Source organism: Copadichromis virginalis, linkage group LG14 (genome assembly GCF_057382275.1).
Source record: "Copadichromis virginalis isolate Kocher_CV1m ecotype Utaka linkage group LG14, C_Virginalis_male_GT1.1, whole genome shotgun sequence".
In the NCBI taxonomy this organism is placed as follows: Eukaryota; Metazoa; Chordata; class Actinopteri; order Cichliformes; family Cichlidae; genus Copadichromis; species Copadichromis virginalis.
In genome coordinates this window covers 22,667,219-22,739,307 of record NC_140631.1, presented here as the reverse complement: position 1 = coordinate 22,739,307, position 72,089 = coordinate 22,667,219, and positions in this window count along the sequence as shown.

Sequence of the window (72,089 nt, the reverse complement as noted above, 5' to 3'; positions counted from 1 at the left end):
AATTTTTTTTTAATGGGTCCACAGAAAATGAAATAAAACTGGGCATTTTCTGTGAGGTAATTATATATATATATATATATCTCTCTCTCTCTCTCCCTCATATATATATATATATATATATCTCTCTCTCTCTCTCCCTCATATATATATATATATATATATATATATATCTCTCTCTCTCTCCCTCATATATATATATATATATATATATATATATATATTTTTTTTTTTTTTTTTTTTTTTTTTTTTAAATTGTGTTTTTTAATTACAGACCAGTCAATGAGCTACCAGTCTAGGGAGCTTGAAAATAGATCAATTGGACTTCTTTAAGTTGCTTTCTTTACAAAGTCCTATATGCATTCATTATTGTATTAGCCCTAGTCACCATGTACTTATTATATTAAACTCAACAATTGCATAGAAACACTCTTCCTCATCAGACTGAAGCAATATTATATCACCATGACCTAGGACAGCTCAAAACAGAATAGTGGCAGAAAATATTATAAAAATAGTGCAGTGGGTATAAACAAGTTTATATACCTAGAGGTAATATAGAGGGATTCAAATAAAGGCTTCAGGTTTTATAAAATTAAAAGAGACTTTAGTACCCATTTCAGTTCATTCAGTTTTCAGAATTGCAGTGGCACATTGTTACTCATCTGGATCTGATCCTCCAGAAAGCTCCAAAATGTATTATTCAATACACCAATTTTAGAATCCCCACACCCAATTACGTTGTCTTAAATAGGTGATCAGATTGATACTCCTGCAAAGCTATAGTAAAAATGGCTCAGAATTAGTTATGTAACATTGTTACATATGAACTTTGGTATACTTCCATAACAGTAGTTGATAAAAAAAATACATAAACTCATACTTATCAATATTTTACATACAAAACATTCCAGTTTACAAGCAAAAACATGACAAAACTAAAAGCAAGTCCAAGGGGCAACAAATAAACAAAGGCAACAAATTTACTCAGGGAGCACAGGAGGAACAGCAACAGACAATCTGACAAAGGCTACAAGGAGAACAGGTCTATTTATACACAGAGGGTGATTAGGGGAGTAGAGACAGCTGGAGAAAGCGAGATACAGGTGCAGACAATCACAGGAGGGAAGTAAAACTCAAAGCAAGTCACAGGAGACAGTTATCAAAGCAAAACAGGAAATAACCCAAAAGATAACTACCAAAGACTCACCCTAATACACAGGAGGTTGAAATAATAAACTCAAGATAGAAACCAAAGCACAACGAAAACACAAGAACTAAAACTGTTCATTTGACCTGGAGTAAGGTGAAGACAGAAAGAGGAAGGGAGAAACAATGAGGGAACTAAACACAAATAACAAACTCCATAACTGCCAAACAGTAACTACAAACTAAATGCAAAAAGAACTAAAGATTTAATATATTAGAGGTAATAAAAGCAAAATGACAAACTAATAATAATCAAAAAGTACGAGCATTTAAACTAATATGATACCAAACAACTGGGCCCAGAACATGGGACTAAAACAATGACAGACTGCTAAAATATACAATAGCACTATTAGCTAGCAGGCAAAATCTGCCATTTAGTCAAAAGATAACCCTATAATTTGAGTTGACTAATCCATGAGTGCCAAAGGCTGAGAGGATGAAATCTGAATAACAACTGTGCTTCCTGAATGAATGTTTTGTGTCTATCATTAACATCTGGTTTTCATAATAGATAATAATTACAGGAGGATGCAGAGTGCAGGCGCTATTTACCATGTTTTTTTTTCATGCGTGCACAAGGTTGTATCAGGGCTTTTATGCCTGAATATCTGACATTACTTTTAGAATACATAGTTTCACAGCTTTAAGCAGAATTATCCTTGTCAAGGTCTAGTTTATCTCTTTATCCCTCATTTCTCACTTTGCTTATGCACCCACACTTCCATCAAATATGCTTTTTTCCCTTTTGTATCTAATTAGAGTTATTCAGTGTAAATGGGTTCAGACCTTGAACAGTATACTGAAAGCTGAGGGCCAAAGCTTGCAAAGTGCAATGTAGCATATACTGTGTGCTTACATGTGTGTTGGTGTTTACACCTTGAAATAATGTGAGAAATAGTTTTTCTTTAAGCTCGATATAATTTGACATGATTTTGTGTTTAAATCTTTAATGTAAAGGATATACTGTCTTTTCTTATTTCGACTTCAACATTGATTTTCAGTGTAAATCCATAAGCATTCGGACAGTGACGATTTTCTTTTTCTCATTTGGCCTCTGTACACCATGATATTCATTTAAAATGGGATTGAAGTGCAGACATTCAGCTTTAATTTAATAAAAATATCAAATTAACTGTTTAGAAATTGGAAACATTTTCATACGTCCTCCATTTTCAAAGGCTCAAACTAAAAAAAAAACCCCCATAGACATCACCAAATCCTGTGATTGTTCCCTTGAGATGCTCTGCCAGGTCTTTATAGCAGCCACCTTCAGTTGCTGCTTGTCTGTGCGTCTCTCTTCATTGCTATATTGTGTTGAGATCAGGTGACAGACTCAGGTATCAAACAATATCCCATTTTGCCTTGGGAAACTCATGGGCTGCTTTTGAAGTGTGCTTTGGGTCTTTATCCATTTTCACTGTGAAGTGCTGTACAATCAGTTTTGAGGCAACTGGCTGACTGAGCAGAGTAAAGCCCTTATAAACTTCAGAATTCATCCTGCTACTTCTGTTAGCTGTCACATCATCAATAACATTACCTACACCAAAGATGATATGGTATGCTTCGCACCGTGAGCTGTTCCTTTTTTCTCCTCCCATCTTTCTGGTACAAGTTCATCTTGTTGTCACTTGTGTGGACTCTTGAAATGAGAGTCTAATCTGGTCTTCATGTTTCAAACAGTGGGTGTAACCTTGTTGCAAACTCCCCATATTTATGTGTATATAGCTCTGCATTGTACACTTTGACAATGATACATCTACAAATTCTGACAGCACATCAGAGGCAAAAAACAAAAGATTGATCAGATTCAATACACAGGATGATTTCTTTTAACTACAGTGTTGTTGTTAGTAGATATGACTTTATTTTTCAGCTACATTAGTGGTGGGGTGAGTCAACACACAGTTTGTTGTGCTGTACTGATTGCCTTATTGTCTCCACAGCCACAGCTGTCCCGCTGTATTCTAGAGCTGTCTAGTTTTCATTTAGAGAGAGAGAGAGAGAGAGAGAGAGAGAGAGATGTTCATCCACATCCTCTAATCTAATGCTCACGCTCCCCCTTTTTCCTTTTTTTTTTTTTTTTTTTTTTTATATTACAGATATATGGTGTAATTTACTCGCAAAAGTTCGACTGGTGAGGATTAAATTCTGTCTGAAGACTTTGAGCTGTGGAAGCTGACATAGTAGTAAGACCTTTAGGAATGAGGAGTATTTACAGTACCATCTGGTTTCATTGTTTACAGGCTGTTCGCAGCTGTGTGAAAATGTTTGTCCCTTTCCTGATTTCCTATTTTGCTGGAGCTTGTCATACTTAAATGTTTCAGATCATCAAACAACTGTAATTATTAGAAAAAGATAACACAAAATACAGTTTCTAAATGAAGGTGTTTATTATTAATTGGGAAAAAATTCATGGCCCTGTGTGAAAAAAGGATTGCCACCTAAACATAACTGGTTGTGCCACCCTTAGTAGCAACAACTGCAATCAAGTATTTACAGTAACTGGCAATGAGTCTTTTACAGCATTGTGGAGGAATTTTGACCCACTCATCTTTGCAGAATTGTTCTAATTCAGCCACATTGGAGGGTTTTTGAGCATTAACCACCCTTTTAAAGTCATGCCACAGCATTTCAATCGGACTAAGTTCAGGACTTTGACTATGCCACTCCAAAGTTTCCATTTTTTTCAAGTCTTTCATAGTGTTGGTATGTTTTGGATTTTTGACCTGCTGCAAAACTAAAGTGAACTTCAGCTTGAGGTCACGAACACTTGGCCAGACATTTGCCTGTTAAAGGAGAAACTTAGAAAAAGAAAGGAAACTTACCTATCATATAAAGATGTTATCCTGTTTACTGTTTGTTGGGTCTGTGTTTCCACAAGCCCCTCTAGTATAGAGACTTATTCATCATGAAGAAAACAAGACATAACAGAACATCTTCAACCCGCTAGCGAGGGAAGCTTTTGGTCAAGAACCAGCTCTTGGAGCTCACGCTCCTAACCTGTCTCCAGCCCAAAATCTTTCAAAGAACAGCTTCCCTCGCAGCTATTTATTGACAAACTGTTACAGTTCACACAATACACATCACAGCACAGAGTGGCTGGAGAGGTGCTCGGGATCAAAGGAATGTCTTGATCCTACTACTTGAACCAAGACTGTACAAATTTAAGAACATAATGACAACATTCAACAATTAGACTTAACACTGTTGATATGCTGTTCCTTTTCTAAAATCAGTCCCAGACCGTCACACTACCACCACCATATTTTACTGTTAGTATGATGTTTCTTTTCTGAAATGCTGTGTTACTTTTAAACCAGAAGTAATGGGAAACACACACTCCAAACAGTTCATCAGCTAACTGATCATCTGCAGAGGAATGGCTTATTTGAAGAGTTTCAGTCAGGTTCCGGGTTACAAATGATCTTCTTATGGCCTCTGACAGTGGACTCATCTCTGTGCTTGTCCTGCTTGACCTTAGTGCTGCGTTCGATACTGTTGACCATAATATCCTGTTAGAGCGATTAGAGCATGCTGTAGGTATTACAGGTACAGTGCTGCAGTGGTTTGTATCATATCTATCTAATAGACTCCAATTTGTACATGTAAATGGAGAGTCCTCTTCACACACTGAGGTTAATTATGGAGTTCCACAGGGTTCAGTGCTAGGACCAAATCTGTTTACATTATACATGCTTCCCTTAGGCAGCATCATTAGAAGACAGCATAAATTTTCACTGCTAAGCAGATGACACCCAGCTCTATCTATCTATGAAGCCAGATAACACACACTAATTAGTTAAACTGCAGGAATGTCTTAAAGACATAAAGACCTGGATGGCCGCTAACTTTCTGCTTTTTAATTCAGATAAAACTGAGGTTATTGTACTCGGCCCTGAAAAGCTTAGAAATATTGTATCTAACCAGATTCTTACTCTGGATGGCATTACCTTGGCCTCCAGTAACGCTGTGAGGAACCTTGGAGTCATTTTTGACCAGGACATGTCCTTCAACGCACATATTAAACAAATATGTAAGACTGCGTTCTTCCATTTGCGCAACATCTCTAAAATTAGAAATATCCTGTCTCAGAGTGACGCTGAAAAACTAGTTCATGCATTTATTACTTCCAGGCTGGACTACTGTAATTCATTATTATCAGGATGTCCTAAAAACTCCCTGAAAAGCCTTCAGTTAATCCAAAATGCTGCAGCAATAATCCTGACAGGGACTAGAAAGAGAGAGCAGATTTCTCCTGTTTTGGCTTCCTGTTAAATCCAGAATTGAATTCAAAATCCTGCTCCTCACATACAAGGTCTTAAATAATCCAGCCCCATCTTATCTTAATGACCTTGTAGTACCATATCACCCTATTAGAGTACTTCGCTCTCGCACTGCAGGCCTACTTGTTGTTCCTAGAGTATTTAAAAGTAGAATGGGAGGGAGAGCCTTCAGTTTTCAGGCCCCTCTTCTGTGGAACCAGCTTCCAGTTTGGATTCGGGAGACAGACACTATCTCTACTTTTAAGATTAGGCTTAAAACTTTCCTTTTTGCTAAAGCATATAGTTAGGGCTGGACCAGGTGACCCTGAATCCTCCCTTAGTTATGCTAACATTACACGTAGGCTGCCGGGGATTCCCATGATGCATTGAGTTTTTCCTTTCCAATCACCTTTCTCACTCACTATGTGTTGATAGACCTCTTTGCTATGAATCATATCTGTTATTAACCTCTGTCTCTCTTCCACAGCATGTCTTTTATCCTGTCTTCCTTCTCTCACCCTAAGCAGCAGCAGATGGCCGCCCCTCCCTGAGCCTGGTTCTGCCGGAGGTTTCTTCCTGTTAAAAGGGAGTTTTTCCTTCCCACTGTCGCCAAAGTGCTTGCTCATAAGGGGTCATATGATTGTTGGGTTTTTCTCTGCATCTATGAAGCGCCTTGAGGCGACTTTTGTTGTGATTTGGCGCTATATAAGTAAAATTGAATTGAATTGAATGGACATCAGTCCACAGAGTATTCAATAAGATGTTTTCTGGCAAAACTGAGACAAGTCCTTATCTTCCTTTTGCTCAGTAGTGATTTCCATGCCCACTCCTGGGGAGGTTAACCACTGTTCCATGTTTTCGCCATTTGTAGATACAGTTTCCACAGCTTTAGAAATGGCTTTATAACCTTTTCCAGACTGAGAGATATCAATTACTTTGTTTCTCATTTGTTCCTAATTGTCCTTGGATAGCAGGATGATGTCTGGCTTTTGAAGATCTTTTGGACTACTCCACTTCGTCAGGCAGGTCCTATTTAAGTAATTTCTTAATTGAGAACCGATGTGGCAGTAATCAGTCCAGGGTGTGGCTAGAGAAATTGACCTCAGCTTTCCAAAGATGTGATACACCACATGTTATAATGAGGCTGTGTAGGGGTGGCAATCACTTTTCCACACAGAGCCATGTTAGTTTGGATTTTTTCCCCATTAGAAACTGCATGTTGTTTACTTGTGTTATCTTTGTCTAATATTTATATTTTGTTTGATGATCTGAAACATTTAAGAGTGACAAATGTACAAAAAAGTATGAAATCAAAAAGGGAAAAAACACCTTTTCACATAACTGTATATTCAAAATAACAGCAGAGTCCTGTGTAGAGTCTCATAGAGGAATCGCAGATTCAGAAAGACAGACTCTGCTTATAATTTATTCAACCTTGAAATCAACTTCACAGCTAAATTCAAACTGATTTGATATGTGTTGCGTTATGTGCTTGTTCTGCTAATCCGCAGGGAAAACCAGCAAACATTTCTGAAAGAAAAAAACACAGGCACAGTAATGGACTGCTGGCTTTAAATGATAGCTCTGCACAAATGACATCAATGCTAATGTTGTGTGTGTCACTGTAGCACCTGATGACTGGAGGATTGAACGGGGGCACACCTTCTGTCAAGAAAGAAAGGCAGGAGAGTTACAGGGCCGGTAAGACGAGGTGCAGCACAGGAAAACGTAGTAACAGAACGGTGACATGGGTTAAGCAGACAGGGCATTGTGAGGCTGGGATGCAACAGTAATTATGCAAATTAACGTCAACTACAAACTTTTTGTCACACATTCTTTCTATAAGGGATCAAAATGACCGTCTGCCACCTATGAGTTCAACACCTGCAGCTGACTGATTGACTGAAATGCTGCTGTGTCACCATGCAGTGATGTTTGTCACTGCTACTTCTTTGATTTTTATGGCATATGGTTTTGTTTCCATTCCATGTGGCGACCGTGGCTCAGGGGGTTGGGAAGCGTATCTGTAACTGGAAGGTCCCGGGGATTGCTGGTTCGATCCCCGGGCTCTCTGTCCTGGTCGTTGTGTCCCTGGGCAAGACACTTTACCCTAGTGGTGTTGGCCAGAGGGGCCGATGGCGCGTTATGGCAGCCTCGCTTCTGTCAGTCTGCCCCAGGGCAGCTGTGGCTGCAACTGTAGCTTGCCTCCACCAGTGTGAGAGTGAATGAATAGTGGCATTGTAAAGCGCTTTGGGTGCCTTGAAAAGCGCTATATAAATCCAATCCATTATTAAATTTCACCTTAGTATTTTTTTGTCTTGCATAATTGCAATGTTTTTGTTTTTCTGGTGCTACCTGCAGCATTTTCAAAAGTTTGTGTACCCGCCAAAGCTGAAACAGAGCATGTGTTGTATTGGTTGTATTGTCCGTATGGCTGGAACCAGTACCTGGCAATCACATGTACTCCTTTCTTCCTTAAAAAAAAAAGGAAAAAAAAGCACCAAATACTGACAGTTTGATGTTGGTAATGGAGTCCAGGCTGACTTTTTTTTAGAAGTACTTTCCAGACCTGTTAGAAAGGAGATAATGCTTGCAGCTGTTCCAGTCCGTTAACTCGATGCTTTCAGATGTGCTAGGACACGGAGAGGATTTGTAAGATTTGGCAGTCCTGAGGACACTTAACAATGTAGAGAAGAGAGAGAACATTTTATTGCCTCAGTAGTTTTCATGTATCCACTGACTGTGTCCAGTGATTCCCTGGTGTGAAATGTCTTCATAATCAGCCCTGCATAAACTGTGAAAAAATACTAAGCCATAACCATCAATTCATCTATTTTCTCAACAGCTTGTTCGAGGTGGTTCGTTGAGAGGTTAGAGCTTGTTCCTGCTGAGGAACATTTGTTGTATGTAAATTATTGCATGCAACATAAATATTAGTCTACATACCTTTTAATAAATATTTAGACAGCGGAAAGAAGGTTGAGTGATATTTCACCTTCCTGTGTTCATGCCTCACTGGTCTCGCCAGGTGGGAACAAATAGGGTAAAAAGCAGTTGTGCTGAGTGCTGTTAAAGTGCCAATGATACATTTGGGAGGGAGAGAAGTAGTGTTTTAACAAGAGGGGAATCTTATCTCTTTCTTAGGCCCTGTCACACAAACCTAGAGGCCAATCAGTGACTATCTGGAAGTCTTAGGTTGCCATGGAAAAATAAGCATACCTTGGGCGCTTGGCGAGTAGTTTCTTGGATGTTGCTGGCAGTGACTATGTTAAATCTTTTGGCTGCCAAAGAAATCCTTGTGATAGCTTTGTCGATAGCAGTGATTGCTTTGGATATACAAACTCTGTAGCAACTCTGGCAATGTGCTGGCAAGCAAAGCAATCACAAGGAGGTTTTTAGTGCAGCACTATACACTTGTTTGCAAACTAATTAATCTTGTAAATGCTAGAAACCTTCAGCAACCACTTGCCAACTGGTTGGGGAATACACATTTTTCCCTAATTACCCCTGGCTGTCATTGGGTTGTTAACCCCGCCTCTAGGTCTTTGAGAGTAGGGCTTAGGAATTTACAAATATCACCTCATCAGCAGAAAGTTGAACATGAATATGGTAAATGGCCTGTATTTGTATAGCGCTTTACTAGTCCCTTTACACATCCAGTTGGCCCACCCATTCACACATTGGTGATAGCAAGCTACATTGTAGCCTGTTAAGATTCAAAAATTGAGAAAGGGCACAAGAGGTGATCGAAAAATAACCACACTGGTCCGGCCGGGTGAAGTCAAACGAAGATTTTAATTCACACGTGGGAAGATCACTGGAAACAGCAATTGATCTTCGACTTACTAAAGCACAAACAATTATTTTATAACATCAGGGTTTGTTTACTGACGCCCCTTCATGCGTCACCGGTACATTTTATACATAGATCAGATCAACATCACCATGACTTTTCACCCAGAAAATCATCTTCTATTTTCATGGCTGGTACTTTCCGTTCTTTGTCTCAAAGTGAATTGTTCCTCTTTCTTGTCGAGACATAACTAATCTCTCCTCTAAATAAGTCTAACTAATATGTGTGTATGTGTTGACCTCACATGCTCTTTGTGTCACCTCTTCACCTCCTACTGTCTGTGTCTCGTCCTCAAATGCTCTTTCTCAATTCACCTGTTGCCCTTCTGACCTTTCACTAGACCAGACGCTCACTGAGACTATGTGTATGTCTTCTACTAAATAAATGTTTTAACCAAGAACCTCTACTAAAACCTTAATATAAAATGACCTGATATAAGTGTTTTGTAAGCATGTATTGCAATTCCTTCTATGTTCTAGTTTTCCCTCAACATGTATCACCTGAACAGTCACGTCAGTGAAGCTTAAGACCTTTAAAGAACCTGAACATCAACTCAAATAAGCACAGATATGCAATATGTATAAAATAATTATAACTGCACCTGGAATACAAAATTAACATCATCATAAACATCTTAAGGCCATCTTAAAGCTATCTGTTACATTGTTAAAGCAATGATCATACTGCAGATTATATTATGCTGGTCAAATACTTTTCTGTTCATCCCCACAAGCCACAGCCACCCTGACAGAGGCGAGGCTGCTGGACACTGGCGCCACCGGGCCCTCTGACCACCACCAGTAGGCAACGGGTGAAGTGTCTTGCCCAAGGACACAACGACCGAGACTGTCCAAGCCGGGGCTCGAACTGGCAATCTTCCAACTACAAGGCGAACTCCCAACTCTTGAGCCACAATCGCCCAAAATATGTTCCTTTTAACATTTTCAGATCAAGCTTGAAGTCTCCACCTGCCATGTGCAGATCATTGTATCAGAGAACAGTACTTTCACTATAAGAAAACATTAACATAAAGGTGACATTTTAAATACTTAGCAATAACCTTTTCATAGAATAGTGATGGGCACATGCAGACCTAAGCATTCGTTGCTATAAAAAAAAAAAGCGACTGAGGTTTTAATATTTTAATATCTACCTGGAAACCTTTGAGAAATGAATAATTTGATGGTGTGGATTTTATTGTTGTACATTTATCACTAATCTAAGCACAATATAGTAACTTTGATGTTTTATCAAATTGAGTCCTTACCTGTTTTAGACATACAGAACTTCATTCATGAAAAAGTGTATCATACATTTCCTTATTTTCATAGAAGCACACCAAGGATAGTAACAGAACCTGGACAGCCCCTCTACATGTCAAAACAACTTGCTGTTATCATTGCAGTGATGGAAGCCTCCCACTCTTTCTTTGCCAGCAAATCATATTCTCCTCTGAAACAAAATGTGCCATCAGAATAAATGACTAAAATATTTTTTTAATTAGTGTAAGTCTCAAACTTGGACAGAAGAAGAAAGGCTACAGGGAAACTTTCCTTTGTGTGTGAAAGTCTGTCTAGCTGTGAAAGCCAGAGCAAGGGAGAAAGAGATGAGTGTGTCTGGTGTGTTTGTGCTGTTAGCCTGCAGTGCTGCAGACAGGAGCAATCAGCTTGAAACATTCTGCTATAAGAGGTCATAACCAACAACTTTTTATGAAAACAGCTGCGTCTGTGAGTTGGTGTGTGGATACATCAGTATGAATTTTCCAGTTTTTAATACGCACTTGTGTGCATTTCTGTCTGTATCATTGTGAAGGATCTGCCAGTAGCTAGAGTGTTAGGGGATATTCAGACAGAAAATAACTCTGTGATGAGAAAAAGTTTGAGGGACTGCGTGACTGGTGTGTTACCCTCTACTGGTAAAACATCCCTGAATTTCAAGCCTGTTCAGCCCCAAAATTCTGAGCCTTAGTTTATTAATTAGTACTATTACTAGCAGCTCATTGTTTGCTAGGCTACCAATAAGGCTGATCTACTTCAAAATATCCTTGCCCAAAAATAAAACAAAACAACACTACATTTAAGAGTCTTTCAATAGTATTCATATATATGTTCAAATTTCATTATGGTTAAGAAGGAATGCTATCTTTATGAAATATGAGATGAAATATGAATAAGAAAAATATTTATGGGTATAGTTCATCATTGCACACACACGCACATGTAAAAACCCTACCATACACCCTGTTTTTCATTTATGTGGACCAGCAGTTCTCTACACATAACATTAACCTGAAACTGTAGGCTTAGTAGTAGGATGCAATGCAAATCTTAAATTATTGATCAAAGAAACCAATATGTATAATATATCCCTTAAATCCCTCTTTTAAAATTAAAGGTTAAATGCATAATTTTTGGTGATTACTAGCAGGTATACCAACATCAAAGAAAAGGTTTGTGTAATGCACAACGTTTTTATATATGTGTATATAGGAAGATAAGATATGATTAAGAATAACAAGATTAATAACCATATAAATCGGTGCCATGTGTGACTGAACCGAAAAAGTGTGCAGGCCTGGCAAAACCCTGACTTCTGATGGCTTAAGTGAAGTGACGTACACAGTGTTTCTTTCTTTGGAAGATATAGCATACAGTGGGGCAAAAAAGTATTTAGTCAGCCACCGATTGTGCAAGTTCCCCCACCTAAAATGATGAGAGAGGTCAGTAATTTGCACCAGAGGTACACTTCAACTGTGAGAGACAGAATGTGAAAAAAAAATCCATGAATCCACATGGTAGGATTTGTAAAGAATTTATTCGTAAATCAGGGTGGAAAATAAGTATTTGGTCAATAACAAAAATACAACTCAATACTTTGTAACATAACCTTTGTTGGCAATAACAGAGGTCAAACGTTTACTATAGGTCTTTACCAGGTTTGCACACACAGTAGCTGGTATTTTGGCCCATTCCTCCATGCAGATCTTCTCGAGAGCAGTGATGTTTTGGGGCTGTCGCCGAGCAACACGGACTTTCAACTCCCGCCACAGATTTTCTATGGGGTTGAGGTCTGGAGACTGGCTAGGCCACTCCAGGACTTTCAAATGCTTCTTACGGAGCCACTCCTTTGTTGCCCGGGCGGTGTGTTTTGGATCATTGTCATGTTGGAAGACCCAGCCTCGTTTCATCTTCAAAGTTCTCACTGATGGAAGGAGTTTTTGGCTCAAAATCTCACGATACATGGCCCCATTCATTCTGTCCTTAACACGGATCAGTCGTCCTGTCCCCTTGGCAGAAAAACAGCCCCATAGCATGATGTTTCCACCCCCATGCTTCACAGTAGGTATGGTGTTCTTGGGATGCAACTCAGTATTCTTCTTCCTCCAAACACGACGAGTTGAGTTTATACCAAAAAGTTCTACTTTGGTTTCATCTGACCACATGACATTCTCCCAATCCTCTGCTGTATCATCCATGTGCTCTCTGGCAAACTTCAGACGGGCCTGGACATGCACTGGCTTCAGCAGCGGAACACGTCTGGCACTGCGGGATTTGATTCCCTGCCGTTGTAGTGTGTTACTGATGGTGACCTTTGTTACTTTGGTCCCAGCTCTCTGCAGGTCATTCACCAGGTCGCCCCGTGTGGTTCTGGGATCTTTGCTCACCGTTCTCATGATCATTTTGACCCCATGGGATGAGATCTTGCGTGGAGCCCCAGATCGAGGGAGATTATCAGTGGTCTTGTATGTCTTCCATTTTCTGATGATTGCTCCCACAGTTGATTTTTTCACACCAAGCTGCTTGCCTATTGTAGATTCACTCTTCCCAGTCTGGTGCAGGTCTACAATACTTTTCCTGGTGTCCTTCGAAAGCTCTTTGGTCTTGGCCATGGCGGAGTTTGGAGTCTGACTGTTTGAGGCTGTGGACAGGTGTCTTTTATACAGATGATGAGTTCAAACAGGTGCCATTCATACAGGTAACGAGTGGGGGACAGAAAAGCTTCTTACAGAAGGCGTTACAGGTCTGTGAGAGCCAGAGATTTTCCTTGTTTGAGGTGACCAAATACTTATTTTCCACCCTAATTTACGAATAAATTCTTTACAAATCCTACCATGTGAATTCATGGATTTTTTTTCACATTCTGTCTCTCACAGTTGAAGTGTACCTCTGGTGCAAATTACTGACCTCTGTCATCATTTTAAGTGGGGGAACTTGCACAATCGGTGGCTGACTAAATACTTTTTTGCCCCACTGTATGTGGTTGGGATCTAAACTGTCTGCTTGTTCTGACAAACCAACACACAAGGCATCACAGTCCAAGTATTCACTTTTCATAGGTGGCTGTCAGCTGCGGTAGACTTCTGTCTTTACAGATCTGATGCTTAGGGCCTGCTCTTGTACTGAGACTGAAATTCATTTTCATTACTCGTGATCCTGTGGCAATATAGAGATGACTCTATATAGGGGATATAATCCAATCTGTTCCCTCCAACTTTTCATTAAGCCACTAAAAACAGCTTTTCCAGAGTGAAAACTACTGTTGACAAAATAAAAGAGAAATACACCACATTCAGAACAACGGGAGATAAAAGGAGGCAAGATACTGAACCCTGAGTTGCCCCTGTTAGATTCACGGGAGTGAGTGTGTGCGTGAATGTTAGACACAGAGCTTGGGTATAGAATATGAGGGCTATATAAAGGTGTTTGTGGTTGGATGAATGAGGTTTTAGGTAAAAAGCATTTTGAGGGCTGAATCATAAGAAATGCCATGTAAATACCAGACAATGTGTTTTTCCCAACAAGATATTCTGTAACACAAACCATCGTCCTGTCAACAAAGACACAATAGAAACACTAAATGTTGTTGTGTCTGATGCCCTCAATCATATGTTGGCAGACACCCTGTCGAACACTAGGTGGCCAGGTCCGCTCAGAGCAGGAGTTAACAAAATGCTATCATCCTTTACTGTGTATGGCTCTGTGGAAATTGATATGTGGCAGCTGCTTGTGCTTTATGGTGGGTTCATTACAGTGTCCGTGTGGGCGTTTGGGTTAGAGTCATTGATCCCTGCTTCCTGTTGAGCTTATTTGTTGAGTTGAGTTTATTTTATATATCTTGTTTGAACTGAGAGTTGATGATGGGTGGCTACCATTTTATGTTTATGTACTTGATTTGCCAATGCTGCATGTGTTGCAAAGCTTGCTGGGATACCATGCATTATTTTTTGTCCTTATTCATGCTCATTTATCAACATCAACATAGATGAGGGCACTCTTGATCTTTGCTTTGCTTGTAAAGCAAGGTAGAATGAAGAAAAAGAGAAGGTTTCTGAGAGAAATTTCAGAGTAAGATTACGACAGAGAAGCAAAACTGGCAGAGAACTGCGAAAAAAATGTAAGTAGAGGGGGGGATACACAGAAGCCACTGGAAAGCTTCAAAACACTTAAAGCCTGCAAGCATGCAGCTCCCTTTTCTCGCATATTCAGTGCCCGAGGAGACAATTTTCATATCCAGACTGAGTAGACCAAATGTTCCTACTCTACTTTATATCACTTTTCCTCATATCACACACAATACACTAAAGTCATTGCAAGTACTACTTCCTGTCATTTTTTGTGTTTAAAATGTAATATCTGCCAGTCAGCGGAGCCCCGAAGCAAATTATTTAAAGACCAGCTGTCTGTATCTGTAGTTATTCTGAAAAAGAGAAGCTCATAAATATGCTTTATGAGTGAAGTAATACATTTATACTAATTTACTAAAACTTATGTATGAATTTATCTTTATTTTCCTTTTGTTGATCTTTGTTCTTCCTCTTTGTATTGTCATGGTTTTAGTCTAAACTTACTGAAAGATGAGGCCAAAGAGACGAGCAACCTATTCAGGTTTTGTTCATTTATTTAAAAACAGATAAAATCAGAAAAGCCAGCTATGGTATCTCACTAACATGTAGGAATCAAAAGCAAAAGGCCTGAGTCTCCATTCTCTTTAAAGTGTGAACATAAAATATACATTATATGTGAACTGGGGTTTATAGTGTGGGTGCAGCTCTTGATATGGGTATGGCTGTTTAGGCTTACTCTGTTTTTCCTTTTTTCCTTAACAATTAGGGGAGACCGGGGATAGTTGTAACATTTTTCACATTTCTGTCTGTAAATTGGAGCTCTTTTAAGGTAGTGGATTCAAAATGTAATGCAAAGTATTTACATGTCTCGGCTATTAAATAGTGCAGCTATTTTCTCTGCAGCACAATTACCCATTGCATGGTATGGTCTCAAACACAAAGAGTGAAATGTTACAATTAACCCCATAGTCTGGGTTAGTTGTAACATATCCTGGGGTGAAATGTAACACAATGAAATAAGGGTACTGACAAAACATTAACATGTAATCTTTTTTATTCAACACATGAATGCACTTAGAGCCATTTATGTAGCTGTGTGTGTGTGTGACAGAATGCAGAAATCTAGCTTTTGAACATATACCAACCCCCCAAAAAAGACAAATTATGGAATTTTCTGCAACTGAATATTTCATTAATTTTGGTTGGTCTTCCTTGAGTTTGGCCTCATTGACTCAGTGGGCATTATAACCTACAACTCTTGCACCAATTTTGAACATAACAATGAAGCTGAAAAAATGTAGTTGTTCACCAGCATCGCAATTCCATTACTTTTTATCCTGGCTTACCTTGGTGTGGTTTGCAAAGTGCTTCAGAAAGATGAGGAAATCTGTTTCTTGCATCCATCCTGATTTATTTCCACTACCAGTACTTCCTACTGGTCCATCTCTGACACAGTGGTCTGCATAATGTATGTGTGGGAACACAAACAGTGGAGGAATTAACCGCATATACATAAGCGACCAGTGACCCTCTCTCTGCTGATGTCGTTCACAAACTTGTTTAATATAAGTTAAAGTAATAGTGTGGTAAGTTGTAACATCTGCATTATTGTTACAACTAACCCAGACTGTTGCTGTTACAACTGACCCAGACTCCTATAGCCATGAACTAGCTAATATTACAGCCAACGGCTAAAACATTAGCACTAAAGACCTACACAGAATATATCCCCATAGACATACAAATAACATAATTTAAGTTTGATGAGTTTAACTGCAAAGCAGATAATGCTATTAGAAATTGAAATAAAGTAGAAAAACTTACTTTTTGGCATACAAATTACTTTTTTTCGTGTTAAATTGTCTGTGTTTGACAAAATGTGCTGATTTTTCACATGTGATAGCAGAACTGAATTGGGCATGCACAGGATGAGTCACATCATTTGAAACTTAGCCCTGATTGGAGAAATTGGAAGTGTTACAACTGACCCACGTTACAACTATCCCCGGTCTCCCCTACATGGAGAAAATATACTGCAAAAAATAGAATGTCAAAGGTTTTTGTATGCTTAAACTCTTTGAAACAGAGGTTGGAGAAACCCCTCACTCCTTTACTCCCGTCTTGTAGCTGGGACTTTTCCACCCTAATGAAAACGAATAAGATAACATTAGCTTAGACCTAAATTTCAAGCTCCATTAACCAATTCATTTTAAGCATGGATAATAGCAAAAGGACCAGCTATCCTTTTATTTTATGTATTTTTTCAAGGAGCATTAATGACTTCCACTGGTGTTTTCTGTTCTTTTCATGATTTTCTTAGCTATTCAAGATGGCCCCTGACAGGAAACTATTTTAATTTAGCTATTGTCCTATTTTCAATTTAGAAACATATAACACACATAACAACATGTGTCTGTGCCTTCACAATAAACAGGCATCAAGTCTACTTCATATAGGCTTTGTCCAGCTAGTGGGTGCCTTTTGTTTCCTCTCCCCAGCTATTATCATATGAGAGTACAAATGCAACAGTCACATATTCATATTCCTACTTCATTGTCTCTTCAGTAGAGTTTGGGATTGAGATCCCAGTTTGGAGCTTTTAGTCTAAGTTCCCTCACAGGTGCCTATGGAGGACACTCCAAAACAGTCAATGGCTGTAGCAGCTCTGGCTTTTCTTGTTTCCATAGCAAACAAATATTTGCATGAATCACTTTTTTTTGTTTTTTTGGTGTTCAGGTTCATAAAGAGAGGTCAACTCACTCCTGTCAAAGTTCAGCAGAATTGTTTCACTGTTCAACAGATTGATAGTGGAGAGACCATCCACATGTTGTCAGCAGCCAGCATCTCTAACATGTTCCTATTTGGAACTTTAACAAAAAATAACATATGGTCACCAATTTCACAGCACGATGCTTTTAAGAATTTAAAATTAATTGTTGATGTTCTTAAACAAACAGCAGTTTCCCTGTGAAAAGCAAATTGTGTTTTTATACACATTTCATGTACAAATCTGACCCATGTTTGTATGAAGCATTTTGTTCACGTGCTAATACATTGTGTACTGTATATCTAGTACTTGCTGCCACTTGAATTGGACCTCAGACACTGGACTCATTTAAGAGGAGTGGCATCTGGTATCTTTCGGCCCTTTCCTTTTATGAACAGGTATTGAATCATGTAAGAGAAATTTCTCTGTTCTCTGTTTCTGATACCTGGCATAGTTTTAAACTATAATGAGCTACAGATTTAAAAAAAGAAAGAAAGAAAGAAAGACAGAAAAACAACACAAAATTTTCAGAGGACTAAAGGGAGTGAAGCACATTGATTTATGCACTCACTAAATTGTGCAAAAAAGTGTATGGATACTACTGTTTCTTCATTAAAAAGCAGAGAAAAACATTAGGCAAGCATTTGTAGACCACACTCCATTATACAGTACATCGTGTCAGAAACAGGATAAAAGAATGCCGACCTTTTTTAAAATAATGACAAAAGTACGACAAAGTAATATCAAGTATAAGCATCTGTCAAGTGTGACAAATCACAAGAAAAAAAAAAAATAAAATAAAGATCTGTTATTCAGTTTATGCCAGAGGGCTTCTCTGTGTTCAGAGTGTAAATCCAATATGCCCCTCTGTAGAGCAATGTTATTTATGTCACCACCTCTAAGACAGGCTGTTTTTTTTTTCAAATTCAACATAACTTTAACCAAGCTCTGGAGCCATAAATAGCCTGTGGAGAATATCATAATCCACACTTAAGTACATGTTGCAATCTGAAGTTAAGGCTTGTATGTCTTTTTAATTGTCTGGCACAAATGAGGCAGGAAAAGTGCAATATAAACGCAACAAGTGTGCTGTTTCAGTGCAGTAAAATTTGTTATTTCTTTTTGTCCCCCTCTGTCCCCTTCTGGCTGCCTCTGCCTCAATTTTATCCCACAACTTAGACATTCACATTACTCACACTCTCATTACACATACATATAGGATCTTGGGGGTGGGCACGATACACGGAGTCCAAAGTACCATCAGGGTGTACACCCCACCCCTGGCATCGTTGCCCACCTCTCAATTTTAAATACACGTAGACATTGAGGGCTAGCAGGAGGGACCATGCGCTTACCTGCTGCTCTCTGGCAGGTAGCTCCAAGCCCTCCTGGGTTTTAAATGCACCTTAGAACACACATGCATCAACATTACAATGAGCGGGTGGAGGGAGGTTCGGAGTCTTCTCTCACCCCCGTTCTCTGCGACCTGCTGGAGCAGGGGGGCTAGGACTAGGAGGAGGAGTTGGCCGTCCGACTGCGGTCTGGAGTGTGGAGCCTTCCTGCTGCTGCGGAGTCGGGGCGGTCTGCCTCCCCCCACCGCAGGGAAAAGGGAAACACCACCTGGGTCTGGGTGCAGTTCCCCCCTCCAGGGGCGGGGGCACCTAGACCCGGTTTGTAGAGTATGCTTGGGGAGTGTGATCGTGTGTACAGCGTCTCTTTATGTCTGTCTCCACGTTGGTTGAGTGTGGAGTAAGTGCATATGAGAGCATGAGGGTGGGAATGGATGTTTGTATATGTGTGTGCCTGTATGTCTGTGTCTATATGTCAGGTTGGGTATCAGACGCCACCTCTCTGGGGACATCTCAGGCCCTCCAAGGTTTGGAGGCCTATCTCCCCCTACCACCACTTCCCCTGCCAGTGGCGGACCCCCTCAGACATCGGTGCGTTGGTGGTTCTTTGTGTCCGGGGATGGGCGTCCAGGTACACACCGGCTCACTCCTTGGCGGCCGCTTATCGGGGCCTGGAGCCTGGGGCTCGCTCGGGCCACTTCGGAGGTGGGGTGCCCCCGGCCTCTCGGCCTGGGGCTCGGTCACTCAGGCGCAGCTGGCTGCCGGCGGCGCGTCACTGCAACTCCCCCTGGCTTCTGCTCCGCGGCTGCTGAGTGAGCCCTCATCTGGGACTCTCCTCAGCTCTTTCCGGGACAGTGGCGCAGCTGCCCCTCTGTTGGTCTTCCTTGGTCTCTTGTGTTCTGGGGGCCTCTGGATGTCTGGAGTTTTGATCTCCTCCACACCTGCTTCACGCCCTGGAGGACGGGGCTGTGGCCCCCCCACACCCTCTAGCAGATTATTACATGAAGGAACCTTTTAAAAAAACAAAAAACAAGCGCGTCCATGCTCACAGGTGTACACACGGGTGATCACACCCACAAACTACACCCTTTTTGGCTCCTACCTCAAAGCACACTGTGTTCTGTTGATCTTATGTGCTGCACAATAATGTTTAACATTTAGTATTTACTGTCATATTCCCATATATCATTGTGATGTTGTTTATTCTATTACTCTTGTTCTCTTCTGCTTGCTTTCTTTTTTCTTTCTCAGCAGGTGATCCAGGTGATTGATATATGCATTTTTTTTTCTCTGCCCGTTCTGTTGGTTTTTGTCTTTTGCCCTTCTCCCCCGTCCCTCTTCTCAGCTGTTTCTCTTTCCCTCTTTCTTTCTCCCCTTCTTTCCCCCAGTCAAGTCTGTCCCGTATTCAGTAAGTGAAAATAAAATAAACAATAAAAGGTGAATCAAATGGACCATTACGGCAAGGCTGGGATGGTCAGTTTGGTAAAGTAAATCCGTTGGGCATCTTTCTTTGCCTTTAGACAACAATTCTGATGGCAAAAGAGCCAAACGGGACAGGCCAAAAAAAAAAAAAAAAAAAAAAAAAAAAAAAAAAAAAAATTGTTATTTCTTGCTAGCACAAAGGTTGATGTCTAAGTTCGAGCGCTGTGCACAGTGGAAACAACAGGAAAATTTTGGATTTAGTTAGGGGAGACACAGAGCTGATGTTAATGAGTGATGGGTCATTTTTAAGACTACTGCTGCCTCTCCAGATGGCCTTATTTTATTATTATTACCTTTTTTCGGCAAGACTGGACAAAAATGGCCATAAATTAAATTCTCTTTGACAAGACTCATAACCAGACCAGCATAATGTGGTGCAATAATACTGCCCATAATAGTAGGAAAAACTGTTCGTGATGAGATTAATTTGTGAAAATGTTATTAAAAATGCGTCTGGAGGCTAGAAGTTACCAGACTATCAGCTTGTTCATAGTGATATTCTTTCAAGAAAGAAAGATAGCTTGAAGAAGGAAGTCTTTGGCAATAAATGTCTTGCCAAAGACAAACAAATTAGACAGGCACTGCAAGACTACTAATATGTGCCACAGTGATTGATAGTAGATTTATATCCTTTGGCTGAGTCATAAAAAAGCACAAAGAGGGTACTCAAAAAGCAGAAACTCGTTTACTTCTTTTATTCAACCTCTCTTGAATTCAGAATTATTATAGTGAGACATCTTTAAATTGTCAGTATGGTTTAACTTTAAAAGTTAATTTTAAGTAATTCCCTGCTGACAACATGGCATGACAACACTTGACTGATCAGGTAGAGCCAAATGTTTCAGTTGCAGCGATTCGCATAAGATACATGAGACACTTTATCTTCCTGTTGCACTGAGATGATGGAATCTGTGGTGATTTCTCAGGCCCTGCCTCAATGGAATACTCTTGTGTGGTGAACCGTATAAAAGCTTTGGTTTGAAGCAGCCTAAGAAATGAAATACTGATGTTTGCATTGTATATATTTTTAAAGGTGACATTACAAAAACTAATTAGTTTTTTACACTGAAAATAAGCAGGTTTCTTAGTATTCAAGTAATAGTATGAGATGTTGAGGTTACAAAATATTCCAGATTCAAATTAACATAACCGCCTCGCTTCCGAAGCACTAAGTGAGATAAGCACAGTCTCGCACATGCGGAGTACTACAGAGACAACAAGCAGGGACTGTCCATCACTCAAATTCACACTCAATGTGCCTCGAACAACAAAGCAATAGCCATCCTTCAAGTTTTTTGTAAAGTATCAACATATATATATATATATATATATATATATATAAAAAAAAACACCCAGCACGCCCCTGCGGGCGGTTTATCCTTCAAGCTCGGGTCCTCTACCAGAGGCCTGGGAGCTTGAGGGTCCTGCGCAGTATCTTAGCTGTTCCCAGGACTGCGCTTTTCTGGACAGAGATCTCCGATGTTGTTCCCGGGATCTGCTGGAGCCACTCGCCTAGCTTGGGAGTCACCGCACCTAGTGCTCCGATTACCACGGGGACCACCGTTACCTTCATCCTCCACATCCTCTCGAGCTCTTCTCTGAGCCCTTGGTATTTCTCCAGCTTCTCGTGTTCCTTCTTCCTGATATTGCTGTCATTGGGAACCGCTACATCGATCACTACGGCCGTCTTCTTCTGTTTGTCTACCACCACTATGTCCGGTTGGTTAGCCACCACCATTTTGTCCGTCTGTATCTGGAAGTCCCACAGGATCTTAGCTCGGTCATTCTCCACCACCCTTGGGGGCATCTCCCATTTTGACCTCGGGACTTCTAGGTTATACTCGGCACAGATGTTCCTGTACACTATGCCGGCCACTTGGTTATGGCGTTCCATGTATGCCTTGCCTGCTAGCATCTTGCACCCTGCTGTTATGTGCTGGATAGTCTCTGGGGCATCTTTACACAGCCTGCACCTGGGGTCTTGCCTGGTGTGATAGACCCCAGCCTCTATGGATCTTGTACTCAGAGCTTGTTCTTGTGCTGCCATGATTAGTGCCTCTGTGCTGTCTTTCAGTCCAGCTTTGTCCAGCCACTGGTAGGATTTCTGGATATCAGCCACCTCCTCTATCTGCCGGTGGTACATACCGTGCAGGGGCCTGTCCTTCCATGATGGTTCCTCGTCTCCCTCCTCTTTCTTGGGTTTCTGCTGCCTGAGGTATTCACTGAGCACTCGGTCAGTTGGGGCCATCTTCCCAATGTATTCTTGGATGTTCCTTGTCTCATCCTGGACTGTGGTGCTGACACTCACCAGTCCCCGGCCCCCTTCCTTCCGCTTAGCGTACAGCCTCAGGGTGCTGGACTTGGGGTGAAACCCTCCATGCATGGTCAGGAGCTTTCTTGTCTTTATGTCAGTGGCTTCTATCTCCTCCTTTGGCCAGCTTATTACCCCAGCAGGGTACCTGATCACGGGCAGGGCGTATGTGTTGATGGCCCGGATCTTGTTCTTACCATTCAGCTGACTCCTCAGGACTTGCCTGACCCTCTGCAGGTACTTGGTGGTTGCAGCCTTTCTAGCGGCCTCTTCATGGTTCCCATTTGCCTGCGGGATCCCCAGGTACTTGTAACTGTCCTCTATGTCTGCAATGTTGCCTTCTGGTAGTTCAATCCCCTCAGTTCTGACTACCTTCCCTCTCTTTGTTACCATCCGACTACACTTCTCCAGTCCGAACGACATTCCAATGTCATTGCTGTATAGCCTGGTAGTGTGGATCAGTGAATCGATGTCTCGTTCACTCTTGGCATACAGCTTGATGTCATCCATGTACAGGAGGTGGCTGACAACTGCTCCATTCCGTAGTCGGTATCCGTAGCCAGTCTTGTTAATGATCTCACTGAGGGGGTTCAGGCCTATGCAGAACAGCAGTGGGGACAGAGCATCTCCTTGGTAGATCCCGCACTTGATGGTAACTTGTGCTATGGGCTTGGAGTTGGCCTCTAGTGTTGTACGCCACATCCCCATTGAGTTCCTGATGAAGGCTCTTAGGGTCCCATTGATCTTGTACAATTCTAGGCATTCCAGTATCCAGCTGTGGGGCATTGAGTCATAGGCCTTCTTGTAATCAATCCAGGCAGTGCACAGGTTGGTCAGTCTGGTCTTGCAGTCTCGGCTGATTGTTCTGTCTACCAGTAGCTGGTGTTTTGCACCTCTGGTATTCTTGCCAATTCCTTTCTGTGTCCCGCTCATGTATTGACCCATGTGCCTGTTCATCTTAGCCGATATGATGCCTGACAGGAGCTTCCATGTAGTACTGAGGCAGGTTATTGGTCGGTAGTTGGAGGGGACCGGTCCCTTCTTGGGGTCCTTGGGGATCAGGACCGTCCGGCCTTCAGTTAGCCATTCCGGGTGTCTTTCGTTAACTAGCAGCTGGTTCATTTGTGCTGCCAGACGCTCGTGGAGTGCAGTCAGCTTCTTCAGCCAGTAGGCGTGAACCATGTCGGGCCCTGGTGCTGTCCAACTCTTCATACTGGAGACCCTTTCTTGGATATCTGCCACTGTGATGGTTACTGGACCCTGTTCAGGGAGGTCGCTGTGGTCTGCCCTCAGATCCTCTAGCCACTGAGCATTGCATCCTTCTCCCATATGCTCTTCCAGTATTGCTCCGTCTCCAGCCTTGGTGGTGCTGTTCTCTCATTGTTCCCTTGCCACTGAGAGTACACCTTTGCTGGTTCTGTGGAGAACAGCTGGTTTATTCTCCTGCCTTCTATCTCTCTGGTGTACCTCCTCAAGCGGCTGGCCAAGGCTGTGAGTCTTTGCTTGGCAGTTTCCAAGGCCTCAGGTATGGACAACTTGCTGTATTTCTTAGGCACCTTATTTGTCGCACCTTTCTGCAACTCCGTTAGTTGGCTAACCTCCCTCCGTGCTACTTTGATCTTGCCCTCTAGCCTCCTTCTCCATGGAGGGTACTGCCCCTTGTGGCTGTTCAACTTGTAGCCAAGCATCTCACTGATCACTGCTGCCGTATTGTAGATCAGCTTGTTAGTGTCGGTAATCGTGGTTGTAGGTATTGCCCGTAGTGCTGCATTAACATCATCTAGCAGACCTTCTGAGGGTACTTCACGTAATCTTGGTAACCGGCTACGGGGGATCCAGGTTTCAAGCTTGGCCATGATCCTATTTTTCAGGTCAGTTCCTCTCGCACTCAACGATCCTTCTCCTATCGCACTTGGGGCTATGTACCCAATCTCGGGTGGGGGTGATGATATCTCCCCCCTGACCTGGCGTCCTGACTCCTCCTTGCCGTAGCATTTGTGTTGTACCTCGTCAATCTCTAGCTGTGAGAGCAGTCCCTTCTTTCGAATGTTGGAACACTGAGCTACTAGTTGTTTCGCCGTCATTGTGGATGTTGGGTATCGAAGAATCCATAGGTCCCTCATCCTATTCATGTAGCCCCTTCCGCCGGGGTTACTTGCGTAGTAGCATTCCAACAACGCCCTGTTTTCGTCCCTTGCCCACCGATGCCTTCTTGTTCCAGTAGCCCACTTTTCGTCAGGGTGCCCTGGTTCCTCAACACCTGACGCGGACCTTGTTGATCCGGGCGACGTCCGAGCCGGCATGCCTTCATATTTATCTGTCTCGCTCATGTCTGCGGTAGGCTTGCTTAGCATAGGGGGTCTAGCCTTAGGACCCTTACTGGATACAGACGCCCCAGGCAGGAATCGAACTTGCGATCCTCTGTTCCAAAGGCGTGTAGTTTAACCACTACGCTATCCAGCTGCTGCATATATATATATGTATATATATATATGTATATATATATATATATATACATACAGTGGGGCAAAAAAGTATTTAGTCAGCCACCGATTGTGCAAGTTCCCCCACCTAAAATGATGACAGAGGTCAGTAATTTGCACCAGAGGTACACTTCAACTGTGAGAGACAGAATGTGAAAAAAAAATCCATGAATTCACATGGTAGGATTTGTAAAGAATTTATTCGTAAAGTAGGGTGGAAAATAAGTATTTGGTCACCTCAAACAAGGAAAATCTCTGGCTCTCACAGACCTGTAACGTCTTCTGTAAGAAGCTTTTCTGTCCCCCACTCGTTACCTGTATGAATGGCACCTGTTTGAACTCATCATCTGTATAAAAGACACCTGTCCACAGCCTCAAACAGTCAGACTCCAAACTCCGCCATGGCCAAGACCAAAGAGCTTTCGAAGGACACCAGGAAAAGTATTGTAGACCTGCACCAGACTGGGAAGAGTGAATCTACAATAGGCAAGCAGCTTGGTGTGAAAAAATCAACTGTGGGAGCAATCATCAGAAAATGGAAGACATACAAGACCACTGATAATCTCCCTCGATCTGGGGCTCCACGCAAGATCTCATCCCGTGGGGTCAAAATGATCATGAGAACGGTGAGCAAAGATCCCAGAACCACACGGGGCGACCTGGTGAATGACCTGCAGAGAGCTGGGACCAAAGTAACAAAGGTCACCATCAGTAACACACTACAACGGCAGGGAATCAAATCCCGCAGTGCCAGACGTGTTCCGCTGCTGAAGCCAGTGCATGTCCAGGACCGTCTGAAGTTTGCCAGAGAGCACATGGATGATACAGCAGAGGATTGGGAGAATGTCATGTGGTCAGATGAAACCAAAGTAGAACTTTTTGGTATAAACTCAACTCGTCGTGTTTGGAGGAAGAAGAATACTGAGTTGCGTCCCAAGAACACCATACCTACTGTGAAGCATGGGGGTGGAAACATCATGCTATGGGGCTGTTTTTCTGCCAAGGGGACAGGACGACTGATCCGTGTTAAGGACAGAATGAATGGGGCCATGTATTGTGAGATTTTGAGCCAAAACCTCCTTCCATCAGTGAGAACTTTGAAGATGAAACGAGGCTGGGTCTTCCAACATGACAATTATCCAAAACACACCGCCCGGGCAACAAAGGAGTGGCTCCGTAAGAAGCATTTGAAAGTCCTGGAGTGGCCTAGCCAGTCTCCAGACCTCAACCCCATAGAAAATCTGTGGCGGGAGTTGAAAGTCTGTGTTGCTCGGCGACAGCCCCAAAACATCACTGCTCTCGAGAAGATCTGCATGGAGGAATGGGCCAAAATACCAGCTACTGTGTGTGCAAACCTGGTAAAGACCTATAGTAAACGTTTGACCTCTGTTATTGCCAACAAAGGTTATGTTACAAAGTATTGAGTTGTATTTTTGTTATTGACCAAATACTTATTTTCCACCCTGATTTACGAATAAATTCTTTACAAATCCTACCATGTGGATTCATGGATTTTTTTTTCACATTCTGTCTCTCACAGTTGAAGTGTACCTCTGGTGCAAATTACTGACCTCTGTCATCATTTTAGGTGGGGGAACTTGCACAATCGGTGGCTGACTAAATACTTTTTTGCCCCACTGTATATAATACTGCAAAATGGCTTATTTGTAGCTGGAGATGATGAAGAAGCATTTTATCAGTTGTTATGTGCTTCTTCGTATACTTTGATGGAGTTTAAAAACGGGTTATTGCTAGCCTAACTCACACGGTTTCAAGCAATCATGTTTCTGCTGGTAGGATTCAAATGCAATATCAGAGAAAAACCATTAAGTGTCACTGATGTAAGTTTAGATTTATTGAGCATTTATTGGTATAATAAATAGAAACCAGCAGACTTTTTTTCATTGTATTTAAAGTAGCAGAGTGGTAGTATAACAATAAATGGCTTGAACTTTTGGAGTAAGCTACAGCTAAAAGCCTCACTGATATTTTACTTAGGCAGACAACCTTTCTAGTTATTTGAAACACGTACTGCTTGTGTTGCTGGTTCTTGCCAGTTGTGCTAGTTTGAAGGATTCAGTTTGGGATTCAGCTGTAGCTCCGGAGGTAGAGTGGGTCATCTACTAATCTACACATCTGGTCTAAGAATCCATGAGAAACCAAATATGCAGATCAGTCTTCTGTGGGGAATGAGGGAGCAAGCGAAAGCTTTATGTTTGTGATGCTAGAATATTTTCATTCCAAGATCCTCCTGTTTGTCTACAAAGCCTTTCATCATCTGTCTCCTTGCATCTCTGACACCTCACACCCCTTACTCCAGCCCCCTCCAGCCAGCTAGCCAGATGCTTATGACTGTCCCGCACTCAAGGGAATGTTAAATAAGACTTGCAGTATATATAAATTGTTTTATACTGCAAGTCTCATTCACACATCACTTTTATCTGTGCCAGAATGCTTTCTAACAGTTGCGCACATACACTGGATGGATGCGTCAGGAGGAAGCCAGGGTTCAGTATCTTGCCCAGGCAAGGAAGCTTCAGCATACGGCTGGACGAGTCAGCGATTGATCCCCTGACCTTTCAATTGGTAGATGACCCACTCTGCCACCTTTGCCATAGCCATCTCTAGAAGCAGTGGTGTGTTGTCTGGCTGGCTGCCTCACCAACCAGCAGTTTCTTTTATTTTCTGCTGTGGTTACTGTGCACAATGTTCTAACTCATCAGACACCAACTACTGGCAAGAAATAGCCCATTAAGTTCTTCATTAACTGCAACAGCACACATGTTGTTTATGCTGAAATGTCTCTGTGGTCTGGTTTATGATGGACAAACAAAAAGAGCTTGCATATGTGGATTTAACATTGCAGTACTCAGTACATGGACTGTGTGATTGTTAGACATTTTGCACAGGCTGATTATGGCTTCACACCATCATTAAAGTTCTGGGAATCAGTAAAAATATTATCCTCTCCTCGCAGTGGTGATATTATCTTACTGCATCGAGGCACACTTTGTATACACTCTCAAGACAATAGAGCCCTTTGACATAAATGAACTGAATTTGTCCCATTTTCTGTAATTTGTCACAGGTTGACAGGTTGCACTTGGGTTTACCTCTTGTACTTTTAATCTTGTAACTTTAAAAGATGCCTGTTCTTTTTCCTTGTTTCTAACATGATGTGAGCCCTCTTCAAACAAATAATTTAACTGTTAGTCACACTGACACATGATTGAACATATACTTATTTTCGTCTTTGTAACTTGAAAATAAGTTTGTGGCACGGTGTTGTGGAGGTGGCCCTGACTGGGACAACTCCTACCACTGAACTGATTATGTCATCAGTTCAAGGGACTGCTCAGAGTGACCATGTACACATAACACAGACCATGCCATGCTGCTGAATAATTATAGCCTTTTCTTTGCGCTTTTTTGGTTGCTTGTTTGTTTTAATGCACATTTCTTAAAAGGCAGGCCAACAGCATGGGCACTCAGGGAGGAAAACTACAAGGCAAGAACTCCAAGTACAGAAAAATTGTCAGGTTTTCAGAAATAGATCTCCAGCTCTGTATTAATGAAGACCCATTACTGCTGAGTATAAAAATTACAGTGATTGGTCATTTAAACGAGTTAAGAACTTGCAAATTGATGAAGATTAATATCATAGGTTATGACATGTGACATGTCTACATAAGCTACCTTTATACGATAAAAGTATTGGCATTGGTATCGGCAATACTGCCCCTGTATTTACTTGGTATCGAATCCATGCCAAAAATTCCAGTATCACACAGCACTAGTTTCATCCACATCTTCTTTTTTTGAGCAAGACAGTGAGTTAGTGCTTTGAATGGAAGCTCACACAGTGTATAAGTGTGTATAAGTGTGGTGGAGTAAACTGTAAAGCACTTTGGATAAAAGCACTCAATACATTCAGTTCTTTTACCCATTATAGTGCTTATATGCAGGGTTAAAGTGGGCTGGAACGATCCAGCACAGTGTTCTGGAAACTTCAGTGAACGCATGATTAAATCTGATAAGCTGGTTAATGCATGTTGCTACTGAATTAGTCAATTTTTCATGTGCTGTGTCCTGGCATTGCTTGCAGTGACAGCATGAAGATACTTGCTTAGTAATATGACGATAATTACATCCCACAACCCACTTACACCTTATACCACATCCTTTTTAATTCCCATGCCTGTGATGCATTTATGTTGCAAACCCAAAACTGTGGACGCAATACTTTAGCATCTACAGATGAAAGAAGGAGCTTAAATGGAGTAATGTTTCTTAAGTTTCAAACAACTCCAGAAACACTCGTAGATACATAAACTATTTTTGTGCAGTTTGTCACAACATGTGTCTGAGAGCTGAATGTACAGTTGCTGTATTTCCCAGGGAGATCATTTATATGCCGCACTGATAGATGCAGAAAGATGTAAGGAAGAGACGAAGGGAGAGGAGGATGAGAAATAATTTTGAGCGAATGAAATTTTATGAACTGAAAATTGAAATCTTTCATTTCATTTCCTAATTTATTTCATACTTTAGATAAAATCAAATGTTTTGGTGATTTATGTTTTTATGAAATGTCTTGCAAAACAACATGAAGTGCACTACTTTCGTTCTATTCAAAGGTTGCATGAAAATACTAAGCAGTTTAGTGAAGCTCAATCGGTTAGTAATGTGATAAATTCAGTGATGCACTATGTTGGACTGATTAAATCTAGAGCACAGTTTCTAGGTTACATCAAGGACATCAGACATCAATTTATATTTGAAGCGATGATGCTGATTAGATTCACTCACTCACAGTCGTATAGCTTGGCTAATATGCTTGTTGAATTCAGTTGGCTAAATCCACAAATACCAGTAAATACTGGAAATGCAGCACAGGTCAGCTTATCACAGTCTGCACACGGGGAAAAAAATCCAGTGGAGCTCATAAAATAAATTAATATGTGGCTTATTTCTAAGTAATTCTTTTTTTCCATGCTGCACTGCCTGATTCCCTGCCTGCCAAATCCCACTTTAACCCTTGGCTATATTCTGTCAGGTAGGACAGCTTGTGTACTTACTCTGCTCCCAAATGGCAAAAAGTCAGTCAATGCATAATAAATAAATAAATGAATGAATAAATAAATACATAAATAGACAGATAAATAAATGCAGGCGTTAAAAATAACACAGATGACACTGACAAAAGTTTAACCATATTCTGGGAATTCTCACTAAGTTTGTTTAATTTCACAAAGGAAAAATAAAATAAAGGCAAAATATCCACAAAATTCTGAAACTGAATCAGTTAAATCCTACTGTTGATTTATTAAAGAAAAATATTAAATATACTAAAGGTGTGAATTTACAGATTCTATACACCAATATCCTTTACAGTGACCGACTTTGGAAATCCAATAACTAGGCTTTAGCAAATAAAAAGATAGCATGTAAATCATCTTTTACATCACCTACACCAATATTTATTCCTTAGGTACAGTAGTGCAAACTATGGAGGCGATTGTTCAAAAGAAACAGAGGACAGGGAGGTAAGATACACTGTTATAATAAGGTAGCAAGGAAACTGAGAGTGGGTGGGGCAGGGAGAGGGTTTTATTTTATATTTTTGGGAAACATCAAATACAAGGGAGAGTAAGTTGGACAATCGGGGAGTTGCTTGTAATGACAGCTATTCGATTATACAGATTATGCTGCTGAGGTAGAGGCAAGGTGTAGAATTATGTTTGACAACTGCGGGTGTAAAGCATGCCAAAGGAGCAGTGACAGCTGTATGGAGGAGTCTAAGACAGCACTGGAAGTAGAGTAAGACATGAAGTAGAATTTCAAGCCAGCTTGGTGCAAAAAAGAACTTATGGTGTGCACCTGCCGTCTCCATCTCCTGTCCTCCTACTCTGCCTTTAAATGTACCAACTCCCCCTTCTTCAGCCTCCCTGGACTCTTCCATGGTGTCCCTCTCTCCAAGTCCTCTCTTCTTTCTTTCTCCCCCATCTTTGCCTTGTTCCTTCTTTTCAAGCTCGTTTGTCTGATAGACGAGGTAATTACCAGGAAATGTATAAGGATCCCACCTGAGAGACGTGAAGTGCAAGTGTGTGTATGAGTGTGTGATCCGATGTAATTATAAGGGATTAGGATGTTTATCACAGTGCTGTTGCAAGACCACATCACACAGTCACCGACACATCCACAGTGATTCACAAATTCTCATGTAGATATGTTGTAATAGTTTTGTAGTAGCCTTTTCAACAGTTCTAGCCAAATTTTAAAAAGCTATAAACAGATTAGATTAAATGCATAAATGATAATAGAGAAAAGATTAACAAAAACAATGGAACCTATTGCTAATTCTGGTATTTCATATCTTATGTTTTAAAGGTGTCTTTTTTATATCAAACATTTTTCATGTACATTTCATACACTTTCACAATTAAAGTGCACATTTCTCCCATTTGTTGGGAGTCGCTCTCCTGTTTCTAGTATGCAGATTAATAACAGAGACATGGGGAGATATGTCGGAGAGGGGATGCAGTTCAGAACGCTGCAGTCTGATACTGACACGTTTGGAAGTGTCAGATTTTTGTAAAGATTGTTGTCTGGATGTGAAATTGAGTACTTTTCCTGGCTCTATTTTTTAAAGGTTGTTGCAATAAAAGTATAAATAATATGTGAGGAGAAGTACAGCATTTTCTTGTGCATGGCTAATATTCAGTTTGTCACTTTTATCATGTAGTAGTTTGCGTAAATGCAATTACACAGTGTAAATTGTATTAATGAATTTAATGGTGTAACGTAAGTACTTTCTCAAGAGATAATACTGCTGCAAAATGAATTTGCTATCTTCCAGAATTTGCACATCCTTCCTATTATTTTTAATTTCCTCATCGGTCAACATTGACCCGGTGGAGCTGAAAAAAGCAGAAATTTTAAAAATGATTTTGACTCTGATGAAAATTAGAGGATATCTTGCTGGGTAACAACAGAGTGGTATTTGTGAAAGCTCAGTCAGTCAGGATATTATTTTGAAGCAGTTTAATTTGTTTAATGGCAAGGCATAATAACATCTATTGCCTTGGCAGTTAATTACTTCATTACATGAAATTTTACCAATAATTTCTGAGTAAATGATCTTTTATCAGTGTTGTTTGATTATCACAGTGTGTAAATGCCAAACATTCCCCAATATATATCCAAGTAAAAATTATGGCATGCATCGAGTCATTTTCTTCTGCTTATTCAATTCAGGGCTAACACATAGTGTCAGACAACCATTCATATCCAAAGTCAACACATAATCACTCTTTGTGTGTGTGTGTGTGTGTGTGTGTGTGTGTGTGTGTGTGTGTGAGTGTGTGAGAGAGAGAGAGAGAGAGAGAGAGAGAGAGAGAGAGAGAGAGAGAGAGAGCGCGCGCGTGTGTGTGTGTGTGTGTGTGTGAGAGAGAGAGAGAGAGAGAGAGAGAGAGAGAGAGAGAGAGAGAGAGAGAGAGAGAGAGAGAGAGAATTCAACTCCAATTACTCTAGAGATGATATGAAACAGCCTGAGTTGCACTGAGGCGTGAAAAATTGGCCCATCAGAGAATTCAGACTAGACATGTCATAAACTATCTTCTTTAAGATTTTAGAAGATTTCATCAAACAGTTCTAGGAATGAAATACATGGAAATAAAAATCCTACCTGATTTAAGTTAGGACAACCTTCCTCTAATCTTCATATTCCTGTGCAGTTGTTTTTATCCATGTCCCAGTTTTTAGGGACATGGATGTAGTTGCATGGAGCCAAATATCAGTGTTGAGTGAAGACTGTGTTTGCGTGGCCAAAAAAGTTTATTTTATTATTATTATTTTTTTTTAATTTTCTACACATGATGGGATACAGTAGAGATAAACTAATTTCATTAGACACCTCAGAAAGTTACAGATGAATGCTGCGTTAACAATTGGACGCTAAATGTTGACAAAAAACATAGACCATACTCGCGGTTTTGATCTGAGTGCAAGAGAAGTAAGAACAAAGTTTGAACAGAGCAATCTAAAAATAGCAATACTGCTGGAGACTATCCCAATATGACAGACAAAATTATCTTGAGCAAGATGAGCAAGACATCAGCTATGTTTAAATCATTTTCTTTTCTTCCTTTTTTTTTTTTTTTAAAGCAACCTGTTAATGAAACTTATATTTTTGTGCAAAAATCAGCCTGAACTATGCCTTTAGGGCTCTTTGGTCCATTTCCCTCCACTTGTTCATGTTTGTCATGTTTGTGTAGCATATCTCAGTTGACTCTGGTCAATACAAATCCTTCTAAGTCCCTGTCACGGCCAGGCGGATCAGCTGCACGCTGATCAGCCCTCTCTGTTTCTCTCTCTCTCTCTTCCTCTTCTCTCTCGCCGGGGCGGAACTCACTGTGGGTTCACGCCCTCGGCCCACGCCCTCGGCCCACGCCCTCGGGAGATGAGACACCTGGGTCTCATTAAGGGGAGCAGCATTTAAGCCAGGAGGTGACTGCTGTTCGTCGCTGGATCGTTGTCTACCACACGTTAGTGAAGTCAAGCTGCAGCAAGTTTAGTTAAGAGTGTTTTCCTCTGTGCGTCGTTCTTAACCCTGTCTCCCTGTCTACAGAGCTTCCTGGATTTTTCCCCGTGTGATTCCCGTGTGGCAGTGTTGGAGTGTGAGCCTGTGATCGTGTGAGTGGATATTCTGAAGAACGCGTGCTTTCCCTTGGACTTCCCTGGAGACCCCTTTTCCCCCCACTCAGCTGTATATAACACCCCCCCCCCCCCCGCACATTCTTGTATATACACCTGGTGACTTGTAAATAAACCCTTCTTGTGAGCATCAGAACCGGAGTCCTGCGCTTGAGTCCTCCTCCAAACCGTAACAGTCCCAGCCCTCTTCCTACTTGGCTGACTCCTTGTCACCATCATTTAACCCTCTATAACCCACCAGAGGTCTAGCAGAAAGAAAGGGGGAAGTGTCAGTTATTACTTTTAATTTAAAAGCCACAAACAGCTCTTTCAAACTATATATGACTAAATATTTAAGATTTTTACAGTTATAGTTACATCATCTCTTTTTCATCATCACCTTCTCCTCCTCTTTTTCATCTGCTTCTTCCACCACTGCCCTCTGCTCTTTCATCTCCACCTCATCCTCTTCCTACTCTCCTGAAGCCTCATCTCCTGAACTCCAGTCAGGTCTCTGTCATAACATAAACATTCTTATTTAATAACAATTTTCAGATTTTCACAGTCACACATCGTATAAGGACTGGGCTGATAATGAGTGAAAAAGTAACCAAAGTCCAAAGAAAAACTTTGAGGACTTTGAGAAAGTGATCAAGACTCCTTTAAAAAACATTACAAGAACATCTTTCTCCTTTACAGGGGAAGCTCAAGACCTTTGCACAGTGCTGTATTTTGTGTCATGCTGCAGTCATATAGAAAGATGTGTGTGGCCTTAACTGACATCATGTCACGGCTGGCGGAGGGAGCCGTGTGGTGTGGAGGAAAAGGAGGACCCAAGATGCAGCAAACTGATGATACGAGTGATGTTTTATTTACAAAGGTGGTGGTGACAAAAACAGGCAACGAGGTATGAGTACTTTACAAACGGAAACCTAAACTGGGAGAAACTAAGTGACAAACCTGAGACCATACAAAAGGGGTGCGGGGCAGAGAGACGCAGAGACAGGAACACCATAGAACGCAGAGGTAGACGGATGAATGCAGACGAGCCGACAACAGGCAGGAGAACACACAGGGCTTAAATACACACCAGTAATCAGGGGATGAGGGACAGGAGGGCAACACAGCTGGGAGAAATCAGAACTGACGGGACAGGGGAAATGTAAACTGAACACACTCACATCAGACAGAGACCTTCACAATAAAACAGGAAACTCAGACACGGGGAACCAAACAAGACACAGATCTAAACAGACAGCTTCACAAACAGATGGGGTGACACCATAGACAGACAGATACAGACGCAGACTGAGAGGCAGACCGAATATAACACAGAACTAAAACAATCATCATCATCATCATCTGGAAAATGATAACAAACTGAAAGCGCTGGGTCACCGACCCAGGACCATGACACATCACTACAGACATGAATATCCATAAAAATGCTCACAAGGGATGCTGAGTACTCAAGGTTGTTTCATTCATGATGGACACAAATCTGACAATAAAGGAGGTAAAATGTCATCGACTATTGTGGACCTTACAAACTTTATTTTGAAAAGGTCCAGTTGATTCCAATTTTTTTGTACACTTCAGCAGCCTACTTTGACTCAAAAACAGACCTTAGAAATCACTTTATTGCATCCTTTTGATCTCATAGTCTATTAAACTGCTCAACATACAGTGGTGCAGCATGCATACAGAGACATGTACAAAGAAGAAAATGTGCAAAAAGACTTAGAGGAAACACCAAGGTATAAGAGTCAGAAAAAAGCTAGAAATCCTTGGGAGATACATTTAATAGTTACCTGCCACTAAAGCATTTCGAAGACAGAAAAGCTAACAAAAGACTGAATAGCATAAAAGACCTTGTGCTGTTAAAAAGCTACTTTTTCACATTCAAGTTTCCCATGTTACTTGCACTTTACCTCACATTTTACTTTCACCAAAAACCTTAACAAAAAATTAAATGTAGCATACTAAAGGAAGACCGCGGCTTTATACAAACCAGGAAGGATTTAAAAGGACCAAGAAAGACAAAAATGTAAATGATTCTGTTAAAAAATGTAAATAACAACACAAACTCCCATTTATTTATTGTCATTAAGACCACAGGATGGAGGAGGGTGAGAAAGCTATTAATCTGGACACATAATTAAATCTAAATTATCATTATTTTCAGTTTCACTACACACTTCCATATTAATGGAAATAATGTAACAGTTGGCATTTGCCCTTATTCATTCAATTAAAAATTAAATACCATCTGTTACAGAAACCCATTACCCTTCATTGTTTGCTGAACATGATTTCATTTTTTGTAGCTGCAGAAGTGTGACCTCTGTCAATGGATCTGTCTTTTGTCATTATAATTTTTTTTCTCATTTTATTTCTATTTGTTAATGAAAACATCAGTGCATGGCCCCCAGAGTACCCAACTTGTATGGTTGGTGAACCATCGTGACACACAATCATTTGTGAAGTCATCTTTGGAAAAGTGGGGAAACTGTCATTGTCTACAATGTGCACTCTTAAAATGGATGGATTCCCAGTGGCTGGAATGAAGTGTGATTCAGTGCATAACTTGATGCTTGGCAAGATGAATTGTCTTTTTACATTTTTACATTTGAGTTTTACTGAATGTCAAAAAACAGAACAATCATTCATGTATGCTACTACATGCAGCCTGTTGTATAGGGGTGTACTAAAAAGTGGCATTTAATGGGCTAGTGAACTGTTGATTACAGTTTTCTGTGTCACGAAAGTGGCTCTTTTTTACTTGGCGATCACCATGGTAACTTATGTTGACCACGGAACCTGGTTTGGACCATGTTGTGTTCAAAATTTCAGAAGAGGGGCTTGAAAGGTGAAAGGTGCTTTCCATTTTACTGTTAAATACTCTAGGAGTAAACTAGCAGTCTGACATCAAAGTGCTATACAGGGGTGATATGGTATTATTAGGTCTTTTTTTAAGATAAGATGGATTTTAAGGTAAATTCTGGACTTAACAGGGACTGAGGAAAAGCCAAAATGGCAGAGACATAATCTCACTTTCTACTCCCTGTGAGTACCGACTGCAACATTTTGGATCATCTAATGATTTTTAGGGAGCTTGTTGAGCAACCTGATAATAATGAATTACAATAGTTGAGCCTAGAAGAAATAAAAGCATGAATTTATCCTGTCTCAGAGCATCACTCTGAGATGTTTCTAATAGCAGAGGTATTGCACAATGCAACATGCTACGCATTTGTTTAATATGCACACTGAAGGACACATCCTGGTCAAATAAGATTCCTGTCATTCCAAGGTTAGACAACAAGTTTCTAAGATTTTTAGGGATGGGCACAATAACCTCAATATTATCAGAATTTAGAGAGTAATTAGAACTCATCAAAGTCTTTAACACATTCTTGCACTTGAGAGCGCACTCAGCGTTAAAATGATTAACTTCTAAGACAATATTTATTTTGTGCTAAATCCCTGCCAAGTCCCTCACTCCAAGCATATTCTGGATCCTCTCTGGACACTCCTCACCCGGAACCCCCTGGACACCCCCTCCTCGCATGACACTTTAAACCTGCAACGCGTAAGCCCTAACCTCCATAGCCTAATCCTTCAGCTGTGATTAGGCTATGGAGGTTAGGGCTTACGCGTTGCAGGTTTAAAGTGCCACTGCCACTGACTACTTGTCTCCTCTCATTACAGTGACTGCGTACCTCCATCCAAGCCGCTGCCCCTTTTTTCCATTCCCCGGATCCATCCGTGAAATCTAGCACCTAGCCATAGCACTCAGAGTTTCATGTTCACAGTTTGGCCTCACAGTTCACAGTTCATAGCATTCATAGTTCATAGCATTCATAGTTTCCTGTTTTGTAAGTTCACTAGGCACTTGTAAATAAAGCACTGTGTTCACGCCCGTTTTGCCTCCCTCTGTGTCTGCATTTGAGTCCACACCCACAGCCTGGCCCTCTCGGCCGTAACAATATTATTGTTCTTTGTTGATTTTTATCACCATTTAATCATAATAAAAAGGCTCTTCCGCTATTTTCTGTTCTACTGTTATTGGAGTGGGCAGCACTGATAGGGATCACTCTAAGTGGAAAAAACCTATAGTGTGTGAAATGCCCCCTTTTTTAACATTGAAAGGTGATAACCATCATTGTGATACCCATTATTTCCCAAAGGTGATGAAGTGCAAAAAAGAGAGATTATGTTGAGCATCCTTTTTGATTGTGATTGAGCAGCAGTGTAGATCCAACTATTTTCAAGGTTGTTGTGGTCGTGATAATTTTGTGAGGCCACATCGAAAAGGCTCGGATGAGCTTTCCAAAGTTCTACAAGTTGTGCCTCCATCGCTTGTGTCCAGATCACACGCTGCACAGCTGTGCTGCTCCGTCTTTTTCGCTGACATTTGTGTTTGCGCGTGCGCAGTGTGACAAACTGCGGTGACACCCTCGCGACCAAGCGATTGATGATCGGGAGCTCGTCGTGAGGTGTTAATCGCGTCTCGTTACCCCACGTATACTACACGATGCACGACGAACGATGAAGGCCAAAATCGGGCCGATCGCCAAAACGGTCGCACGACTCAAAAATCGGCTCAAAATGGGCCAAAAATCGCACAGTGTAAGCCCAGCATTAGAGTGATCAGAGCTCCAAACACACAGGCAGTGTGTCTCAGAGAGCATACAGTTAACTTTGAACAAAGAGTAAAGCGGTCTTACTGCTGTTAAAACCCCCCAAAACACCTCAAATATACACATATGTATGCACACAGCTAGACCTCAGTTTTTAACCTATTTGCATCTTTTCTGACTGGCTGGATTTTTTCCTTAGATATGTGCTTTGGTGTCAAATTCGTATTTATAATTTTCTTGTGTACTTCTGTGGAAGGACTGCATTGAATGAGCAGCCGAGCAAGATGAAAATAAACTCCATATGTGCACTTTCATTGGTGGATTGACTATCCAGAGCATTGGGAAATTTCCTTGTGGCCTCAGGGTTATATTGGCCTGCTGTGAGTTTGACTGAGTTGACAGACCTCTCAAAATCCACACATCAGGAGTGACTCTACAACCCTCTCCAGCCATAGCGCCCCTCAAATATACTCATATACATGCATACAGCTTGCCCTTTCCCCCATCGCTCTAAGGTACACAGTGAATACCTCCTTTTCACTCATGACTTAAGACAAGTTGCCTAGTGTAAAGGACTATCAAAGGAAAGAAGAAGGAGAAGATTAAAAAAGCAGCAGCAGACTAACATTTGAGTTACTGTAGCTCATGTTTAGTCAATGTGTATCATTTATTTTTTATAATTTAGTTTAACGCTTAACTATAAAGAGTCATTTGAAAGTGTGAGCTCACTGTATCTCATTCCCTGTTTGAAAGGAGGAGATGAACTGTTTTGTATATCAGTGCCTCTCTCTGTATTAGTATGTGCTCTGATTCCTAATGGGTTTATGAGATGGACCTATGGTCTTATCAAACCTTGAAAATAAAATTCAGTTTGAGACAGGCTTGTGTCTTCATCTCAGACTTTTGCATTTGTTTTTTTTGTTTTTTGGATAACTTTCAGACAAACATTGGAGACGTTTCAGCCTTAGGGAAGTCACTATATACCTATAAGTATCGACACTAACCATGATGTTTAAAAATAAGGAATCCCTTTAAATAAAATATGAAGTGTGTATTTTATTCTACATCCTTTGCGCAGTTATAGATACAGAGTCTCTCACTCCACCTTGTGTCAAATTGACAATGCTCTTTACTTAAATTTATGGCAGTATTTTTAATGTATGTTACCAGACATTAAAAATAACTGGACATGACACTGTGCATATTAATTTAACAAACCCTAACATAAGACATGAATCTAACACACTAACACTGTCAGATAAAGAGCTGGATTTTGTAATAGTGCCTATCAGTGGAAATAAAAGGAATGAAGAAACCAGAATGTTTTGCTTGTGTGTGTGTGTGCACTGCTGAGAAAAATGAATTGGTTTCATTGTGTAGCGATCTTTATGTAAAATGTGACTCAAAGCCTATAACACTGGAACCTGCTCTCTCACTGTAAAAAGGAAATGCATACAAGGATGTATGCTTGTGTGTATCTTGCACTTGGAGTCTCTTACCTCCCTCTGATGCTCTGTTAAGTTCACTTCAGTTCTGCTCTGCTTCAATAAAATATCAGTATTACCGCAAAGCACAAATATGCGGGGCTCGGCTCTATGGACTCTGAGTGAGGACTGAGTAAACCGCAACAGGACAGAGCCAAGGTTTTGGCACCGTCCTTACAGCCATGCCAATTATGCACTTATTATAAGAACACCTGCCCTTGCTGCTATTATCACACACATAGTGGATGCAAAGTAAGATTGCTTTTCTGTGTTAAATTTTATATAATTTACAGTAAATTGTCTGCCAAAAACCTTAATAACTTAAGTGTGTGCATTTCAGTATTTGATGGTGTACATGCCTTGACAGGCTCTAACTAATTACAGTGTGTTAGTAATCCACGGGTTGAGGGTGTTGCACGCTCAGCCTCTGGGTGACCGGTTGGTTGCTGCAACTACTTGCAATCAGTCCAAACAACAAAAAGCTTTCAATTCAATCTTATCTTCAACCTATGGAAGCCCGTTTCCGCCACTAGAAAAAAAAAAGTATTCATAACTCGAAATTTTGAGTTATTTTAACGCCATGTGATTCAGCTAATAACACAAGGATTTCTTCATATGTGAAGCCACACTGAAAATACTCAGCAATTTGTGCATTCATGACTGGCTGTAATACTGGTAGCTTAACTGTAGGATTTGTAGCTGAGGGCTTCAGCTTCCAGATAACAAGGAAATTATGTAATTTACACAGATTACTGATTAGCAGCGCTAACTCGAAATTTCGAGAAAATAACATGAAATTTTGAGAAAGGTAACTCAAAATGTCGAGTTATGGATACTTTTTTTTTTTTTAGTGGCGGAAACGGGCTTCCATGCTAACCAGCAGTATTTCCTGGTTGCTTGAAGGTTGCGATCCTATTTTTACTCTAGTGTGACTGAAGGCTTATAGAGAATAAATGTGTAGATGTTGATACCTGCAGTGAGTGTACTTCCTTTACCAGTAGAATCCATCCTCTTGTTAAGTCTGACATTATTAGCCATTTTTAGGTGCAAAGCCTCTTTCAGTTTCCAAAAACCAAACAAATACCAAAGCATCACTAGGAGTTAAAAACAGTCCAGATTCTTTCAGCTCCGATGAAATGATCAGTGTGGCTGTTTGCTCAGGTGTGTGGAATAGAAAAGGGAGATTTAACAGAGTTAGATGTTAGCAAGAAGTTAACTAGCTAGTTTCCATTTAAAGATGATATACCATGTTTGTGAGCAGAATAAAAAACAAAACAAATAGAAAAAAACAAAGATGGAGATGACTTCAACTCCATGGTGACTTCAACTCTCAGATGGTTCATCTGAGATAAGCCCATCAACAATATGAGGTTCATAATTCATAATTCTAAATCATAATTACTAGCTTGTGGCTTAACAAGCAGATATGCAAGCAGATCTACCCATGAAGTGGAACTAATACGTGTTTTTGATCTTAGCTTGGCTGAGTTGTTGATGATGCTTGTTTATCCTGCTTAAAAACAGTCACCACAACATCAGTATCTGAATATGGACTCAAACCAGAAACCGCTTGTCGACTGCTCTAACCTTTAATCCCTGACATCTTTGTCTCACCAAAGTTGCCCACCTAGAATTTTTAGCTCCCTACCCAAGCATAGCAGGTTAGTCTAGCCCTCAGTGTCTAATGTATGAGCCTTCTCTTGTAATGTTAAGTGTTTCCATGTTCTACTGTGATGGATGAACTGATATCCTTCTGTAATGAAAACACAAACATATCCCTTTAATCACGTCTATGAACACAAGTAAAAATCTATGAAAAATAGAGTATTTTACTATAAATAGCTCACAGACATCAGCTAGCATTAGGTGGGAGGCATTTAAGGCATGTTTAAGGGGAGTTATGATAGCATATACTTCATCGAAATCTAAAGAAAAATGCAAAACAAGACAGCACCAAGGGGCGCCAAGGTCTACATAATGTGAGAAGAGTCTTTAATATTATAGTCGGACTAAACAATTCTTCAGAGAGGGCCTTTCTCTCACTGGATGCTGAAAAAGCATTCGATAGGGTCGAGTGGCCTTATCTTTTTGATGTTCTGACTAGATTTGGTTATGGAGATGTGTTTCGAAGATGGATACAATTATTACACTCAAATCCAACTGCTGAAATCTTGACAAACAAAAATATCTCTAAACCAATAAGGGTGAAACGGGGATGTCCACAAGGCTCACCGATAAGCCCACTGCTGTTTATATTAGCTATGGAACCCTTTGCTATAGCTGTACGTTCGAGTTTATTATTGACAGGAATTATGGTAAATGAAGTAGAACATAGGATTTTGTTGTACGCAGACGATGTAATAGTATATCTCTCTAAAATAACAGAATCTATACCTGCTATGCTTAGATTGATAGGGGAGTTTGGTCAAATATCAGGGTATGTCATTAACAAATCTAAATCATCAATTTTATTACTAAATGAAGAAGAAAGGAAAAACCCACCCATTAGCTGAATCCTTGTGTTATTAGCAAAAAACGAGGTGAAGGAAAAAAGGGGCAAAACATTTATTTTCCATACAAATTGAAAGGTACAAAAAAAATGCCTCTGGTGGGAGCTCCGTTTACATTCCCTTTATGTTACAACAGAAAATAACATTAAAACGGCGACGGTCAGAAAACTGTTGCTCCACGTCCTGCTTGCTTACCTAACCTTTTACCCACACCCCTCCGCATGCGGGCCAAATACACACCCCCTTTACGACATCTATCAACACTTTACAACAACAACAACAGACTAACAAAGCAGGATTCATTTATGGAGCACAGCATATTACATTATAACATAAAATGAGCAAGATTATAATAGAAACTTAAAGATCCCCATATGGAAAAGAAATAGTAAAAACATATATGATTTACTCAAGAAAGTGGCCACTTTCTCATTACTTTCATATATTTTTTTAGTAAGTATACAAAACATACAAGTTTCATTATATAATTTTTCAAGGGATCTTATATGTGTTTTCACTCTTGTATGCTTTTCATACAAGTTTCATACAAGACAGATAAAAACTTTATAAGATTTATATATAACTTTTCCATATGGGTCATGACAAATACTTAAATATGGCATGATGTAACTGAGTAAAATATTGGCCTGGACTTGGCTCCAACAGCTTGTCTTAATACTGTTAGTATTACATGCATGCGCTTTTCATGCATGGCAGTTCAATATGGCACGGACATGAATGCAGTTTTATTAGGAAATAATACATCTTTTTCAATTGAAATGTGGATGCATTGTTTAGAGGTGCTGCTCTTGAAATAGAGATATGAAATGCTACAGTGGAGGAAAATAGAGAGAGTGAGAGTAACAAAGTGTCTGTCATCAGGTCAGTAATGCAACTGGACAGATAGTTATGCTATATTAACTCCTAATAGTTAAGCATATCTTGTGTGTGTACACGTGTGACTGCCAGTGGTGTGCATTTTTGGCCTCTGTCAGTGCCTCTGTTGCTTCTTAGCGTGATTTGAACATTTTATCATAAATGCACACAGACACAGAAAGGCGCCCACACAAAAATGATCTCACAGTCACAAGAAACGTGTCATACCAATGAGGGCATGACTTCAGGGTTTTGAGTAAGATCCTTATCATGGTTGTTGTTCTGTTCGCCTACAGCTTGTGGTGATGATGATGTGATCACAGAAAAGTTATTCATGTTAGCATCTTTTTTAGTGTCTCATTGTTGAATTAGCCCCACCTACGCGTGTGTAAATTTTGAGTTCCCATCAATTACCCTTCTCTACTATCATGGTGATGATGGCATGAAAGCATTTGGTGATCACGTACAACTTGCCAAATGGTGATGCGTTGCAGAAGTGTTTACCTCATTGTGCGACTAATTTTAATCTTTTTTTCCCAGAAACTTGGAGCCCAGATTTTGTTGAGGTTAGTTTCTCTAAAGAATCTCCAGTTGTTCAAAGATTGTATTGTATTGTGCTTTCAGTGTAAGGATGTCAAGCAGAAGCCAAGGCACTTCGAATTATATCAAAATGGTCTGAGTTTGTCCCTCTGTAATATATGGAAAACTTTGAAAAGCAAACCAAAAATTAATAAGATCCTGACCTTTTAAAATGCTCCTTACTCCCTTTTCTTTACTTGCAGGTGTGATATTTTCTCTCCTTATTGTCTTTGTATTTCTGTTGTTCTTACCTTATGAACACAAGTAAAAATCTATGAAAAATAGAGTATTTTACTATAAATAGCTCACAGACATCAGCTAGCATTAGGTGGGAGGCATTTAAGGCATGTTTAAGGGGAGTTATGATAGCATATACTTCATCGAAATCTAAAGAAAAATGCAAAACAAGACAGCACCAAGGGGCGCCAAGGTCTACATAATGTGAGAAGAGTCTTTAATATTATAGTCGGACTAAACAATTCTTCAGAGAGGGCCTTTCTCTCACTGGATGCTGAAAAAGCATTCGATAGGGTCGAGTGGCCTTATCTTTTTGATGTTCTGACTAGATTTGGTTATGGAGATGTGTTTCGAAGATGGATACAATTATTACACTCAAATCCAACTGCTGAAATCTTGACAAACAAAAATATCTCTAAACCAATAAGGGTGAAACGGGGATGTCCACAAGGCTCACCGATAAGCCCACTGCTGTTTATATTAGCTATGGAACCCTTTGCTATAGCTGTACGTTCGAGTTTATTATTGACAGGAATTATGGTAAATGAAGTAGAACATAGGATTTTGTTGTACGCAGACGATGTAATAGTATATCTCTCTAAAATAACAGAATCTATACCTGCTATGCTTAGATTGATAGGGGAGTTTGGTCAAATATCAGGGTATGTCATTAACAAATCTAAATCATCAATTTTATTACTAAATGAAGAAGAAAGGAAAAACCCACCCATAGTAACATCTCATTTTAAGACAGTAAAGGACTTTATGTACTTAGGAATAATGATTTCGCCCAAATTAAGTGAGATCGTGGAAAATAACTATGAAAGACTTTCTAAAGAAATAACAGAGATAGTGGACAGATGCCTGTCTCTACCAATTTCTTTAATTGGTCGGATTAATATATACAAAATGAGTATACTGCCAAAGGTGCTTTATGCGTATCAGAACATCCCCCTGCCGCCTCCTGTTGATTGGTTTAGCAGGATCAAAAAGCTTGTTCTCGGTTTTCTATGGAAAAATGGGAGACCAAGGATAAGATTATCATTGTTGCATCTACCATATAACGAGGGTGGTGTCATGTGTCCAAATATTGAGTGGTATTACTGGGCATGTCAAATCAGGTCTATAAGATACTATTTTGACTTAAATAATGCCCCGCAATGGTCAGAGATGGAAAGTATTAATTTGCATCCACCTTTACCTTTATATTTTTTCTCAGACACAGCAATAAACTTGATTAAAAAGGCGAAAAATCCAATGGTAAAGAACATGGTCAAAGTGTTGTATGATGTAAAAAGATATATGAAGGAACCTGTTGTATTGTCACAGTTTACACCAATGTGGGGAAACCAGGATTTCAGACCAGGAAGAGAGGATGAAGTTTTTAGACAATGGTCAATTAAAGGACTCCAAAAAATCCAAGATTTGTATGCAACAGATTCTCAAGATATGATGTCCTTTGATATGCTTAGACATAAATATAATATAGATAGAAAGCAATTTTTCAAATATCTCCAAATTAGAAGTTACATTAGAGCGAATCAAAATAATACCTCCACCAAACCACCAAAATCAGAATTGGAAGACATAATTAGCAAAAGCAGTTCAAAAAAAGGGGCAATATCAGAAATATATAAATTGATTAGGTCCAAAACATCTGACAATTCTTTGGGAAGGTTGAATGCCTGGAAAAATGATTTAAAGAAGGACATATCCGTGGAACAATGGGCATTGGTTTGTGCAAAAGCTCATAAACAAACTATTAATTCTAGACTAAGGTTGTTGCAATACAAATGGTTAATGCGAATATATGTTACTCCGGAAAAATTGAATAAGTACAACTCTAATATTCCAGACACTTGTAATAAATGTAATGAAGATAAAGGTAACTTTTGGCATTGTATTTGGGATTGCAGGAAGATAGGCTCTTTTTGGGTTGCAGTAACACAAACTATGAAACAAATATTATCCAAAGAGGTTGTTTTGGATCCTGGCTTCCTTATTCTGGGATTGTACCCAGAAAACATGAGGTACACAAAAAGTGACAGAATGTTTATTGATATGGGTTTGTTACAAGCAAAAAGATTAATCGCACTAAAATGGAAAAGAACAAGGGAACCGAGTATCACACAGTGGATAAAACAAATGATGGTGGCTTTGCCATTGGAGTGGATAACATGTATACTGAAAAGGAAATTGGATGTTTTTGAGAAGGTGTGGAGACCATTTGTGAATTTTGTAGAAGGATTTGTATTATCTGAGGAGGACGAGGACTGAGGGCAATGACATTTGTTTTGGGATAATGATAAATTTAGGCCTTTAACGGAGTGATAAATCTGATGACTTTTTTGTTTTCTTTTTGCTGTCTGAGAGGAGTGTATGTTCATGTAGTATTTAGAATGTTGGACTGTTTGTAAGTCATTAAAATGTAAAAAATAATAAAGATATTGTTGGAAAAAAAAAATCTATGAAAAATGACAAAAAATATTCAGAAAAAAGCAACTAGCAAAGTAACAGGAGAGGACCTCGGTAAAAGAATGAATAAAGAAGAAAGAAGATGCTACTGTTAAGAAAAGGCAGACATGAACATATAATCATAAAAGAAGAATCTGCAAAGGCTCTGTGAAAAAACAAGTACAGTAGGTAAGAACAACAGAAATACAAAGACAATAAGGAGAGAAAATATCACACCTGCAAGTAAAGAAAAGGGAGTAAGGAGCATTTTAAAAGGTCAGGATCTTATTAATTTTTGGTTTGCTTTTCAAAGTTTTCCATATATTACAGAGGGACAAACTCAGACCATTTTGATATAATTCGAAGTGCCTTGGCTTCTGCTTGACATCCTTACACTGAAAGCACAATACAATACAATCTTTGAACAACTGGAGATTCTTTAGAGAAACTAACCTCAACAAAATCTGGGCTCCAAGTTTCTGGGAAAAAAAGATTAAAATTAGTCGCACAATGAGGTAAACACTTCTGCAACGCATCACCATTTGGCAAGTTGTACGTGATCACCAAATGCTTTCATGCCATCATCACCATGATAGTAGAGAAGGGTAATTGATGGGAACTCAAAATTTACACACGCGTAGGTGGGGCTAATTCAACAATGAGACACTAAAAAAGATGCTAACATGAATAACTTTTCTGTGATCACATCATCATCACCACAAGCTGTAGGCGAACAGAACAACAACCATGATAAGGATCTTACTCAAAACCCTGAAGTCATGCCCTCATTGGTATGACACGTTTCTTGTGACTGTGAGATCATTTTTGTGTGGGCGCCTTTCTGTGTCTGTGTGCATTTATGATAAAATGTTCAAATCACGCTAAGAAGCAACAGAGGCACTGACAGAGGCCAAAAATGCACACCACTGGCAGTCACACGTGTACACACACAAGATATGCTTAACTATTAGGAGTTAATATAGCATAACTATCTGTCCAGTTGCATTACTGACCTGATGACAGACACTTTGTTACTCTCACTCTCTCTATTTTCCTCCACTGTAGCATTTCATATCTCTATTTCAAGAGCAGCACCTCTAAACAATGCATCCACATTTCAATTGAAAAAGATGTATTATTTCCTAATAAAACTGCATTCATGTCCGTGCCATATTGAACTGCCATGCATGAAAAGCGCATGCATGTAATACTAACAGTATTAAGACAAGCTGTTGGAGCCAAGTCCAGGCCAATATTTTACTCAGTTACATCATGCCATATTTAAGTATTTGTCATGACCCATATGGAAAAGTTATATATAAATCTTATAAAGTTTTTATCTGTCTTGTATGAAACTTGTATGAAAAGCATACAAGAGTGAAAACACATATAAGATCCCTTGAAAAATTATATAATGAAACTTGTATGTTTTGTATACTTACTAAAAAAATATATGAAAGTAATGAGAAAGTGGCCACTTTCTTGAGTAAATCATATATGTTTTTACTATTTCTTTTCCATATGGGGATCTTTAAGTTTCTATTATAATCTTGCTCATTTTATGTTATAATGTAATATGCTGTGCTCCATAAATGAATCCTGCTTTGTTAGTCTGTTGTTGTTGTTGTAAAGTGTTGATAGATGTCGTAAAGGGGGTGTGTATTTGGCCCGCATGCGGAGGGGTGTGGGTAAAAGGTTAGGTAAGCAAGCAGGACGTGGAGCAACAGTTTTCTGACCGTCGCCGTTTTAATGTTATTTTCTGTTGTAACATAAAGGGAATGTAAACGGAGCTCCCACCAGAGGCATTTTTTTTGTACCTTTCAATTTGTATGGAAAATAAATGTTTTGCCCCTTTTTTCCTTCACCTCGTTTTTTGCTACCGGAAGGCATCCAAGCGACTTAACAAGAGCACGAGTCAGAAACTTTACGTCCTGCAGGACTGAAGGTTGCCGCTATACAAGCACTTTCCCATTTGCAAGAAGGAAGGAAACGTGCAATGACAGGCTTCCCAAAAAAGGAACATTAGACAACATGCAGCCATTATTTATGTTACCCAAAGCAATGGACGGTGCACAAGAGAGGCAAAGAAGAGAGCGCAGGCAGTGTGGAGTAGGTGGAGATGAGTATCAGCGGTAATTTGTGACAGAAGGATAGCAGACTGAAGGGGAAGGTTTACAAGATGGTAGTGAAACTTGCTATGATGCATGGTTTGGAGACAGTAGCACTGACAAAACGACAGGAGGCCAAGCTGGAGGTGACAGATCTGAAGATGTTAAGATTTTCACTGGGAGTGATCAGGACAGGATTAGAAATGAGTACGTAAGGAGGACAGCTCAGGCTGAGTGGATTAGAGACAAAGTTCGAGAGGTAAAGGGGAAAACGTGCAAAATTTTTAAGTTGATTGTAATGCTTTAAGCACAAACTCAGGGCTCGCCTATAGAGAGTTCTACAGATAATTTAAATGAGCATACAATTTGGGAGATCAAGAGAATGACCTTATCTGACACCTTCCTAGACCCCCCCCCCCCCCCCAAAAAAAAAAACAAAACAAAACCAAAAAACAGTCTGAGTGTGCAGAGCAACGAGGTCTATTTAAGATCCACAGTGGTGCAGTTCTTAACAGGTTTAAGTGTATTATGTGCTCACACTGGAAAGGAGCAGCATGCATTTTTTAGGTGTGCTCATGATGGACACCAGTGCAAATTAGCATATACGAAAGACTACAAAAACAAACCAAGAATGCAGAATTTCTCATGCGTTTTTAATCTTTAAATAAAATGTCCCTACACACATATAGCATTGAGGAGTTTTCTTAAGGTGCTATTACTAATGTTACCAAAGGGAAAAGATCAGATTGCCTCTGGTCATTGTCAGCCAATGGTAAAGTACATGAAAGAAAAACAAACAAACATACAAGCAGCACTAAATCATGCAATGATATGATCGCATTAATTTTATCCTGTTCGTGTGTTAATCACTGTATTTTTTTAATTTCCTATTTTTAAGCTGAGGAAAATTGTAATGCTGCTGTAGACACACATCGGAGCTTGCACTTCTAAAAATACAAATTTTTCTCTGAATGTGCTCGGTATATAGACAGCTGTTTGCTAACAGGTTCACTCTATAGACTTGATATGCTTTGCGAAGTGTATATTTGGTAAATTGATTTCCTTTTCTGCCTGCATAATCCGCATAGAGACATTTTTGTATATTTGTCACACTTAAATCATCAGATCATTCAGCTCATCAAACATATTTAAATATTAAACAAAGATAACAGAAGTAAACACAAAATGCACTTTCTAAATGAAGGTGTTTATTATTTAGGGGGAAAAAATCCAAACCTACATGGTCCTGTGTGAAAAAGTGATCCCTCACTCCTGTCATAACATAAATTAAATGTGATATATCACATCTTTGGAAAGCCACACCCAGGACTGATTGCTGCCACACATGTTCTCAATAAGGAAATCAGTTAAATAAGACCTGCCTGACAAAGTGGAGTAGACTAAAAAAATCCTCAAAAGACGATCCAAGGACATTCTGGGCAAAAATGTACTGCATGGTTCTTGAACGAAAACCACTGCTGAGCAAAAGGAACATAAAGGTTCGTCTCAGTTTTGCCAGAAAACATCTTCATGTTTTTCAAGACAATGCTCTGTAGACAAACTTTTTGGAAGGTCTGTGTCCCATTATATCTAGCATAAAAGTAACACAACATTTCAGAAAAGAAAGATCATACCAATAGTAAAATATGGTGGTGGTAGTGTGATGGTCTGTTTTACTGCCTCAGGAATACTTGCTGTGGCAAATGCAACCATGGATTTTTCCGTCTACCAAAACGTCCTGAAGGAGAATTTTCGGCCATGTGTTCGTGAATTCAAAATGAAGCGCACTTGGGTTCTGCAGCAGGACAATGATCAAAACACACCAACAAGTCCACCTCTGAATGGCTTAAGAAAAACAAAATGAAGACTTTGGAGTGGCCTAGTCAAATTCCTGACCTGATTCTGATTGAGATGCTGTGACACGACCTTAAAAAGGCAGTTTATGCTCGAAACCCTCCAATGTGGCTGAATTACAACAATTCTGCAAAGATGAGTGGGCCAAAAATTCCTGAACAGCACTGTAAAAGACTCATTGCCAGTTATCGCAAACACTTGATTGCAGTTGTTGCTGCTAAGGGTGGGCCAACCAGTTATTGGGTTAAGTTGGTAATCATCTTTTCACACAGAGCCATGAAGGTTTGGATTTTTTTACCCTTAATAAAAAAACCCACCTTTGTTTAGAAACTGCATTTTGTGTTTTCCTTTGTTAAATTTGTCTAATATTTACATTTGTTTGATGATCTAAAAACATTTAGGTGGGACAAATATATTTAAAAATATGAAGTCAGGAAAGGGGCAAAACTTTTTACACCAAATCTTTAGAACACAGATTTTGAGTAAAAGCATTGCTGACATCTTTTAAACACTTTTTATTAAAGTAATTTTAGTGGTTTCAAGAAAAGTGAGATGAATGAGAACAATAAAATGAATGAATGAATGAATGAGTAACTCCTGTTACTTAGTGTGTACAGTGTCAGGGGTTAATGGGAAACTTGGATAAAAGAAAAGTACAATTATTTTGCTTGATTATACCTTTGTGCTGTAAAATCTTCTGTTCACCAGCATTAAAGACAAAATGGTCAAACAATGTCCCCTTCCTTTAGATAAATCAAAATGTCAAATTCTAACAGCATTCTTCTTATTATTATTATTATTATTATCATCATCATCATCATCATCATCATCATCATCATCATCATCATTATTATGATGCTGTATATCTGAGACAATATATTATAGATTTTTGCCACACTAATCTTCTGTGTGTAGCTGTGAGTTTCAGTATCCATTTTAAAGTGTTTTCTTGAATGTTTTCTCTCCCTCTCCTTCCGTCTCTGTTATGTCAGTCAGTCTTCACCAAGGGACCTTGCTGCTCTGTAAATGGTGCCTGGCCCACAGCAGGCCTTGGCACTGGATGCAGAGAGACAGAGAAGGTTTGGGTGGAGGTGCAAGGACAAAGAGAAAGATAAATGTTTCTGGCATTAAGTAAGAGACGGAAAGTGATATTGCTGTTGTGCTTTGATTTGATTCCGGTTGTTTAACGTGGCACTTTGTGTGGGCCTTGGCACGCTGACACTGAGAGAAAGAGTGAGAACAGATGGATAAGGAAATGGGATATCAGGAATAAACTGAAGAAATAAAACATAATGACAATGAAATGGAAATGGATAGAAAATGGCTGGCTTTCAGAAGCTTATCCTATCAGTGGCGCTGCAGGGAAGACTGTTTCCTCCCGTCTTTAAACTGTCCATTCTGCATAAACACGCAGCAAGCCTTAAGGTCATCAGATCTTGTAAGTTGACTGCTGTTCAGCAAAATGTTTTTGCTATTTATACAGTGAACCAGTGAACTTTGGTGGGATCGTGGCTGTTTTAATAGTTTAGGGAAGCTCTCAGTGCTGTTGTTTTTCTGGTCTAGAACGTAGTGGTCTCAGATTGGTCTGAGCTGCTAGCTCCTTGCTCGATGGCTCCTCCTTAGATGGAGGGAGATAGGCTAGAGAAACTTGAGTGGTACATTAACTCTGGTCATTAAGCGAGTAACACGCTACTGTTTTTGCTTTATAAAACATAATAGTGCTACAACAGGAAAGTAGCTAGAAGGAGCGTTGGCAAGTTTTTAACTATCGAATATCGCCACAGTGCACATCGAGCAGCCAGCTTGGCATAGTGCAAAAATGTACTGTATGTTCATATTCTTATAATAAAAATGCTGTAAAATGTTGATATTCAGTTTAATCAATCCTCATCTAAAACATGAAAAAAAAAATACAGTCAGTGATACCAGAAATCACATAGGCATTTAAAAATAAATAAATAATAAATTAGATAAAATTCCGTATATAGGGGCCTCAATTACCCAGTTTATTATGATACGTAGACCAAACAGCACCTTCATTTCATGAATCACATTTTACGCCTCACCTCTTGTGTGTGTGATGGGCCATCACTGACGGATGTGACTGGACACAAACACTCTGATGCAATTGCAGTAAAATCAGATTTGATATTTGTAAGAGTCCCATCTGTTGGTCAGAAAGTTGCATTGCAGGTCATGGTCACTATATGGGACATTTAAGGTAGAACAAGGGACAAACCAATTGTGTTCATTATACAGGATGTCCCGGCTAAAAGGGGACAGTTGGTTACCCTGTCCTAGATGGATATGACTTTGCTCCTTTGGTGAGCGGAGCATGGTTCCAGGGGATACTATTAGATCTCACTATTAAAAAAAGAGTATTCCACTGTATTTGCTTGTGTGTGTAACAAGTGTGTACAGTAATCAACCTTATAAAAAATGACTTTAATATTAAGGAACACATGCATATCATATCAAGATGCAAGCAAAGATAAATAGCATGTTTGTCGTTCCTGTGCTTTTGCTTAGGACTAAGCCTAAGCCTGACAAGAAATTGCACTGACAGCATAGACCAGATGTTGGCTTGTCAAAAGCCCCATTGGTGAAGCCAAAAAAATGAGGTGATGGCCACTGTTAACTGACTTGCATGTAAATCTCTTTGTCGGGAGCAACGGCTGATATCTTAGCTATGCCAAGAGCCACAGTTGGCAGGATGCTGGAGGAAGTGACGACAATCCCTCGAGAATAGATTTAGTTATCAGGCAAGGGGGGATGTGGGATAGGCTTTGCTCACATTGCTGGCCACCGGGCATTGTGTTCCTTTGCTAGTTCCACAGACTAAAGTCACAACAGATTCTTCCTAGCGCAAGAAATACTATCTGACCCTTCTGTACTACTGAAATATGATGCCAGAGGTGCTTTTTGTGAATTTTATTTCCCAATTTAGGCTTGTTGTTTGCAGGTCTCCTTTTGGAAAAAAGGGCTGGTATCCACCGGATGCTTATTTTTTCTGGGGAATGAGTAGGCATCCTTTTTTCTGTCACTACCTCTACTGTCAGCCTGTGGGAGGTAAGAAATCTCTCTGTTAACAAAAAAAGAAAAAAGATATACACATCCCCAGGACTCATGGTAAGCTGTAAATGGGTCGCCTTTAAAACATAAAATGAATGATCTCATAGCATTTTTGCAGGCCAAGCTGAAGAATGCTGCAACGAACACCATGCCAAGATGAAGAGCGTCAATAAACACATCTTTGGCATCTCTGCCGGCAATCATCATCCTGACAGCGTCTGAGATTCAGGCTCTCTTTGCCCCTAAAGTGGTCCAAGCGTGGTGCGTCCTCCACAATGTCTGTGCAGCAGAAGGTGAAATCCTAGAGGACGCGGAGGAGGGGAAGGCTCTCGGCAAGATGACAAAGAACACAATTCAGATGAAGATGAGAGGGAGCTGTTACAGAATGGTTGCTGAGCAATAGGGTTTCACAGATGTCCACCTATTTCTGATCCTGTTGCAGATAGTAACTCCCCACCCACACCCATCATACATGATATCAACATGAGATCACCAAGCTAAGGGAAGCACTGATTACATAAAAAGCAGCATGACCACACTCTGGCTTTATTTCAACTTCATCTATCCTTGGATGGTTGTCATACATGGCCTCATCTGTGTAGTGGAATAATCAATGTCTATTGAAGAAGAAAAGTCTCCTCTTCTTTGAAGAGGAAAGGAGAGGAAATCAGCTTTTCACTGTGCAGTCCAGAACATCCCATTAAAATTTAACAGTGTTTTGCTCTGGTTATTTGAGCAGTCATGGCAAATAAAATTGCCCATTTCAACCAGTCTTTTTTGAGTTATGAATCAAAGAGTGCTTTTTTTTCTTCTGAATTTCCACGGTTGGTCAGATCTTACAATAGAATAAAATGCATCTTTTCACGCCTTTCTTGTTGTGTTTGATCGTCACAAAAGAGTCAATTTTGGTAGTATTCTTTAACATCTTGGGGAGCCAGTAACTTTTATCTGAGATGAAATAACACCGGGAAGGGAATTCCCTTTTCTGCATCACTTTTGTAATTATCATTCAACAAACATGAAATCCAATTATTGTTAAGTTTAATTCAGAATGAACCTCAGAATGACTCAGCCCCTCTCCAGTCAGCACCAGATCCCCTCAGGGCTGCGTTCTCAGCCCCCTACTGTATGCCCTGCACACCTCTTGCTGTACACCAACCCACCCAGGCAACGTTTTTGTCAAATACGCCGATCACACCACCATGGTTGTGTCTGATGGAGATGAGACAGTGTACAGGGCGGAGGTAGAGACTTTGTCCCGCTGGTGCTCAGAAAATAACCTTAAGCTGAACATCCTTAAAACAAAACAACTCACAATGGACTTCAGGAGGCACAGACAGGTCCACTCCCCACTCATTATAAATGGAGAATGGATGGAATATGTCTCCACCTTCAGGTTTCTGGGCACAAAAATCTCTGCTGATCTCCCCTGGACCCACAACACCCTTTTAAAGAAGGCCCAGCAGTGGCTGCACTTCCTCCTTGTACTCAGGAAGAATAACCTGGACCAGAAGCTGTTGCTGGCCTTCTACCACTCCTCAGTGGAGAATGTGCTCTAGTACTCTCTGGGTATTTGGTACTCAGGGGCCACAACTGAGGACAGGAAGGCTGAGGGTAATTATCACCGCCAAAAAAATCATTGGCTGCCAGCCCGGAGGCCATCCCCAGATCCTCTTGTCTAAGGAAAACCAGGGGTGTCACAGGTAACCCCTTGCATCCCACCCATTACCTGTTTGACCCGCAGCCCTCTGGTCAGTGCCTCAGGTCGATCAGGTCCTACACCTCCAGACCCAGAAACAGCTTCTTCCCCTGGGCTATTTGGACCATCCCTGCCCACCCACCTCACCAATCTAAGGCCACTCACATATGTACTCTATTCAGACCTTTGCACTACTTTCAAGCACCTTGTTCTCCAGTGTGTGCCTTTCTCTTGTTTTCATATATATTCATCTAGTTTGTATTTATTTCTCCTGTTTGTTATTTATTCCTGCTATCTTACCATTTATATTTTATTCCTGCACAGTTGGTTTCGAGCACCCATAATTTCATTGTATATGTACAATGACCATAAAGTGCTATTCTATTCTATTCTATTCTATTCTATTCTAATTTATTCTATTCTATTCTATTGAATAGCCCCCTTTTCGTGCTTGAAATGCAGTTTCCATATTTCATTGCACTTTGTATATGAAGCAGACTCATATTCAAGACAAATATTTAAGTGTTTGTTCTTACAGTATATTCTGCAGCATCCACAATACTCTAACGTATGAAGGACAAATGTGTGTACCTGTCTGTGATTTTGTGTGTGTGCTCTGGCCAGCAAAGGCAGTCATGTAAACAGAGTGTTTGGCTGGTCTTCAAAAGCTAGCAGATTTGGCTGAAGAATAGAGACCCCCTCTATATCTCACTGTGCCTACCTGTCTGTCTCATTCTTTGTTTTTCTGTCCTTACCTTTATCACCACTCCCCATTTTTTCCTGCTGATCGGCTAGTCTTTTGTACTCAGTAGCATCTGCTTCTCTGAAATATGATATCTTCCACTTACTGTGCTCCATCAAAGATAATTCAAGTCTGCATTTAAAGCAAGCAATTACATAACACAGTTTACATTAAATTTGAAATTGAATTGCAAGACTATGTTTTTTTCAAGAAAGTACAATTCCTTTCCGACACATCTGGCAGTAGTTTATTTTAAAAGCTCCCCTCCCCGTTTTAAAAAAAAAACCTAAAACAATGTGTTTTAATATGATTTATTTTGCCTCCAGTCACTTTGCAGCAAACAGGTTCACACTCATTTCTAACACAGCAGCATTCATACATGTGCAGCTTATGTGCATATTTCAAAGCACTCAAGTGTGTAATTAGTGAGGCTGCTTCATTAGGAGATCACTACACTGAAAAACTTTTTTTATTGTTGTTTCTTTTCCTTTCATCTTTCTTTCTTTTTTCTGCTCAAATGCCTGCTTGCTTTCTGCCTCATGTCACTGGGAATTGAAACTGTTTTTGCCCTCTTTAGGTGTCGCTTAGCTCTCAAAGATTCCACACGAATTTTGATACAGGTAACATCAAGTTAGAAAACACATCTGCAACTTCACACACAGGACTGGAAAGCAGGGAACATCTTTACTGCCACATCAGTATTGCCTCTGGTAACCTCTGGTAACCACCAATCGTTATTGACTAGTTGCCAAGTAGTTGCTGGCAATTGCTGGAATTATTTGATTCTTCACTGAAAAACTCCTTGTGATTGCTTTGCTCACTGGCAGGTAGCTATGGTCACCTATAGTTTACGTGGAAGGCACTGACTTGTCTGTAAACTTTCTCAAACTACTAACAAGCGACAGAAAAATTGCAAAAATCTTTAACTTGTGACAAATGTATGTCCTTTTGCTTCCCTTTTAGCATATTTACAGAATTTGGACTTCTGATCAGATTCCTGAATATCTTAATCAGCAGCAGTTACTGGTCTTATTAGAAACAAAACCACAGCATCAAATCAATGGTGCATAGAACTACTCTAAGACTAAGCAGACTAACAAGAAATGCTTAGACAACAGAAAACCCTACAAGACAAAGTGCCCCAAACATGCATGCTAGCATGATTGGCATGGTTAACACAACAAATGATAACCTTACTCATGAGCTCAAATTGGGGCTGTGCGATATGATGAAATATATCGGATGATGAAATGAAAACATCTATCATTTCAAATTGTATCCTGTCGGTTGTTTGTGGTTTTCCCTAATACACTGTTTACGGCAATATTTTTTTATCGGGTCACAGAGAATACCAGCATAGCCAGTGAAGATGAGGCAGAACCAGGTAGCTCCAAACAGAAGGTCCAGTCAAAAAAAATTGAGGACCTTATCCCTAAACGAGGGGCTACCTCTGTAGCATGGACATGGTTTGGTTATGAAAAGTCTGACAAGGACCAGAAAACTGTAATAATTATGCCGCAAATCGGTGCCCACCATGGATTTAAACACGGCAAACCTCTTCAACCACCTACGCAAGAATCACGTGAAACAGTATTGAGAGAGTTTACAGATGTTTACAGAGTTTACAGCAAAAAAGAGCCGCCCAGTGCTCAAAATAAACCTTAGACTATGTAATTAATACTCACAAAGAAAATGGCGGCTGTTACAACTTATATCTAAAAAAATATAGTTTCAGAATCAGAATCAGAATCAGAATACTTTATTGATCCCTGGGGGAAATTATTTTTTGTTACAGTGCTCCATTTTAAACCAACATTAAGACAAGACAGACAATACGCTAACTAAGAATAGTACAATATATACATATATATACATACATACATACATAAGTCACTTATAAATAAATATTTGGAAAAGAAACATGTGTAGTTGTAGCAGCAAACAGTGTGTTAAGTGGATGCGTTGTACAGGGAGATGGCCACAGGCAGGAATGATTTCCTGTGTCGTTCAGTGGTGCTTTTCGGTAATCTCAGTCTCTCACTGAACGAGCTCCTGTGACTGACCAACATGTCATGGAGTGGGTGGGAGGTGTTATCCAACATTGTCTTTATCTTGGACAGCATCCGCCTCTCCGACACCACCTTGAGGGAGTCCAGCTCCATCCCCACAACATTGCTGGCCTTACAGATCAGTTTATTAAGTCTGTTGGCATCTGCGACCCTCAGCCTGCTCCCCCAGCATGCAACAGCTAGTTTCATGCATTGGTCAAAACACTCGATTCCAGGTACACAACGCCTAGGAAAAAACTATTCACATAAGTTGAGTTGCCCAAGATTCACAGAATTTACAGAAAACGCACTATTTTGGGATATATATCGTTATCAGAATGAGTAATGTCTTATATAGGGGTATGAGATTTTGGTCATATCGAACAGCCCTAGCTCAAATGACCATCAGGTGTGGGGTGATGCATCGTCCTGCAGCTTTTCTGCAAAGGCCCGAATCCCCACCGCCAGATCACCACAAGATTTTACACCCTGAGACTTTATAAACAACAAAAGGTTTAGGGGACCAGAATTTGTGTCATAGTCTATATCTAGAATAAAAACAAAGAGCATCCATAAGTTAGGAAGATGCCAGAGCTACAGCCACCCCAAAATAACAGGGTTTTGTGCATCTCACCCTATCCCTAGTAGCTTCCTCTATCACGTCATCTCGATACATGCCCTTAAATCATTTAATCTGTTGTAGTAAATATAAATTCGTTCTTCGCTCTAAACTCTGTTATATTTAGCTAAAGTGGTCGTTCATTGGGCATCTGCCACAATGACTGAGCCCAGCTTCACACTACCGCAGCTGCGCCCAGCATGTCCATCTTTTTGTTCCATAACCACCTGCTCTACTCAGAGAGCTCAACTCAGCACAAATTTTTTCACCTGACCTCCACTTCCCACTTCTGCAACATTTAACAAACAATAAACATTAAAAATCCCTGCTTCTTCTGTCTGGCTTTGAATTTGCTTTCACATTTATTCAGTTCTTAACAGAAAAAGCATATTCATGCCACCCCCCTTCAAATGTATAACAAACCACAACCCAGTAAATAAACAGATTCAGCATGTACAATAATAGGAGTCAAATTTTTACAGCAAAATAAACAGTAATTTCTTTTGTAAGTATAGTATTTTATCAGTATCCTTCTTTTGCTGTTGCTGCCAGAACACTTCATGGTTTTATTTGTAAAACAGTCTTTTTTTTTTTCGCAGCAGTTTCCTGATTTCAACTGATCTAGTGAACTAGCCTACTGTAAATTAAGTTTTTCATTAAACTGACCTCCAAGTGACCCATGCAGCTTGAGATTCCTCCACAAGCTGTGTTCTCATGCTTTGAATCTCTGTATCAAAAAATATCTTTATAATTAGGAAGGATTTAAAATCTTGTGATAAGGGAATCAAACTAATTACACTCCCTGTATTGTTCTCGCCATATCTATGTGTTTTATTTCTGTCTCTGTTAGCAGAAGTAAAGATTTTCCTCAGAGCTGCTCTCTCTCTCTCTGGCTCTTTGTGCCAGTGTGCCACAGGATGTGAATTAAAACACTTTGTGGTATCTGATTATTGTTTCACTTTCTGATGGCTCTACAACTGCTACTCTTTTTCTATTAGTTTTTTAATCCTCCCTGCTGCATTCATAGACTGTCTGCTGTCTTAGCAGGGGTCCAATGTTGAGGGTGAATTGATGTTTGTTTTTTTAGATGTGTTTTGGTATAATAACATGGCATGTTAAATGTTCTGTGTTTTAAACATATTTTTCTGAAGTGATGCAACTGCAGTGTCACTGAGAACAAATTCAGTAACATCTAGCATTACTTCTTATTTCCTCAGGGGTCTGCTTTTTAGTGAAATCGTGTAAATATTTTAATGGGTTTTAATTGATGTCATAGTTGCCAGGCTCATTACAAATGGTATGCTCATACAGTTTAGATGTTTTTATTGCCTTTACTCTCTCTCTACTTTAGGATTTGTTGCAGCAAGATTGCCAACTAAACAGCTGCTACAGGAAGATGTTGGGTTTGTCACTATGAAACAACAGATTAAGGCATTACTAAGAAAGAGCTGTAACTTCCAATCCTTGTAAGTGCCTGAATCTTACCGAAGGTTTAAAGGCTAAACTAATTTTCTAAAAGCTCCAAACAGGATACAAATCATGTTTGTTGCCTGATCCAATCTCAGTGGATTGTTAACATGAAGGTTTTATCAAAATTCATTCAAAACTTTTTAAGCTATATACTTTATCTTTATAGATACAATGACTAACATGCACGTCCACAAATGTTTCCAAAAATATAACTTAGAGTTAACCAAGCAATACAATCTATAACTAGGACAGAAACAATTGCATAAAACTGTTAACACAACTTAAGCTCTTGGCAAGCATCTGCACAGACAGCAAATTCAACAGGTAACAACTCCACAGATGAGCAGTCCGGTTTACAGCGCTGTAGCCTCTATTTCCACCTGAATATGTTTCTACAGTAGAATCACTGTGCTGTGACGATCGCTTACATTTTTATTGGGCTGCTTTGTGTTGTCAGATTTGTGTGATTGAGTAATGCACTGAATTACGTTTAATACAGTGGTTCTTAACCTGGGTTCGATCGAACCCTAGGGGTTCGGTGAATCGGTCTCAGGGGTTCGGCAGAGCCTCCACCGTGACATGCACCGCTCATTTTGCGCACCAATAAAAAACATATCTTTGTCTTGAATTTGAAAAAAATCATATTTTATTTTTCACTAAAGAGGGGTTCAGTGAATGCGCATATGAAACTGGTGGGGTTCGGTACCGCCAACAAGGTTAAGAACCACTGGTTTAATAAAAGCTACTGGGAATGTTTTTCATATATATACATGTGTACATATATATATATATATATAAAAAACACCCAGCACGCCCCTGCAGGCGGTTTATCCTTCAAGCTCGGGTCCTCTACCAGAGGCCTGGGAGCTTGAGGGTCCTGCGCAGTATCTTAGCTGTTCCCAGGACTGCGCTCTTCTGGACAGAGATCTCCGATGTTGTTCCCGGGATCTGCTGGAGCCACTCGCCTAGCTTGGGAGTCACCGCACCTAGTGCTCCGATTACCACGGGGACCACCGTTACCTTCACCCTCCACATCCTCTCGAGCTCTTCTCTGAGCCCTTGGTATTTCTCCAGCTTCTCATGTTCCTTCTTCCTGATATTGCTGTCATTCGGAACCGCTACATCGATCACTACGGCCGTCTTCTTCTGTTTGTCTACCACCACTATGTCCGGTTGGTTAGCCACCACCATTTTGTCCGTCTGTATCTAGAAGTCCCACAGGATCTTAGCTCGGTCATTCTCCACCACCCTTGGGGGCATCTCCCATTTTGACCTCGGGACTTCCAGGTTATACTCGGCACAGATGTTCCTGTACACTATGCCGGCCACTTGGTTATGGCGTTCCATGTATGCCTTGCCTGCTAGCATCTTGCACCCTGCTGTTATGTGCTGGATTGTCTCTGGGGCATCTTTACACAGCCTGCACCTGGGGTCTTGCCTGGTGTGATAGACCCCAGCCTCTATGGATCTTGTGCTCAGAGCTTGTTCTTGTGCTGCCATGATTAGTGCCTCTGTGCTGTCTTTCAGTCCAGCTTTGTCCAGCCACTGGTAGGATTTCTGGATATCAGCCACCTCCTCTATCTGCCGGTGGTACATACCGTGCAGGGGCCTGTCCTTCCATGATGGTTCCTCGTCTCCCTCCTCTTTCTTGGGTTTCTGCTGCCTGAGGTATTCACTGAGCACTCGGTCAGTTGGGGCCATCTTCCCAATGTATTCTTGGATGTTCGTTGTCTCATCCTGGACTGTGGTGCTGACACTCACCAGTCCCCAGCCCCCTTCCTTCCGCTTAGCATACAGCCTCAGGGTGCTGGACTTGGGGTGAAACCCTCCATGCATGGTAAGGAGCTTTCTTGTCTTTATGTCAGTGGCTTCTATCTCCTCTTTTGGCCAGCCTATTACCCCAGCAGGGTACCTGATCACGGGCAGGGCGTACGTGTTGATGGCCCGGATCTTGTTCTTACCATTCAGCTGACTCCTCAGGACTTGCCTGACCCTCTGCAGGTACTTGGTGGTTGCAGCTTTTCTAGCGGCCTCTTCATGGTTCCCATTCGCCTGCGGGATCCCCAAGTACTTGTAACTGTCCTCTATGTCTGCAATGTTGCCTTCTGGTAGTTCAATCCCCTCAGTTCTGACTACCTTCCCTCTCTTTGTTACCATCCGGCTACACTTCTCCAGTCCGAACGACATTCCAATGTCATTGCTGTATAGCCTGGTAGTGTGGATCAGTGAATCGATGTCTCGTTCACTCTTGGCATACAGCTTGATGTCATCCATGTACAGGAGGTGGCTGACAACTTCTCCGTTCCGTAGTCGGTATCCGTAGCCAGTCTTGTTAATGATCTCACTGAGGGGGTTCAGGCCTATGCAGAACAGCAGTGGGGACAGAGCATCTCCTTGGTAGATCCCGCACTTGATGGTGACTTGTGCTATGGGCTTGGAGTTGGCCTCTAGTGTTGTACGCCACATCCCCATTGAGTTCCTGATGAAGGCTCTTAGGGTCCCATTGATCTTGTACAATTCTAGGCATTCCAGTATCCAGCTGTGGGGCATTGAGTCATAGGCCTTCTTGTAATCAATCCAGGCAGTGCATAGGTTGGTCAGTCTGGTCTTGCAGTCTCGGCTGATTGTTCTGTCTACCAGTAGCTGGTGTTTTGCGCCTCTGGTCTTCTTGCCAATTCCTTTCTGTGTCCCGCTCATGTATTGACCCATGTGCCTGTTCATCTTAGCCGATATGATGCCTGACAGGAGCTTCCATGTAGTACTGAGGCAGGTTATTGGTCGGTAGTTGGAAGGGACCGGTCCCTTCTTGGGGTCCTTGGGGATCAGGACCGTCCGGCCTTCAGTTAGCCATTCCGGGTGTCTCTCGTTAACTAGCAGCTGGTTCATTTGTGCTGCCAGACGCTCGTGGAGTGCAGTCAGCTTCTTCAGCCAGTAGGCGTGAACCATGTCGGGCCCTGGTGCTGTCCAACTCTTCATACTGGAGACCCTTTCTTGGATATCTGCCACTGTGATGGTTACTGGACCCTGTTCAGGGAGGTCGCTGTGGTCTGCCCTCAGATCCTCTAGCCACTGAGCATTGCATCCTTCTCCCATATGCTCTTCCAGTATTGCTCCGTCTCCAGCCTTGGTGGTGCTGTTCTCTTATTGTTCCCTTGCCACTGAGAGTACACCTTTGCTGGTTCTGTGGAGAACAGCTGGTTTATTCTCCTGCCTTCTATCTCTCTGGTGTACCTCCTCAAGCGGCTGGCCAAGGCTGTGAGTCTTTGCTTGGCAGTTTCCAAGGCCTCAGGTATGGACAGCTTGCTGTATTTCTTAGGCACCTTATTTGTCGCACCTTTCTGCAACTCCGTTAGTTGGCTAACCTCCCTCCGTGCTACTTTGATCTTGCCCTCTAGCCTCCTTCTCCATGGAGGGTACTGCCCCTTGTCGCTGTTCAACTTGTAGCCAAGCTACTACTGCCGTATTGTAGATCAGCTTGTTAGTGTCGGTAATCGTGGTTGTAGGTATTGCCCGTAGTGCTGCATTAACATCATCTAGCAGACCTTCTGAGGGTACTTCATGTAATCTTAGTAACCGGCTACGGGGGATCCAGGTTTCAAGCTTGGCCATGATCCTATTTTTCAGGTCAGTTATATATATATATATAAGGGTGCAAGATGCTAGCAGGCAAGACATACATGGAACGCCATAACCAAGTGGCCGGCATAGTGTACAGGAACATCTGTGCCGAGTATAACCTGGAAGTCCCGAGGTCAAAATGGGAGATGCCCCCAAGGGTGGTGGAGAATGACCGAGCTAAGATCCTGTGGGACTTCCAGATACAGACGGACAAAATGGTGGTGGCTAACCAACCGGACATAGTGGTGGTAGACAAACAGAAGAAGACGGCCGTAGTGATCGATGTAGCGGTTCCGAATGACAGCAATATCAGGAAGAAGGAACACGAGAAGCTGGAGAAATACCAAGGGCTCAGAGAAGAGCTCGAGAGGATGTGGAGGGTGAAGGTAACGGTGGTCCCCGTGGTAATCGGAGCACTAGGTGCGGTGACTCCCAAGCTAGGCGAGTGGCTCCAGCAGATCCCGGGAATAACATCGGAGATCTCTGTCCAGAAGAGCGCAGTCCTGGGAACAGCTAAGATACTGCGCAGGACCCTCAAGCTCCCAGGCCTCTGGTAGAGGACCCGAGCTTGAAGGATAAACCGCCCGCAGGGGCGTGCTGGGTGTTTTTTTTTTTGTTTTTTTATATATATATATATATTGTTCTTACAGAGTTACTTTTTTTGTAACATGCTGAGGTTTAGCACTACTGTTATAGTTTGCCCTCCTGAAAAGAAAAATGCTGGACGTTGTCTTTGTAAGCCTTTTTAATTTTTTTTTTAAACTTCCAATATTTGTGCATTCTCTTGCTTTGGACTTTTTCTTTGTAAGGTACATGTTCAGTTTGCTCCAGGCACTTCTTTTTTTGAGCATTTCTTTTCTAGACCATGGTTTTTCTGTACTGTATAGGTGAGGCTATAAAGGGTTGTATGTTGGATTCATTTATTTCAACATTTTGGATTTTTTTAAAAATAATTTTGGATACTATACTGTGTTCTTCTCTTTTACCAGGTAGATTGAAGAGCATGTGGAGCAGAACCTTTATTAAAACATTTTAACTGACATTTTGACTGAGTGGTCAGTAAGACTACAAAAGCACTATATAAATGCCATGCCATTTATTTCCTTTACATTCTAAAGAAACACTGTAATGGCCAACAATAGTTACTACCTTTTGTGGCAGATGGTTTCCCCTCTCTGAGCCTGGTTCTGCTGGAGTTTTCCTTTTTATTGTTACCAAAGAACTTGCTCAGAGGGGAATTATTTGATTGTTGGCGTCTCTCTGTTTTGTGTGCATTAGTGTAGGGTCATTAGATCACTGACCCATGGTAAGCAGAGTGAAAACTGGATACCCTGATAGACAGAAATCCTTATTCGATGGTTGTCACAGCCGTTGATGAAAATGAGGTTTTTGAAATTGTCAAAAAAAAATTTTAAAAATCAGAAATCTTTGAATTGTAATGATATTGATATGATAGTGGTTAGAAAAGTCATTGAGGCTATTTTAAAACCATTTGCATACATCTGTAATTTATCATTTCAAACTGGTCAATTTCCAGACAGAAAGAAAAAAGCCAAAATTATACCTCCATACATATCTGGCAACAAACACCATTTCACAAACTACAGGTCTGTCTCTTTACTACCTCAATTCTCAAAAATTCTTGAAAAATTGTTTATAGATAAACATAAACTACTCACTGAGAGTCAATATGGGTTCAGATCAATCAGATCAACATCATTGGTACTATTAGATTCAATAGAATACATCACAAATTCCATACACAAATATCAAAATGTGGCTGGGTTATTGATAGACTTGAGAAAGGCATTTGACACTATAGATCATGATATATTAATAAGAAAACTGGAATGTTATGTGTCAGAGGGGTGGTTTTAAATTGAATTCCGAGTTATTTAAGTGACAGGAAGCAGTTTGTGAAATTAAATGGTTGTTGCCCCTTATGTATGGACATTGCTTGTGGTATATCCCAGGGATCATTTTTGTCCCCAGAATTCTTTAACTTATACATCAAAGACATTTGTAAAGTGTCCACAGTATTAAAAATGGTACTCTTTGCTGATGATACAAACATCTTCTGCTCTGGTGATGATCTGCAGCATTTATTGCATGAGATGACTAATGAAACAAGTAAAGTGAAGTTCTGGCTTGATAAAAGCAAAATATCATTAAATTTGAATAAAACTGAAATTATGGTTTAAGAACAAACGCAAAGATTCAAATAAATGGTGTTGATATTGAAAGAGTCAGTAAAAATCAATTTCTTGGGGTAATAATAGATGAGAAACTTAGGAAGAAAGAAGTTATAATTTAAGGGGTTTTTGTAACTTCAAAGCTGTGAATGTATGTATGACCAGAAAAAGCTTTTGTGTTTTTGTGCGTGGAGTGAAGCTGTGGAACCGTTTGAGTATGGAGTTGAAGCCATGTCCAAACATAAAGCAGGTCAAAAAGAGTTATAAAGATATGATCTTCATGAGTTATAAAAAAAGGGAAATTTTTAGGACATTTTATGATGTGATGTATATATTATATCAGAAATATGTTTGTCATTATTACTGCAGATTATATCAGTACGGAGGATGATTAAATACTGACTGATAACTTATTGCAAAGAGGTGGGATTAAATAAGTGTGTACTTCTTCCCACTCTCTTTTAATACGTAACGGAATCAGAACAGTTGAAGCAATATTGAAATGTATTAGCTTTATTCTGTATAGCAGCGGTCCCCAACCCCCGGGCCTCGGACCGGTCCGTGAGTCGTTTGGTACCGGGCAGCAAGAGTTGAGGCTCAGGTGTGAAATGTATAGTTTTCAGGGTTTTTATCGCTTTTCAGCGTTATTTTGTTATCGTTTTTATCGTTTACTTGGTTTTCCTGGGTCGTTTCACATGTGTTATGAATAAATTTTCTTTTTTTCGGTACCAGTACTAGTTTTATTTTGTTGTATTTATCCACGACACCTTAAAGGCCGGTCCATGAAAATATTGTCGGGCATAAACCAGTCTGTGGTGCAAAAAAAGGTTGGGGACTGCTGATGTATAGCATTTTTTCTCTTCTTTTTTTGCTAAATGAACTTTGTATATTGTTTACATGATCAAAATAAATTAACAAACTGTTGTTGTGATTCAATTGAAATTGGTGTGAGTGGCAAATAAATTTGTCAGATGAAGAAGTGTGTCTTTCTTCATATACAACACAACACAGAATTAGAAATCCTACAAAAATTAGGCCCTGAAATCTCTGTACAGGTCTACCCAGAGAAGCAAGTCTTGGTTGCTACTGCTATAGCACTATGGGTGTTTGACTATATAATGTTCAGTTTCCTTATACTTTTAAAGAGACCATTCACCGACTGAATTATTGATCGGTAGGTACTGATTGAGGGAGTTACGGTGAGTTGTTTTTTCTCTGTGTTTCTTGTAAAAACAAGTTAACTGTAATGTTGGAGTATTATATTCATTTCTGGAAGCATTATACAGCAAATATGATGTTCTGGTTCAAATCTGAATATGGGAAGAGAAAAGCTGAGCTAAGCCACAACAGTTCCATTCTTCTGCTGAAGGAGGTAGACATGAAAGGTTTGATGATGATGGGGCCAGACTCCTGCTATTAAATGCAGGGATATTGCCAATGTGTTTCATCCAGAATATGTTGCAAACTGAGCTTGACATAGTCCTTGTATCGGATGGCAGATAGCATGACTAATGCTAGTGCAGGGTCATCAGTCAATCAGTTGGCTGAATTTGCCCAGTTGATGAATCTATCAGAGCTTCTGGCCTATGACCAAACATCTTTTGTCACAGCTGACCAACCTCAGCATGCCTTCTACCTGATCAGTGTGGTACCCCTGTCTTTGATTGAAATTGAACCAAATGTATTCTAAAATCAATGTTCCATTCTGTTTTAGCTGAAATAAGTACTCTATCTCTGAGTTTGAGGAGTTGCAGAGTTAAAGAAAAAAAAGCCTGTAGTGCATCTCTTTACACAGTGCAACTTCAAATGTTTCCATTGTAGTTTTCCAGCATATGGGGCCCTTGTAGCCTAGTGATTTTGTTGTCACAACGTGGACATCTGCACAGATCCTTGTGTACACCCTCTGATGACAAAAGTGACATCACTGAAATTTCTAGGCAAGTCTCTCATACTCACATATGCAAAAAGTACAACATCAACATGATGTGGGGAAATCGAGGTATGGGAATGTGGCACAACCCCCATATGCTGACTTTGCCTAAACTAAAGATGCAATGTTCGCTATCTACAAGTACAATATGCAATTATCAATCTGCATCAACCTATCCAGTACAACATGTTTAGGAAAGCCATGCTGAGCATGACAATGAATGACACAGATAGAAACAAAGAATTTACACAACCTCCAGGTCCTCATTTGCATAGCATACCTTCATTTTACAGTGTACCCCAAACCCTACAGTCATTCCAAGCTGAACACAGCATCTGTCATAATGGAAACTGAGTAGTGTGCATGTTGTGCAACCTAAGTATGATTTATAAGGTTTTTCAAGTCTTTTTTCTTTTTTGTTGTTGAGCTCATGAATGTGGCTATATGGAAATGGTCTTGAAGCAGAAATGTAATTTATCAAAGTTATGTAGAGTCAGCTTTATATTAGACTGTTTTCTTTAAACCAAGTTAATAAACGAACAACACTGGTGTTTAATTTTTAATATTTTATAAAAACACAGAAAATTAATAGCTACTTAATATCAAGCCTGGATCTAAGGTTATTAGCTGGGATTATCAGAAGGAACAAAGTCTGTCTGTCTGTTCATCCGTTAGTCAATTCATTTTCTGCCTCTTATCTGAGGCCAGGTTGCAGTCTAGGCAAATCTCCCTCTCCCACCTCCCACTTCCTCCAGTTCATCCAGAGGGATACCAAAGCATTCCCAAGCCAGCTGAGAGATAATCTATCAAGCATATCCTGGGTTTGTCCTGGGGCCTCCTCCTAGTAGATATGATATACCCACAACAGTTCATCCAAGAGCTGCCTAAGTGGCATCCTAGTCAGATACATAAACCACCTCGCCTGGCTCATTTTCGTATGGAGAACTAGCAGCTCTATCCTGATTCCTTTCCGAATGACTGAACTCCTATCTCAGAGGAAGCTTATTTCTACTGCTTGTATCCGCAATCTGATTCATTCAGTCACTACCCTCAGTTTGTCACTATAGGTGAGGGTAGGAATGATTGGTAAGTTGACACCCAATTCTCTCTTGAAGTACACACCGGTGGAGTATCTGCATCACTGAAGATCTCAACTCTTCCCAAAGTGCTGAACAAGACCCTGAGATACTTAATCTCCTTCATATCCTCAGACTATCTTCAGAAGTGCTGATTCTCATTCCGACTCACACTCAGTTGTGAACCAGTCCTGTCCAAGATGAACGCCAAAATTTCAATCACTTGGCTACACCTAAATTATGTCCATGAACTAATGAACATCAGTGACAAAGGGCAGCCCTGGTGAAGTCTAACACCCATGGGGAAAGAGTGTGATGGAATTTAGGCCAATGTGATGATTTAATGTCAATTACATATTGACACTTTCAATTGTCTTTTGCGGTTCTTACTAATCATTAGTCCCCCTGTGACAGTCAGTGAACTGATTCCCTTTTTAGTCAAGAAACAAATCGATGACGGTAATGGAATGAACAGGGTTCGTTGGATTGTTGGTGTTTTCTCTCTAATATTGTAGAATCTTTACGTTACCATATAAAGCACCTGGAGGCAAGTGTAGCTGTGCTTTGGTGCAATATAAATAAACAGAATTGATTCAACAGATTTCAAGATCTGAACCTAACCAATGTGTAATGAATGTTATATACAGAGTACTTTACACAGTGCAAAAATCCTTGTAGAAGTACTCCCACTCTGCCTGCATTTAAATAGTAACGAATGAGATCATCCCAGTCTGGTTTAACCCATGGTTGCATCTCTTTAGTCTTCTGGAGGCACTTAAAGATTAGAGCTGGATTAAAATTTATAGCCTGAGAGACTGAGCGGTTTTTGCATTGCTTAGTAACCAAAGAGCGTGAACCCCTTGGTTTAGTCATGGGGGAATTCTAAAAATATATCTTGACTCCCTGACTGAATTACTTGATTTCTTTCTCAGTAAAAGACGACGATTTTGTAAGAAGAGCTGCCATGTTTAGGCCATTATGCTCAAGCAGCTCTTTGTTCTTCTTGTTCAGCAGTGAGGAGTTTGCTACTTTGCTGAGATATACAGGGAGTCCCCAGATACCCACTACTGCACACATACTATGCATTATGCAGGGCTCACTCTCTGGTTGCCCAAATTCAACTTGGAGACATCAAGCTCAAAGTTAATTCAGTGGTACATGCATACACATACTATCCTCATAGTTGCCGTTTGACAACAAGTTACTGAAAACCAATCTATCATTATTATTTCTTACTTTTTCCCCCACTTTCAGAATATGTTCTTGTTTGTCTGAGCATGATGGTAAAGCCTAATTCTCAGATTGCTGACAGAAAACATTTAACATAACATCCTGTAGACTTTAGAGACCTTTAAGTTGTGTTTTGCTTTTGTTAGTTTGTAAAATTGTCCTTTAACTTGTAGCCCAGCCTACACTTGTGTATACATCCTGTAAAACATATGTGCATCATACATTGGAGACAAATGTCTGTGGTTGAATTATACTTTTATAAATTGAATATAACTGTTCAACACAGACAAACAATGTCTTTGAATTATTTGTTAAAGAGGAAATCCCACCTCCCCCATACATGTTGGCACAATGAGAGAGTGCTATGGGTTTTAAAGTGCAGCTTCATCTACTTTGTAGCTTGAAGTTGCTGTTTTTTCTGCCGACTCATCTAATTTTTAATTGACATCATGAGATAAATATGAGGGTAAAAAGTTTAGCGAGACAGAGGTGAAAGAGGGAATGTGATAAAGCGTGCGAGAGAGAAAGGTTTCTTAGCAGCTGGTTTTGTGTGAGCGGTGCAGCATTTGTGGGGCACATTCACCCAAGTTCACCCATATTTCAGATCCCTGTGCCTAATGTTTCACTCCCTCTGTTCTTTTCTGCATTTTTTTTTTTTGTCGCATCACTTTTGTCACTTTGTCTTTTTTTTCTTCATTTCTCATGTCTCTTTGCCTCACCCGTCTTCTCCTTACTAGAACTTTCTTTTGGTAAATCTTTCATCCCTAATGTCAGCTACACAAAGTTCTTTGAGGCCAGAGAGACTCAGCTACACTTAGAATGTGCTTGCACAGAGTTCCACAAATGGTACAGTATGTAGCAACTACAATGTTAGCGTTCACTAGATGTAGTAGAAAGACATATGTTATACATACTGTAAGGCAGTGCCTTCAAATGCACAGTACCACCAAAGCAGCATTTCAGGTACTTTTCCAAATCCAAGTATTAAAAAAAGTCCTCAAATAGACTGAAAGTAGTCTGCATTCTTACAAAGCACATTTTTGGAATGATTTCACTTTCTTTGCACAGTGGTTTCTCTGCCAGCCTATTTAGTGAGGAGTTGTAAAACTTTGTCTGCTTGTCAGAGAAACAATGGCTATGCCTGTTTCTACTGAAGGTTGCATCAACTGATATAAATACATTCAAGTTCAATTCAATGCCATACTTTATAGGAGACAGAATGAGAACCTGAAGCTATTATCCAAATTATTAGCTTAAAAAAAAAAATCTGCAACAGAAATTCTGAGAACAGACTGTTCTGATAAAAATGTGCAGATTTTAACCTTCTAACCTTCATTTTTAATTTCTCTTTGATATTTGGGCTGATTGGGACCTGATGAATGTAAAAACAAAGAATTACCAGATTTATTTATTTTTTTACCTAATTTTTGTTTCTAAGAAAAATTAGATCCACATATGAGGATATTCGTTTAAAATTTCGATAGAACAGTAGCAGTATAATGTCCTCGTAAGTGGATATCAGGCCCTTGTACAACAAAAGTGAGTATTTTGGTCTAAATAACCCAAAATGTGATGTCCACATATGTGGACGCCAGGTCTTAGGAGGTTAAAAAAGTACTGTGCCAAAGCAAGTAAAGAAGGCGACAGATAAGGATGGAGGATTTTAATGGCAGGAAAAAAACTGTAGTGGAGAGGGAAATAGAGAGGACACAGCCTTACTTAAGAACAATTTAGTTTGCAGTGGTGTACCAGCTGGGTTATTATCAAATAATTTGCAAGCTACCTCCTTTTGCACAGCCATTTAAAATTTGTATGAAGGCTGAATAAATTACATTTCTTATAGTTTAGTTAGATAATGTCTCAATATGTAACAGCTTTACTCTTTTGAAGGCTG